The following is a 72,089-nucleotide window of genomic DNA, read 5'->3' as shown; positions in this document are numbered from 1 at the left end:
ACGATAAAAGCCGCATGCCCAGATACCTACACCAGACTTAACGCCCTGTTGCAGGCCAATCTCGCGGTAGCGCACGCTTGAGAACAGCACAATAACAGTGCGCAAAAAGCGTCCCATCACGTGGCATTTTTGACGCGACAGCGTTAAGGAGCTCGTGTCGCAGAAAAGCCGGTGTCGTCGGTGTCGGCGGCGTTGGCCGTGAGCGATAAATCCCGGGAGGCACTTCATGAATAAAAAGCAACTTGCAAGATGGGCTGGGTGGGAATCGAACTACGGTCTCCGCAGTGTGAGACAGAGACGCTACCACTCAGCCACGAGTTTGATGCTTCAAAGCGGCACAAAAGCGCCTCTAGTGAATACGGTGTCGCCTTAGAAACGTGCCGTAGAAAGTTATACTGCGGTGTATATCGGTATTTATGAGCATGTACCTTACAGAAGTTGCAGTTACACGAGTAGCGAAGAACGTTTCCGCTACATTTCTTCTGCGTTCTGCGCACACGCCGAGCCATCTTGCGGCAAACACAGAAGACCCCCTCCTCGCAATGTGCGGCGCTGCCCCGACCCGTGGCGCGCCACTCGCCCGCTTCTCCCCTTCGGGCCGTGCGTGGACCGGTGCCAGGATGCCCCACTACCCTAGCGTTTAATAAGTTTTCTCGCTCTCTCCCCTTCCAACTTCACTCGTCACTCGCACCCTCGCATTTTGGCGACGTGGCTCCTCTTTCCGCTCACAGCGCGATTCCTAGGTGCAGCGTCCTATGCGGGACGCCTCTGACCTGATCGCTGCGCCGTAGCGCGTATGGTGGGAAAGCGTCCCCTGCGATGTGTGCCGAGCTGCTTCCGAGGAGTCATGCGTCTGCGTGGTGCTCCCAAGCGAGATAGAGGACGATCCTATCGAGGCGTCAGCCCCATGATCGCGTCGGCCTTCATGGCGCATCGCGGCCAGGCTTTCCGTGCTGATCACGACGTTTGGCTCGCGTAGATAATTTCTCCCTCCGAGACACCGAGTTCTTTGGTTCGTTCGGCTTGCTCAGGCGCACGTTTCGTTGCCGCGCCGAACGCTGCGTTGCTCGGCGCTCCCCGCGTGATTGGTGGGGGCAAAGTCCGATGCAGGGCGCCTCATAAGTGATCGCTGCGCTGTAGTACAATGTCTTACATCCCTTGGCGGGTCGACGGGAACGCTATCGCGTTCCACTCTTGAAGGCGAAGCTAAAGCGTCCCCCAATTTTTTTCATATTTCGTGGGCTTTTTTTGGAACACGGAAGAAAGGACCACGTGAGATATATATCATGTTGGAAACAATTTATTGAGAGGGTTCTGAAGGTGCTCTACAACTTTGCGTATCCCACTTGGGGTCTGCAGCCAATGCCTAAAAAGTTGAGTACTTAAACATAAGTAATCCGTTAGTTAAGGAGAAAATAAAAGATAGCCTGAGCAAATCTAGGTGAGTGCCAACATTATGCATACGGTTCAACTCGTGTCCGGAGTGCCTTTCATTTGTAAAACTGTGGCTCAATTTATTTGGGACAACCTGTTGTAAGGATTCCATAATTTCCGTGGTGCTCTATTCCTTAGACGAAACAATGTTGTTATTTTGTCTGCTATCGGGTAACCCCTTACAATGCGCAGGCAAGTGTACGCTCCCAGTCCCATACAAGGATGACAAGTGCTATTTTGACCTTACATTCAAACAACGCCCGGTCTAGCCTGCACATAAAAATATACAGAACAACGGCAGCTACATTTGTAAAAAAAAACAATAACGCCCAGCAGTGGGTAATTTGAGTCACGAGGCTTCTGCAAGTCATTTGGGGTTATGCGTACACTTTCTTGCGCATTCAATGGTATCTACCACTTGTTACATCATTTCTTGATTGTACCCAAATACTCATTGAATTTGCTTTGATGAGCAATAGATTTAATTTCAGTTTACAGAAAACAATCGTCTGCAAATAACTGGGCTTGAAGAGCGCATTCAGCTATCTGATGAATAACATAGTATAAATACAACTAAGGCTCGACTCCAGAGCCTCGTGGTATGTCTGCTTCAGCACGACGCGTCCGATACATATTTTATTCGATATTGAGATATTTTAGGCGCTTAGATTTAATATCAGTCGATCAAGGGCGCTATAACGTAAAACTATTCCAAACTTTTCTATTCCAATTCTGCTATCAGCCCTCCACGATTGGTCAAAAACATTTTTCGACCACCCCCACTTCACCTGTCTGTCACGCGACGTCACGAAAACCGCGATACCTCCCCATCTGATATGATGTGTACACACTCATTATGCATGATTTGACAGAAAAAAGAAAAACAGTTATTTCTGATTCGACCCCTTTTCGCCATTAGCCCTCGGCTATTGGTAAAAAGTTTTCGGGCTGCACCCACTTCACCTGCCTGTCACGCGACGTCACAAAACCGCAAGAACTCACCGCGTCAAAGTGACGTGTACGCGTTAAAGATGCATTAATATGCCGAACAAAACTGAATTTTCTTCAGAATAGCCGCAGGCTGCCCCGTTCCGAAAGGAATAGAAGATGGCTGCCGCCGATCGCTCAGACGCTGGCTACTCGCACCTGCCGGAGAGCATGGGTGTATTTGCGTATAATAAAACTTTTTGCGTGGCCGTGTAACGTTTTCGAGCACTTTCGGCACGTTTACCCCCTCATTCTGCCAACTCTTCTTTGATAAGGGTCCGTTTTAGCGTCATTCTTGAGCTTCCGTTGCATGCCGCCGCGATTTTTGACTAGCCACCGCAAGCTAAGTAAGGGAAAGCCGACCAATCGTAGACGCCGGCACCACCCTCTTCATCCGGTTATCGACTTCCAGTGCAGTGGCTCGGCCCCATCGAATCCCTCTCCACTTGAGCGTTCTCCTCGCCTCTTGTCAGCCAATTAGATACGACAAGCCGCTCAGTGTAGGCAATGTTATTCGTTTTTCAAGCAAACAAAAATTACCTCCTATGAACGAGGACAGCGTTTGAGTGGTCTGTTCAGACAACCCTGCGGGTGAACGCCCGGTGCTTGCCTTGGCGGTTACGCAAATTTGACGTCAGGAGATTGGAATAGAAATATATTGGAATAGTTTTACGTTATAGGGCCCCAAGTGACCAACGCACAGTTTCCAGCAGAGTTGTCTTTCATTTCACTATTAATTTCCTGTGACTCCCTTTATGAAATGCTTTGCTGAACGCCAAGTATATTGTAATAAGTTATCCTATTCTATCAAGCACTCCGACAATATAATCAATTGTTTCCATAGCTGCGTCACTGTCGACAGGCCCTCCTATATAACCCACGTTGATATTCGCTGAAAAAATCTTCGAGAAGAGAGAAACTTTCCGATGTGCTCGGCAACGATGCGCTCTAAAACGTTGCTCGATCCAAACGTTAAGCAAGTGTCCTACAAGTGGACACATATATTTGTTCACCACATTTGGGTATCGAAATTATTTTATTCAACTTACAGTACTACGGAAAAAAGATAAAGCAAATAAAATAAAATATATAAAGTAAGTCACAAATAATGGCTCTGAAACGATTCATTCATGGCATTGCATTGTCAGCATAAATTGGGGCCCTATAACGTGAAACTATTCTAATATGTTTCTATTCCAATCTCCTGACGTCAAAGTTGCGTAACCACCGACGCGAGCACCGGGCGGTCACCCACAGGGTTGCCTGGACAGACCAATCAAACGCTCTCCTCGTTCATAGGAGGTAACATTTGTTTGCTTGAAAAACGAATAACATTGCCTACACTGAGCGGCTTGTCGTATCTAATTGGCTGGCAAGAGGCGAGGAGAACGCTCAAGTAGAGACGGGATTCACTGGGGCAAAGCCAGTGCACTCAAAATCGATAACCGGATGAAGAGGGTGGTGCCGGCGTCTGCGATTGGTCGGCTTTCCCTTACTTAGCGCTTGGTGGCTGGTCGAAAATCACGGCGGCATGCAACGGAAGCTTAAGAATGACGCTAAAACTGACCCTCAGCAAAGAAGAGTTGGCAGAATGAGGTGGTAAACGTGCCGAAAGGGCTCGAAAACGTTACATGGCCACGCAAGAAGTTTTATTATACGCAAATACACCCATGCTCTCCGGCCGGTGCGAGTAGCCAGCGTCTCAGTGATCGGCGGCAGCCATCTTTTATTCTTTTCGGAACGGGGCACCCTGCGGCTATTCCAAAGAAAATTCAGTTTTGTTCGGCATATTAATACATCTTTATTGCGTACACGTCACTTTGACGCGGGGAGTTCGTGTGGTTTTGTGACATCGCGTGACAGGCAGGTGAAGTGGGTGCAGCCCGAAAACTTTTTACCAATAGCCGAGGGCTAATGGCGAAAAGGGGTCGAATCAGAAATAACTGTTTTTCTTTTTTCTGTCAAATCATGCATAATCAGTGTGTACACATTATATCAGATAGGGGGGTATTGCGGTTCTCGTGACGTCGCGTGACGGACAGGTGAAGTGGGGATGGTCTAAAAAAAATTTCGACCAATCGCGGAGGACTGATAGCAGAATTGGAATAGAAAAGTGTGGAATAGCTTTACGTTGAAGCGCCCCTGGTGAGCGAAGAGCAGATGAATAATTCGAATGCTTTTTTGTGCCTAATTACTTGAGCATGCGATGTATAATTGCTACACATGTGGCGTTCCGACATACCTTATTGTAAAATCTATCTACTTAGGTATGCCTCAATTCAGCCGCTATCAGAAAAGCAGTCAAACATTTAAACGCAGTGACTCATTCCTGTTTACATAAGTCTTTCTGTTGATACTTCTGCTCGTAGTATGTTTGTATTATTAATATTATGCTATAGACGACAATCATTCAATCCCATTTCAAGGGCTCGCAGAAACAATTACAAAGCGACAGCTATGATGCAGGTTGCCTCCCACAGAACGGAGGCCGCGTCTCCCTGATGTCTGGAATCATCCGCCATTTATTCATTCAATCTCTCTCTCTTTCCTTTTTGCTGTCTTTCTTTCTTTGCTTGTTTTTGTGCCCAGCAGTCCAATATGCTGTCGTATAAGCCAGCAGTGTTTAACTTGCCTTTTCTGCCTGCAGTAAAAAATATATCTAATGCCCCCCCCGCCCCACCCCCCTCCCTACAAACGGACCTCGCCCGTGCTCAACAGAATGTAAGGCGCATCGATAAATTGTTTTACTGAGAATGCCACACGCGTCACCCAGCACGTCTCGGCGAGAATATGTTTCGCCATTTCATTGCACAATCGCCTCGTCGTATCACTTTTGTTAAATTTTTATTCGATGAATTTCCCGCAAGGCATATACAGTAAAGGAAAGAACGAAAAAGGTCATCAAATAAAAGCATGAGCCCTGGTAACGCAGGTACTGCTGGTATGAGGTTGCGCATTTGTTGCCCGGTATCCAAAGGGTACATCATCGCATCTACAACAAAATGTGAACGCTAAAGACAGCTTCCCAATGCTTGTCCCAACGGCGACGACAAATCACTCATCCAGCCGTAGAAGCCAGCCCAGTAATAATTGCGCTTTCTCGAGGTAATCGCGTCGTATTTTGCACATGTGTCAATACGTCTATTGATCACACGGCCAAGGTTTCCCCAAATGAATTCAGGCTTTGGTCCAGGAAAGCAGAGTTCGTGGATGATACTCAGCCTACGGTGACGCTTCCGCATCCATAGCACGATGATAAAAGTAACAATAGCTGTGATGGCATTGCCTATTCTTTGAGATTTCTTCATGTATACTCCAGGTGAAAAACAAAAAGAAACAGCAGAACGACTCCTTTCTAATCAAGTCAATTACTAAGCAACTAAAGTCAACAGCAATATAATGTGCTAGGGCAAGTTGATGCCGAGTCTTATTACAAACACTTTATTGTCACATTGTAGTGACGTTGAGGAACACAGTAGCAAAATTGCGAATCATGAAACTAACTCTTTATTGGGTGAGGACAAATAAGTACACTTGTCAATATGCATATCAAGTCAGCAGGTATGCCATTATGGGCACAAAAGTGTTAGTGAGAGATTCCATGCGTGTTATTATTGCTTATTTAGACAGCAGTGCCTGCGCAGTTGCTTCAAAATGAAAGTGAAAGGGGGAGAAAGTCGCTTACCGTCCCAAGTCACGAGGCGATACCGGCTTCCAAAGACAGAAGTAACAAAGGACTCTTGATGGTACGCAAACGGCCGAACGACAGAAACTAAACATCCAAAGTACGCACCAGCGAAGTGATACGTCGCCAGCGTCTTCAAGGTCACAGCGAAATGGAAAGTCACGCGATTTCAATAAAGCCAACATAACCAATGTTGCCAATAATCGCCAACATAACCAATGTTACGCGTTCAGGAGCGTTGTTTCTGATTATTTAATGTAATAATGCAGTGCTGTTTGCTACTGTCTATAATATATACTGAGGCTGCTTTATATAATTTATTTTGCAACCCCACTCCTCTTTGTAATTATTCGTTCCTGAGAGCAAATTAGCAAGATTTTTTTACTGATTTATTTTCATATTGACATACTCTCAGCGTCCAAGAGCATTAGCGTGAGGAGCAGTTACAAAGTTTTGTGTGTAGCGTCTTTTTGTAGATGGCAGAATCACGGGTCACAGAGATGGAGGTAGTTGCGGTCACTGCTTCCCTGTGCAAAAAAATTCGCCGACTATTACGATACTCCCTAACACGAAATTTGAGCGCAGCTATATACGTGTTTTCATTTCGCGATAGATTGGCTGGTGCGGACAATCTGTCTCATGCGGCACGTTGCAAACAGAGCAAAGTGTGGCGCGACTGCCTCGCTAATCGGGATATCGCGAGAAGCAGCGCGTGGGTGACGCGTGGGCGCGATTCACAGCAGCCGCCGCAGACAGACCTCCGCTCATGCCACGCTTTCTTTCCACACTGACGACGCGCGATACTCTGGCGCCATCTCGTAGCCTTCGTTGCCGCAAAGTACCTCGTGCGCGGCTGTACGCTTTGCTTCTCGCGCATTCGCCATACCCTCTTCCTCCGCTTTCCTCCTCGTGCTCTCTTTCTCTCACCGCTTTTTTCATCCCCCGCTGCGCTCCGCGTTCGCTCTCATCTTTCGCTGCGCTCGTTCGCTCGGTTACGAGGTAGGACGCGGACGCCGACGCTCACCAGAGAAACGGGCGCCTAAGAGCCGCGCTCTAAAACAAGCATGACAGACATTAGGGTGGCACGAAGCTGCTTTCACCTTGAATTGATAATTTTTCCGGTAAGACACATAAAGCATGAGAAGAAAGTTCATTTTTAAGAGCTTGGTTAATGTAGTAAATATTATGAAAGAGGTTTAAGCGGGAGAAATGGCAGCGTGATTGAAATGTCAGCAGACATCAGTTAACTTTCACTGATGAAATGGTTGCGCATCGAAAACAATTACGAAATATTCAACTAGCAGCGCAGTATTGTACAGATTCAAAGATGTTTGTTAGGGTGTTACTGGAAGGATCCGAGATGGGAGAACCATGTTCTTATTTTGTTCTATATAAAGATGTATGCAAAATAAGCTTAACGTGAGCGCAAGCAGTGCGAAAATTTTGGTGCGGATATCAAAGCATGTGATTATCATTAATAACAAAATGTTCAACATTCATATTTTATCAAAGGACTTGAGTTATATCTATTACAATATAGCTTTGCGATGTGACAGGGGTTAATGGCATTTATTAAACGTGCATGTAAGCAAAGTTAACGCTATGGCGAGGCGAAGGTCACCATGCACTTGTCACATCATCTTTGATTTAGAAATATTAGGTTTCATTAACTTAACACAAATCACTTATCAGAAAGCAAGACACAATCACCGCACAGGTTTTTAATTAAACGATACAATACACAAACATAGACAAAAAACTTAATGCACGAGGGACAAGTGGGAAGATTATGAATATAAATAATGACGAAGGACGCAAAACCGATTTTTATGGCACACTTGAAGGGACACAAACCCCAGGCGATTGATTATTAGCTTTATTGAGCGATTAGATCAAAGCGTAGTCAAGAAACAGTGAATACAGTCTAGAAAATTAGGGTCAATGTTTAGGTTGCCCATTTTTAGAAGTATAATTTGCGATACCGTATCAATAGCTTTAGCAATGTCGACGAAAATACAATGAAATATTAAATTTTTGCCGATAGCTTCCTAAAGGTTATTTTCAAACAATAATACTGCTGAGTCTCGCAAGAAAAGTATTTTTCAAATCCATGCGGACAGGAGAAAAAATGGTTTTGTTGAAAAGAAAGATACCACAGTTGAATACATACATTCAAAAAGTTTGCAGGGTATACTGGTTAAAAACATTTAACTGCTCTTGGGTGTAAAATTAATATTACCGGATTTGTGTAGAAAAACTAACTTTCAAAATTCCGCTAGTCATGTCTGCGACGACTACGAAACAATTGCGGACATATTGTAAAAGAATAAAAGTAGCTACTTGTCAGTAACTCTAGATTGATGTCATAAGTACCAGTGCTGCTAGGCATATGGAAATTTTCAATTCGGCAACACACCCCGATCCGAGTGTATATAAAGGTAAAATCCATCGTGAAAAAGCCAGCGTAAAGAAGTTAGCTGAGGTTTTGCCTTGCACGCAATAAACAGGAACGAAATACATTATTCCGTGCATTGCAGCACTGTTCGCTATAGATATAGCATCATCGTTGTACAACTATCGAGCAAATGGCGGGGGCCCAGACCTGCCACCTCGGACCAAATTTCAAGATTGTTGGGGGTTTATATTTGAGCAGGATTAGCAACGTACAATGATGAAATATGTCTCCCCTGCGCGTATGGCATTTTATACTCGAGGTCAACGCATGCGTTGGCTTGACATCAATCACATGTGCTCTCCATTTTCGCTTGGCGCAGTAACCTTGCGCTTCATTTGGACACAATTACTGTTTCAAGAAGCGTACGCTCAGGCGGCATGGTGCCGGCAGAAATGATGCAGTTTCAAAATTCTCATGAGGCGCGTCATGTGACATGAGAGTGTGGCGCCACCGCGTATACCTTATGATAATTATGCACCGTATATGTTCCTGTGGTTCACCGTAGGAACGTTAGATAGCCCTCCCTACGGGAGCCATATACGACGGTTTTTCACTCAAGACGCACAAAGTGTTGGGAAGACACACTAGATGTGTTTTTAGACCGGTGATGTATGTATAGTGATCCTTGCTTGACACAGCCTGTGGCACCACGGCGTGTAGCTACTGGTAACCAAAATGCGCGTCACATAACAATACGTGCAAAACTCGCGAAGGGGAGCCTAATGAGCACATACACGCTTAAATATAGTCTGTCGCACTGTTTTCGATCAGTGCTTGAAGGGTTCGCTTTGATTACTGAACGTTTAGCTTTGAAGGGACTGTGTTTCTCTTGCTGCAATACGTCCCTACCAGTGTAATGAAACGGGGTCTTTAATAAGTTAAATGACCTAGCGTGGCGGCTTAATTAGTTGGCTATGGAGTTTCGCTGCCAAACACGAGGTCGCCGAATGAAATCGCGGTCGCGACGGCCGCATGCGGACGAAGTGCAAAAACAGCCGCTCACCAAACACTGGATGCACATTACAGAATCCCAGGTAGTCAAAATTATTCCAGATTCCTCCACTACGGCGTGTCTCATAATCAGATCGTCGTTTGTCATTTTATGTGGACACGTCATCATTTGCTTCTTCGTTTTGTGTCGTTGGGGCAGTGATGCGGATGCTGTGCTGCAGACACCTATCAAACAATAAGTTAATAAAACCAACCAAACGAGGGAAGTGATCTATAGTGTTGTTGCCCTTCCTGCGCAAATTTCCGCTGTCGCGGACAAGTCCACTGACCTTATTACTCTGAAAACGCGACACTAACGCACAGCGGATCTCAGTGCGGCCTGGCTGAACGATGTCTTTTTTTTTTAATGTAGCTTTGGTTCCTTTGCAAGCTGCTCCGTTCCTTGCTCAAGTAACACCAGCTCTTGGCGCAGACAGCTACTTTAAGATATTTTCAGAGGTTTGCCGTCGTACGTAAAAATAGGGAAAATGAAGGCAGCAATGAAAAGGGAGCACCTGTTATCGCGCACAAGGCATGTGCTCAGACGAAAATCTCCGTAGCCACAAACTGCACGGTGGCTGCCGGATAATTAACAGCGAGAAGCACAAATGGTAATCCCTCGCTTGGATGTGCCTCTCACATCGACCACCGCTCCAGGAGAACGTAAGCACCTGTGACGCCGCTCTCGCGTTTCGAGCGAGCGTACTAGCAGCCCAAGTTTAATCCGGCGGCCTGTTTCCATGTCCTAGTTCGCCTAGGAAGGACGGATACGAAACAAGATACGGTTTCGCCGTATCTTACGCCGCTAAATATTTGAGAATGGAAAACGGTATCCATTTGCACCAACTCACCAAAGCAAGGAGTATGCGTCGCTGAGAGCAAATGAATGTATAGGCCATTTAAGCTCCATTCGCTCAAATAAACCACTGTCAAAACGGTTTAAAAAAATATTTCGGGGAACATAATAGCACTGCACGCAAAGCTTATGGCAGCATTTCCAAGACACTAGTTCGTGTTGTTTAATTTGGCGCAGTCAGTGATACCTGGGGTGAAGCAAAAACAACGGGTAGACAGTTCTGATCGCTTAACGTGCTTTCAGTTCGCGATGCATAAAAGCTATGTTCGAAGGAAGTGAAAGCCTCACAAACTACAAAGACACCAAGCTACAAAGGCTCGTAAAACTACAAACTTGAGGACAATAAAAAAATTGAATTATGGGGTCTTACGTGCCAAAACAACTTCCTGATTATGAGGCATGCCGTAGTGGAGGACTCCGGAAATTTCGACCACCTGGGGTTCTTTAACGTGCACCTAAATCTAAGTACACGGGTGTCTTCGCATTTCGGCCCCATCAAAATGTGGCCGCCGTGGTCGCGATTCAATCCCGCGACCTCGTGCTCAGCAGCCCAACACCATAGCCACTGAGCAACCACGGCGGGTTGAAGACCAAAACACCCATGCTATTGGTCACGTCACTCGCGCAAATATTTTGTGCCTCTGTCCGTTAAGCTGATTGCAGCTGCACCATTTCGAACCTTTGCTCTCGCACGTATATAAAGAATAGAAAACTTTTTGCAGTTGGCCGTTATCGCACGGCTTTTTAGCATATAAAATATGACATTCCGCGGCACGACGTATTTGGGAGACCGAATTCACAGGTATGATATTGGTTTATATGTCTCCACAACACCATGATAATTTTAATTACTAGGTAATAAAAAGTGCGTTGGTGACCAAAACACAACTTCTCATGCCCGCCACCACAAATTGTGAATGGAGAGAAATCTTGCGCATTGACCAAAAAGAATTGTTGGCACCTCTTAGCTGCAGGATCCAAACTATATATAAGTGGGGAACTGGGGCTGAAAAATAACTAGGGGGGAGGGCGGGGGGGGGGGGGGGGTTGGCTTCAAGGCTGAACGACTGGAGCACGTTTATCAACCGTAAGCCAACAAACTAGCCATGCTCAAATACTAAGGTGTAATATATTCGTTTGAATTTCGAAGTACTGTGTAAATACTAAACGATAACCATGAAGGTAAAAAAAGGCGTTACTCCTTGTCGTTGTAACCATAGCCTGTCATTATAGGATGAAACTTTTCAGTGCAACTCTAGTGGATTTTTTACGGACTAGTTATGAGATGTCCCTTCGCAATCATGTGGCGTGTACATTAAAAAAACACGAAGTATAAGCGCAAAAAGTACACTAAACAACACAAATGCACATTGACCCTGGACAAAACGCTGGTTGCAGCTAAGCAATTCAGGATATCCCACATGCAAGGCAGTAGTTTCAAAGCGGCATATTGTCTTGCGCCTATGCGTATTTGTGATGTTTCTCTCTATATATATTTGCGCTCATTTGGCTTTTTTGTAAAAGGCAACGCCATAGCCCTGGGCACAACCATTTTCCAGTTCATGTGGTGTAGCGCATCGGCCGTCCCGCATGTATTCGCAGAAAGTCTGCACTACTTATATGTACAGGACACAAACGTCGCAGCCAAATATATTCCGTGGAAGATTTTTTGGAAATAATATGGGGATGCCGGTCCTAATATCAAGAATTTTTGCGAGTCAATATGACTTGAGCACTGACCGACTTTACTTCCCCCCTTTTAACATGTGCCTCAAAGTAATAAAGTAATAGTAAACTACCGAGTTTCTTAAGTAGTTAAAGGCGTCTAACGTGCCGTTTCTGATGTCTGCTAGTGTAAAGTTTGCGCTACTTAAAAAAGAATCTTCACTCCGTGCGCTGTCTGTTGGCATTACTTGTAGCGTTGGCTGAAACACTTCCTGCTGTGAAACCGTCCATTGACAGGACGTCTTCCAAATTCAGCAAATTGTCTCCTCTGTTGGTGTCTAGAACATTCGACTAGTCGACAAGATGTTTTCGCTTTCAAATGCAATCAATTTAATTATAATCGGCGCAGGAGTTATCTCACAAAAGCATTTCCGCGCTTTACAGGTATTTGCATAGGCGCCGTCGTAGCTGGACTCGAACTGAAGCTTCCTTTTAAAGGTGCAACAATTTAGAGCTAGCTTGTTGCGGATGTGGAAAGGGCTAGACGTAGACGTAGTGGATTACAGGTCAGAAGCCGAAATTACAGCCATCTTAGAATGCAACAGGTATCAGGATCGCTTTCAATACTTCGGCAGCCTATTTCTGAAAGAACAAGAAGAATTGAGCATGAGAAGGAATTGGAAACGCAGGATTGCATTAGGTGACAAGAAGACGCGATCGAAGCTCTAGCACAACAGATTGAACGAATGGAACAAGATTTCGAAAGCGAAGCAGCAGAAATGTCAGGCACCCGTAGAAGTGGCGCACGGAAGGTGCGAAGTAGCAGCGTGCATGGTTCTACTGATGGTACAAAGAGAGGCTAGTTATTGTGAGCCTAAATGCAGGTTCGTAGGCGCTGCCAGATCCGCAGACCATGGTGTAGGAACAGAGGCTAATTCCTTTGAGCCTAAATGCACGTTCATAGGTGATGCTAGAACCGTACACCGTGGCGTAGTGGCTCAGGAGCCCGTTGATGGGGACCAGATTGAGCGCGACGAGATACTGTGCCAATGGAATGCCAGAGAAGCCGCTAGGTGAGCTGTGGACGATTTGGCACAGTTATCAGGTGAGTACGTCGTAAACGTAGCTCTTGCAGAAGTCCCAAGTTTCTCCGACTTATTAGATAAGAGCACCAGTGTAGAGCTCAATCGGTAAGAAAAGTGCGCTAAGGCATATTGTAGGCAGGACAGTGGAGTTGCGTACAGCTCCCAGGTATACGCGAGCAACGTTGCGCGAATCAAAGTAGGAGCATTGTCCCGAAGTGTTCGAAGCTCTCCGCCAGTCGAGGTAGCTATGATAGGAATGAGTTTCCCGCAAATCATCCAGACTGTGCAGTTGCGATGGCAGTCGTGACCGAGGATATGAGTGCTGGGGCCATATAACGTAACTCTATTCCACTATGTTTTTATTCCAATCTCCTTACGTCAAATTTGCGTAACCGCCGACGCAAGCATCGAGCGGTCACCCGCAGGGTTGTCTGAACAAACCAATCAAATGCTCCCCTCTTTCATAGGAGGTCACTTTTGTTTGCTTGAAAAAGGAATAACATTGCCTGCACTGAGCGGCTGTCTTATCTAATTAGCTCACAAGAGGTGAGGAGCATGCTCAAGTGGAGAGGGATTCGATGGGGCCGAGCCACTGCAGTGAATATCGATAACCGGATGAAGAGGGTGGTGCCGGCGTCTGCGATTGGTCCGCTTTCTCTTACTTAGCTTGCGGTGAATCGTCAACAATCGCGGCGGCATGCAACGGAAGCTTAAGAATGACGCTAAAATGGATCCTCAGCAACGAAGAGTTGACAGAACGAAGTTGTAAACGTGCCGAAAGTTCTCGAAAACGTTACACGGCCACGCAAAAGCTTTATTACACGCAAATAAGCCCATGCTCTCCGGAAGGGGCGAGTAGCCAGTGCAGGAACGATCGGCGGCAGCCATGTTTTATTCCTTTCGGAACGGGGCAATCTGCGGCTATTCAGAAGAAAATTCACTTTTGTTTGGCATATTAATGCATCTTTAGTGCGTACACGTCACTTTGATGCGTTAAGTTTTTGCGGTTTTGTGACGTCGCGTCACAAAACTTTAGACCAATAGCCGAGGGCTAATGGCGAAAAGGCGTCTACTCAGAAATAACTATTTTTGTTTTGTTCGGTCAAATTATGCATAATCAGTGTGTACACGTCATATCAGATGGGCAGCTACCGCAGTTTTCGTGACGTCGCGTGACAGACAGGTGAAGTGGCGGTGGTCCAAAAAAGTTTTGACCAATCGCGGTGGGCTGTTTGTATAATTGGAATAGAAAAGTTTGGACAAGTTTTACGTTATAACGCCCCTGGTTAGCGCAAGATGCAAGCGGTAAGCTCGTAAATGAGCACCATTAAGTGGGCTCATAGAAAGCAGGCTCTGTGGATTGGAAATGCGCTGCCGTGACAATAGCTTACAACTGAGACAGCACCTGAGACAGCTCTATGTCTCAAACAACAAATAAATGAAATGAAATTAAATTTAGAGAACAAGCCATACTCTTGACTCTTGCGATTGGGGGAATACTATAAACATGGATTTTCTGAAACGCTATTCTAAACAGACAGTTTAGAATAGGGTTTCCCGCCTCACATACGTTAAACGCAAACACCTTTTCAGCATGTTTCGTGCGCTTCCCTTCAGGGCTGAGTTTACTGTACGGGAAGGCAAATATAGCAGGACGTTGGAAGGCCTCATGACTAACGTATCCAAGACAACACAATCTATAAGCAACCATCCTGCCGTTTCTAGGTCGACGGGTGTCGTTAGACCTACAGAGGCCGGAATCTCAACAGCGGACGCTCAACGTTCTGCTCCTGCAGCTAGTATTTGCCGCTTGTATAGCAGACTGCTCTCAGAGGAAAACGCCTTGGGAACTTGTCCTAAGTACTAATAGATACACAAGGCCAGAAATAGTAACTGCTCTTCTTGAAAACTACTGCACGTTGTATACGTACTCTTGAGACTGCTAGTGATCCTTCCTCAGCGAGTGCGTCCACTCTCTCGCTGCTTTTTTTTTGTTACCTGTCTTTTCTTTTTATAGAGGCGGCTGACGAGAGCGAGCCTTCGCGGCCACAATTTATTGGAGCCGGCCACGTGCGGTGCTAATGGCCCCGGGGAGCGGCAGGTGGATGCGGCCGTCCGAGATGGGCGCGCTAGCTTTAAGTGCAAGCTCTAGGAGCCGGGGGTCGGGGCCTCGGAGTCCGGCATCAAAGAGGAAGTCACTCTCTAGCCTACGTCGCCAGTGTGTCTCGTACCGGGCATCTGTATACGCTACTGGGGCGTCATAAGGAGGCTTAGCGGCCCCGCGCCGTCGTCCGAGCTTACTTGTCGAGGACTGTTTCTTTAGTGAAGAGTGCGAGGTCAAGAGGATGAGGAACGGAACAGGGGGTTTATTTACATTGGAAAGGCAAACTTATTTGCATAGAACAAGGGGCACTCGTACTGGCCGGAGCACGGATCGCAGTACATCGTTCTCGTAGCATGATCTACAGGTCAGAAGGCTACATCTTTTTTGGGGGCGCACACATCAGAGCAAGTCAGCACAACAGAACACACTCGCACGCACCAGCTACGTCGAAGCACTCGTAGTCGCCTGGAGGGCGAGAGTGGGCACACTCACTCCGGCACCTTTCTTCACGGAATACATAGAAAGGAGGGGAACCTCGCAGACAGGTATTGTCACGCTTGACTCAAACTGGCGCGTCTTCGTTCCTGAGATGATCCAGCAATTGGCTGGCACGCCTGTCAAAGGACCTTGACTGCTAGTAGTCGCCGTGAGGAAACGGCGTAGAATGCCCTTTTCCAAGAGTTTCTTGCTACCATCGTCGGGGACGGTGGCAGTGTACCTTCCATCAACACTCTATTGGCCAAACATGTCTCGCCTTCTTGTCGCCGCTAGTATGTCTGAGGGGACGAATTGTTAGGTTCCCGAAACGATTCGTCGCAGTGGGACAGGAGAGGCTAGAACGTCACTTCCACCGCTGGTCGATCGTGACAATGCGTGCACGCGGCTATCGTCTTTCTTGGCGGTGCTGGGGCCGACTGCTGTGGCGTCACTCTCTTTTAACGCGACAGCGTTAAGGAGCTCGTGTCGCAGAAAAGCCGGTGTCGTCGGCGTCGGTGTCGGCGTCAGCGGCGTTGGCCGTGAGCAATAAATCTCAGAAGGCACTTTATAAATAAAAAAAAAACATGTTGCAAGGTCGTAAACAGAACGAGCTCGAAACATGCTGAAGACCCCCTCCTCGAATCGAACCAGGGTCTCCGGAGTGTGAGACGGAGACGCTACCACTCAGCCACGAGTTCGTTCCTTCAAAACGGGACAAAATCGCCTCTAGTGAATGTGGTGTTGCCTTAGAAACGTGCCGAAGAAAGTTATACTGCAGTATATATCGGTAATTATGACCATGTAACTTACAGAAGTCGCAGTTTCACGAGTAGCGAAGTACGTTTCCGCTACATTTCTTCTGCGCATACGCAGAGCCATCTTGCGGCAAACACAGTAGACCCCCTCCTCGCAATGTACGGCGCTGCCCCGACACGTGGCGTGCCACTCGCCCCATGTTCGCGTCCGCCTTCATGGCGCGTCTGGGCCCGGCTATCTTTGCGGATCGCGACGTTTGGCTGGCGTAGCGCGTTTGAGTAGGCGGTGCGAACGGGGTGCGATAACGCTGTCGCGTTCCACTCTTGAAGGCGAAGCTTAAGCATCCTCCAACCAAGCGGGTACCTTCTTGATTAGCATCTCGGCCTTCTTCCTTTCTCTCTCTCCATTGCTCTGCGATGTTCCGCATTCTTTTGTCGGTAGATGGTTGCCACTACCCTACAGGGTGAAGTGCAAAGCGAATGAAGCCTAGCTGGGTTGGTCGGGCGCTGCTCTCCTCGGGCTCATGATACGTACACTTAAGAAATCTCCATTTCGTATCAACCAAAGACGACGCTGTAGGTGACTTGAGTTACGTTAGCGCGTTGATTTTGTACAAACGAGGCTCTTCAAGCAGCCCTTTCGTCTTTTGTGTGCTTCTGAACCGGAGTGAAAGGCAGGAGGGCAGCACGCCTTCCCAATATGACAAGATTCGGGAGAGCAGCTCTCTATTGGCGGTATTAGCGTACAAAGAAGGATAACGTACTCGATAAGAACAATATTTCATATCGGACGCTATATGAATCGTAGGGGTTTGTGAATCTCATCACAGCGCCTACACGTGTAACAAACACTTATGAAACGTATTGATCATATTCTATGCAATCTTATGGCTACAGATATTACCTCCGGTGTAGTAGATACGGATCTATCGGATCATTTTCCAGTGTTTTTACTTGTAACTACCAAGCATCAACAGCCCAAACGGTGTCGTCAAACAGCTACACGCGTGTACAGAATTTTCCTTCGAGAAAACTTATCTGCGATTCGCGAACACGTCATGGCAGGCACTGATGCAAACAAAATGTATGAGTACTTGAATATCGCGATATCACAATGCACAGTGCTGAATCAAGTACCGATAACGAAATTCTACGAACAACCCGTAATGATTTGGATGGCGCGAAGTGCCTTAGAGCTATCCGGCACCAAGGATTATTGTTATAGAAAGCAAAAAGGAAATAAAGAAAACGTGTACTACTGAACTCAATACAAGTACTTCAGGAACGAATTGTTAGCACACTTACGCCATTGTAGGAAGGATTATTACAATCGGGCTATCATTGAAAATCAAACGTGCCCTAGAAAACTATGGTATGGTGTGGTAAAACTTTAATGAAGTCCTGCAGATCGTGACTCTTCACGAAGCGGGCCGCTCCCACGTGGGAACCGGAAGGCCGAGCCTCTCGGCCACATCGTGGGCCTGCTAGACAGCCCAGAGTCGGTCAGCCAGGAGAGGGCTGGGGAGAACCGCCTCCCATCTGGCCGAGCTGTTAGCGATGATAGAGCGTGACCGGGCACAACACCTGAGCATGCGGTCTAACGTGGCTATTTCTCCACAATCGTGGCAGGTAGCATTGATGTAAGTATCCGGATAGATTTTATGTAAGAGCGACGGATTGGGATAGGTATTCGTTTGTAGTAGACGGAGCGTTAATACTTGAGCTTCATTGAGGCGTGGATGAGGAACAAAGTAGGCTCTACGGCTGAGATAGTAGTGTTTAGTAATATCGTTGCAGGTGGAGGGCGTGTTCCTGTTCTCTGGGGAGTCGGTTTCCGATTGGTCGAGGGTAGCGCGGTGGGCAAGTTCACGTGCAGCCCCGTGAGCAGATTCGTTGAGGTTGGGAGGAGCACCCTTTATCTGACCCTGATGTGCGGGAAACCAATAAATGAAGTGGTGTGTGATTGCCTTGCCCCCAATAAGTCTGAGTGCCTGTTTCGAAGCGGTGCCTTCTTCAAATGCTCTGACTGCAGATCTTGAATCACTATAGATAACATCCCGTGAGCTATCCAGCAGGACTAGTGCAATAGCAATTTGTTCAGCTATTTCGGAGTCCCTCGTCCGAACCGAGGCAGCATTGGTGATTCCTTGCCGGCCATCAACAGTGATGATGGTGAACGCCCGACGTCCCTTACAAGAAGCGGCATCCACAAAGCTGACCTGTCACTGATCACTGTTTATTTGCCTAAGGAGGTTGGCCGTCCTTGCCCTCCTTCTACCGCGATTATGATCGGGGTGGATGTTCCTAGGTATTGGCGCGACCGTAATGTTCTCATGAATCGACGGAGGAACGTCAGAGAACTCCTCCGCTACTCTATCGGGGGGATATCCGAGTTCCTGCAAGATGGATCTCCCTGCCTTCGTTCTTGTGAGGCGAGTTAGCTGTGCGCGCTCCTGGGCCTCTGCAATCTCTTCAAGAGTGTTATGAATGCCAAGCTGCATTAAGCGCTATGTACAAGTGTATACGGGTAACCCGAGAACCCGCTTGGTAATCTTCCTAAGCTGTGCATTCAATTTATCCCGCTCTGCCCGTTTCCATCGATACATGGCTGCCACGTATCTAAAGTGGCACAGAAAAAAGGCATGCATTAGTCGAATGAGGTTATCCTCCTTGAGTCCATGCTGCCGATTTGATGCCCTCCGAACTAAACGAACAGCACTTTCAGTTTTAGCAATTAGCTTGCGTATAGTCTTGCCATTTGTACCCCCTGACCCAGCGATCATGCCCAAGACCTTGATTGAATCGACTCTGGGTATACGGCAACCGTTTCTTGTATATAGGTTAATGTATCTGTCTTCGAACGGTGTCCACCCCTTGGGCCTTGGACTAAGGGAAATATTATTCGGCCATTAAGGAACCACTGAGCAATCCAGGCTTCCTGACATAAATCTATACGGTGACTGAAAATAACAATTAGCAAATGAATTCAATGATTATTTACGAACATTAGTCATAACCTATCATTGCTACGTACCCAATGCCGCACCTGCCCCTTGGCTTCGAGTAGAGCAAACTCGTTCGTATTTTTTCATACTACCAGCTGCTGTAGAGGTAATGTCTACAATTCGGATGTGACAGTATATCATCAGCCTTCGGATGTGACAGTATATCATTAAGCGTTGTAAGATATAATCTAGATTTACTGCGTCCTTACCTCGCGCAAATTTTTAATTGTGCTGTTTACACTCGAACGTAACCCAATCTACTGAAGAGAGCTAGGGTCGCTCCCATTTTTAAGAGCAATGATCACAACTTGTTAGAAAACTACCGTCCCATTTCACTACTCTCTACCATTAACACAGTGTTCGAGAAGCTTATAGCCAAGTGAATAACTAAGTTCTTGGCAAAATAGAATATACTAACACCGCATCAACACGGATTTAGCCGAAACAAGTCGACCAGCACCGCGGTTACTTATGTTACAAACTATATTAACACTTGCCTGAATAACAATTAAGTAGTAATTGGCATATTCCTAGACATTAAAAGGCGTTCAACATTGTCGATCATCAGATTATGTTAAAAAAAACTGCAATGTTATGAATTTTGAGGAGACCGCTTACATTTGTTTCAGAATTATCTGGAAGAAAGATACCAGAGCGTATACTTGCACAGTGTGTCGCCTGACTTCCTGCCCATTACACACGGTGTTCCTCAGGGTTCCCCAGTTTTGGGTCCGTTACTATTTTCCTTGTACATCAACGACCTATCCCAAAGGCTTGGGTGAGGCAATAATGTATTTTGATGATACCATACTTGTAATGTCCGGAAAGAATATCAATCACTTACAAAACACTGTTAATAGAGAACTAGAAAAACTAAGAAACTGGTTTCTGGACAACAAATTAGCACTAAATACATCTAAAACAAAGTACATTATATTTTCGTGTAATAGAGTTAAAATACCAACAATAACTTTGAAGACTGCAACGACAACAATTACAGAAGCTCAAGAATATAAATATTTCGGTATAACGTTAGATTCAACCCTCCATTACAGGGCACACACAGGAAATGTTTGCAGCCGGCTCAGTCATACATGTTTTATTTTACATCCGGCGCGTCAGCATTTTCCCGCGTGTACACTACGAATGATTTACTTTAGTATTTTTCATAGCCATTTACGTTATTTTATTTAGACATGGGAGCATACCTACTCATCTTATCTAGATCCGGTAACCAAGCTGCAGAAAAGAGCGCTTTGAATTACGTCCTTCTCTTGTTTAACGGAACACATAGAACCGCTATTTAAAAAAAAACGAACATATTGCCATTCCTCATTGTCAGGGACTTCAAAACAGGGTGCTCAGTTCATGTCATGCTTTCGGACAATAACCCCCTTCCAAGTACCATTTTCATCACGCCACACAGACACACGAGGACACAATCGAACAGAAATTTTAACGTACCACCTGTTAACAACTCGTACGGTAGGCGCAGGTTAGCCTACGTTGGAACGAAAATATGGAATAATCTTCCGAAGAGGATAAAAGAGAGTCCAAGATTTTCGTATGTTCTTAAGCAATTCATAATGCATAATCAATATGTTTCTGTATTCCATTAGTAACGGATTTTGCTATTGTTGCCTTTTCTCTTGTGCTATAAAAATGTATTAATATCATTTTAACAACAACGTTAGCGGAATCTGTACTTGTAAATCACATTAACTGTTAACCTGAGTTGCAATGGTGTTTTGTATTCATTTCCATGGGCACAGAACTAGCAGTATTGCTAAGGGCCCAGGCGATTTCAGCAACGTTTGTAATCATAAATAGAACTTAATAACTGAATAAACCGAAACTGAAACACAAGTTAAGCTTTTTGAAGTTGACTGACTTTAAATATGCTAAGTGTATTTTTTTCTGAATTTATTTCTTCCCTGCCGCCTTATGAAGCTGAATAAAGCACTTAAACGTTCTTTTCTCTCAAGATATCCGGCTAATATCCAAGCTCCTCAATTTTGCACTCTGTTATCCGAGAAAGTCAGTTGTGAACAATAAGTTATCGCGGTAAAAGAGTAAATGCACTAGTAACAAAAGTCTGCAGCCCCTTTCGCCGCATTCAATCAACGAAAATGTAGCACGTTTTTTTTGTTTTTTTTTTGTTTTTGTACTGCCACGTAGAAGCCATGGCCAAGAACAAAGACAATTCCAAAAGTGTGCGAATCCAGTCAAACTCCTTAGTTCGCGTACTCGTGTGCTCAACAACGACTAACGCTCAAAGCACAACGATAGCGGTGCGCAGAGGCGTCCATCGTCGGAGTCTCACTACTGGTCAAGGCATAGGCTGATCAGACATACGTCCTACACTCCAGCGCAGTCACTGGGGCTCGCCTATGATCGCGAATCTACGCAAGTATTCGCTTCCCGCGCGCAATCTGAGTAGATAACGCTCTTTCACTGTGAAAATCTAGGACGTCATTTTGGAAATGTTGTGTACATGGATGCGCGACTTACGCCAAACAATATCTTTGTAACAGTGGTTGAAAAAAAAGAAAAGGTCACCGGGAAAAGATGAAGTATTGTCAGTACTTCAGTATTGTTCTAATATCCCCGTACTTTCTCCTTTCGGTTTGAACCTTATGGGCAGTAGCAGCCGTGGTGGCGTAGCGGCTTTGTCATCCCGGCCGTGGATGCCGCATTCCGATGGGGTGGAAATGCTCGCGTGCCGTGTATTGGGTACACGTTAAAGATCCCCAGGGTGTCTCAACTGATGCGTAGCCGCCCACTACGTCGTCCCGCACAATCATATCATGGTTTTGGTCCGTAAAATTAGGAAATTAATAAGCTAATTGACTTGGACAGTCAATCAATTGCCACAAAGCACTCATGATAAAATTTCGGTATTTTCTGCTTCAACGCACATGTCCGCACTGCTCAGTCTATCACGAATGACTGAAAAAGTTCTCTAGTACTTTCCCCTAAGCAGCTGTTCTTATTCCTGAGGACGCCATGAAACCAAGCCTGAAGCCACCAACGCTCAAAAATGTAATCAGGAATGTACAAAATGTACTCGCACATTTCGTGTGATGTACCGTAGTGCTGAAGTGCTTCTTGTATAATGCAAGAGAGTCCAGTGTGAAGGTAGAACTGCATGATTTGAGCACATGCGTTTGAGTTTTTGAGCTTCATTTGCATAAAAAAATGTGTACAAGTGTTCGCACCTGCTTTGTCAGAAGCGCACTGCACCATGCATAGGTAGAATAGCGGCCCCAAGAGTTAGCGCTGGGGCACGCAGGAGTGATGAGCTTTAGGATGGGGCTTTGCATTTGTGGATAGCGTCTTGGGCTTGCACCGTCACTACGGCGTTGAAGAAAAAGTATTTTAAATAATGAAATAAAATATAGCATTTTATGAGAAAAGTAATTTTGACATTCGTGTTTCCGCGTTTAAGTACTATTTAGCGGTTATTCTATTAACAGGAAGCCATTAGTTGCGCTTAGTTTTGAATAACCAACTTTACGTGCCTTCACCAGTCAAGTTAAGCCGTGTTGGGCTACGTACGAGTCATGAAATCGACAATCGAATTCGGAATCAGCGGCGCCTATTCAATGAATCTTCGTAACACACGCTAGTTGAGAAAGAGCGATAAAGGCAGTCACTTCTATCTTTCTAACTTCACGCGTTACCACGAATCCAGCCCAGTTTGGTGCTATGTTAGAGCTGTCGCTTCGAAAGGGGCCGTCATGTTTGTTGACACAAAGTGTTTGGGGCAGCTTCCGGGGCTCCCGCTAAAACAGTGAAATATTGCATGCCCGACACAAAATCCAAACTCTGTATGCCTCTCGCGCATGCGCAGTGGCATGGAGGCTATTTCTTTGGGGCCCCAGGCGTTTGGGGTCGCTATTCTAAATCTGTCTAATATTCTTATACGTTTTCTTAATTTAACCAATCTAAATGTTACTGACGTTATCGCTATCAATCGAGTGTTGCGATGGTAACACCTGGATATTGAGTAAGTTGAGTTGTCGTGTGCATAATTAATGAAGCTACGTTAATTAACCTTTCAATAACTGATCTCAGGTGGCTAAAGCAAATGAGTAGTTTGGAGCCCTTCCTCGGGAGTTTCTAGCTGAGGGAAGACATTTTTTATTGAACGTGCTCCTGTAAGAGCTATGCGAACAATTATGTTGTAATTAAACGCTCTCTGAAAGCTTCACTGACGCGGAAAAAGAGCGTCGGTAACATCGACCTGACCGCGCCCAGCCTTCTGTGATATTGGCATCAACGGTTTGGCTCTGTGAACATGTTCCTTGTGGCCAGTCCGCTATCGATGTTCATTCACGTTGTTTTTCTAGGGCTATCAGTTTGAAGTTTTGATGACAATATAGCAGTGAATAGACAGTTATAGAATACCGTTTGCCGCCTTACGCACCTTAAACCCCTTTGCCGGACCTTACGTTGCGCGACCTTTCAAGCCATTTAGTTTGCCGCACGGGAACGCAAACACACGGAAGACGTTATAAAGGAGGGCGGCGTGGTCTGGTGCCTCATGCCAAACGTACCTAAGCCAACGCAGTCCACTAGCAACCATCCTGTTGTTGCTCTGCGGCAGCGTCTCGACAGGCTTACGGGCGCCGGATTCGCCGAACGATCTCAGAAATTGGACGCTCTATGCGCTCATAACTAACGTTTCAGGTGAGTTTAGGAAAAGCAAAAGCTCATTCCAGTAGTTACTGGCGGTTAACGCGAGTTAGAGCGCAGCCATCACGAGAGTTCACGCTGAAGCGGGAGGGATTGATGCCGCCGAATGGTACCAAAGGTAAACGCATTGCGAGCGTAAAGAAATAGCGTTGTCATCACTGCGCAATATGCGAACGTTCGCGTGTTTCTGTGGTTTACGTCGCTATTATAACGCACGTTATTTGGCGAGTCATAACGCGCTGATAACGCGAATACCATTCGGGACTTGCACGTACCGGGCTCCCTGCGCTATCTTGCCCGCAGAGAGGAAATGCGCGCAAGACAGATGACGATTATTGTTGTGGGACGAGGTAAGCCCCAAAAGGGTGCAAACTTTTTTTAAGAATGCAGAACGTGGACGTGCTTGGAGTGTAGTTTCGTAGTTCATTTTTGCTGTATCATACTGAGCACGATGGACGCAATGAATTGAGTGATGGTAGGTTGCGTCATAAAGACATAGAAACTAAAGTATAATCTTATTTCATTTCTTTACTACGAAAATGCTTCGTCGTTTGAACAAGTTGGCATTATGACAAAAATGGCGATCGCTATAGTATACCACAGCAGTGTCTTTGTTGCGACAGAAAGCGTCTGTCGTTATGACGGAATGTATCGCGCTGTGTTTTTTGACACTGTTTAACTTCGCTTAATGCAGCGCCACAGCGTGAGCCAACCATGACCCGTATTCACAAAAAATTTTACGCTAAACTGTTCGTAGCAGAAAATGATAGCAAATCAAGACGTTGGACACATTAGCGAAGGAATATATCCAATGGCTAAGAGCACTTTAGAAAGGGAAGCTCTGTTGATCGCCCTAAAGTTTCCCAGGTTTTCAAAGTCCTAATGTCCAACAAATGTTATCTGACCGAGACGAACATCATAAACGAAATACAGCGGCAACAGAAATGGACAAAACAGAGCGCTAGTTGAGAAATAAATCGATTTGGCCCGTTGACTTGGATATTGGAATTTGTGCGCACTGAAAAACTGAGCCGGCTGCGCACGCGATTGGAATATGGAGAAAGATGAGGAAGTATAGCAGTCACGAGACTCACATGCTCGCGCGCTAGCCCCGAAAAGACCCGACGACCAGATCAGCCACAGCAAGGTGAGCCTGCAGTTCAGCTCTTTCCGCTCGTCTGGCGGCCATTCTGCTGTCTCGTTCCTTTTCGTCTGCCTTCCTGTAAGGAACGCGGATGACGACTGTGTGTTTCAGAACGCCTACCGTGGCAGTAGCTCTTGAAATAGACATCTAGGCCTAACAGTAGGCCTAGATGCCTATTGGAATATGCCATAGGAAGGCTCGGCCTTCCAATATGCCAGATGCCATATTGGAAGGCCGAGAGGTTAGCGGATGCATGGAGTTTTTCCGCGACGTCCCGGCGAAATTAAAAGAGTGCATTTACAGCTAAAACGCATGGGTTAGCCTGCACGGCGTTTGTCTCTGCGAGCTTATCAACGCTAAACTGAGGCAAACGTCAACTGGTTTTGGGTCGTTAGCGGTTACGTCTGTCTTTAACGTCCCTTCCCCGCCGCACCTCCTCGACCGTCTCTTTGTTATCTTTTGTATAGTAATTTCAGATTCATTTTTTGTGTTCTCATTCATATGTGAGTCGAGATGTGGCAAACGTAAGAAAGATATATCTCTATTGTGCTCAAGGCGGTCGTTGTGAAATAACTCGACACGCGCATACAAACGCCTAGGGTAATGAAGGCAGAGCATAGACGAGAACTGTGGTCGTATTATATGAGAATTTTTTTCCTTCCGTTTGTATCATTCATCGCAGCAAGCGGCTGATGCTGGCGATATATAGCGATGACCTTGCGTGACCACAACCAATGAGGAATGGCGGATAGAATTCTGAATGAAAATAATGTGTTACATAATACGGCACCTGGTTCGATCGCGGCAACAAAACATTCTTCATACTTATATGTGGCTTCGTGCGAGGAAAAGTCGAAGGGTTAAAAAAGAATGCAAGTCCAAATTAATCGTTAGAAAATGCGGCGTCTGCTCTTCCTCAGCACCTGGTTCGATCGCAGTAACAAAACATTCGCCATTCTTATATGCCGTGCCTATAGTGGCCGATGGTAGCAATAATGGCAATACGGCTTCGCTCGAGCCAATGACAGAGGGCCAAAAGAATGGAAATTGAAATGAATCGAATGTGAATTCCCTGCTCCTCCCAAGCTAACACGCTAGGCAGACCAATACGGTTGACAAAGGGTGCAGCTCTCACCCAAGGTCCCTGTTCATAAAACTTATTGACTAAATTGTTCTTAAGTTAATCCTGACGCTGGACATATCGGCGAAGGCCAATGACGAAGTGCACTGACGGCCGAATTGCTTTGCGAATTCTGCCCCGGATTCAGATATTTACAAGCATTTGTGGCCTCATAAAAAGGCCTAACAAGAGAGATATAGCGAAAATGTAGACGTATTGCGGCAGACGCTGCCATTTGGCCGACTTGGTGCGGCTTGATCTTACGTAACACAGCGCAAACGGAGACGCCGACAAGAACAAAAAATTCTATGGGACATTCTCTGCAGTGTGCAGCGCTGTCTCATTGCTGCTTTCGTTCGAGTCCGTGTCATTTTTTGGCTGTGTTACCTACGATGAAGTTTTTTCGCGACGACAGTTTAGTGTTTTTTGCTTTTAATGGTCATTCAACGAAAATGACAGTTAGAATCTCCGGACTACATGAACTCCCTTGCGAGAGCTCGTGGCATACAGCCCACGGAGCTTGACGCAAGGTCGATTATTTCGATATTGGAAAGCTTTAGAATAGCGTTCACAAGCAAGCGTAAGCAGCTTCAACACTTATATAAACAGCGTTGTCCTCATTTTGTGTGCTCGGTAAGCTATTCGGCTTTCGTATTACGTGCTCTTTGTTGACGCACACATGTTATTACGCTTACTTTAACGCACGTAATTTTCGCGCGCGCTATAAGCAACAGTGTTGTGAAACGCGATGGCACCAGTGTCTCCTGCTTGAATTCGAACTGTCCGGATGGCGCCACTTTCGCTATCGCTGATATCGGCGAAAAGATGGTGAAGCAAGCTTTGAATTCATCCCTACTCCGCCTAATTTCCGTGATCGTCGGACGACGCTGGCGTCTGAAGGCCTTATTAGTCGCGTCGACACAAGAATGGCAGGACGCATACTAATACACTATCTTGGCTTGGACTGCATGGTTCGACACAATGCACCAAGTGGCACTCTGTCTCCCAATTTTTATGGTTATTTTATTTTTATTTTATTTCGTCGTTTGCTCTCCTGAACACGTTAAGTAAAGTGTTCAAGGGAAGTCCATCGTAGTGTTCAGTAAAAAAGCTTGCCCTTATAGTACGAACAGAGTTGAACGCTGTTCTAAAATCGTGTATTAACATATGCGTGTGTGATAGGGTAACTATTGGGAACGTGCCATAGCAGCGCACAAGACACGAAGGATGGTGGAAGCCAAAACACTGGTGGTTGTCTTTGCCACCCTTCGTTTCCTCTGCGCAGCTACTAGGTTCCCATTATGTATCAACTCGCTTAGCTTTCGATTATTTTATAAGTGAATTAGTCTCTCTTACTCGGTGCTTTTCATTAGTGTTAGTTTTCAATGTGATGCGTTCTTAACTGTCAAATGTCAACGCACCGTCGTCAAGCGGACATGATAAAATACGTGCGGTTTTCTTCATCCGCCTTTCTTATTGCGGTTATCGTTCGTTTTAAACCTTGTTGGCCGAAACGGGACTCGCCGCTACCTTGTGTTGTCAGCGTTACTACGAAGGAAACCTCTAAACAATGTCGAACCATATCAGCTTGCTTTCACACACATCTACTTGCTGGAAAAGAATCGTGCACGTTATCGTGTACTTCGCTTACAAGCACTTCGCTTCATTATAACGGTTTACTTACGGGCACAGAAATTGCTGCTATTTACGCAATTGCATTAGCTTGCTACGGCTTCATGCATTCAAGCATAGATCCTAATTATTCTCAATTTTAGCAAGACCTTCCATCGCGAGCCATAACTTCGAACAAAACTGGATTTTGCTTAACGAAACTGGATTTTGCTTTCCTACTTTAATTATGTGCTACAGGAATGTCTCTTTGTCAAACACGCCACTCTATTTTGAAGTTCGCGTCCCTGCTTCTGAAATCACACGCAGTGTCAATTAAGTGTTGTTTATGGAAGAATTTTCGCCCTCATACTCTTTTAATGCACTCAACGGCTACCATGTCAGATGTCAGTATCAAGTTCCTTCGGGGCGGCTCTGTGCTTGAAGAGTTAACAAATATTGTTAAGCAACAACATCGCAAGTTTATTTGAGTATAGTGCGAATTGCAGTCGGTGAGGAATTATGAAGCGATATTACGGATTCATATCAGTGAAAAGCACTCTATTTCAGCTGCTTAAATAATGACACGTGTAATACATGATTGAGCTTTTATAAGTATTTAGGCTTGACTAGTAAAAACGTATGGCCATTAAGCAGAGCGGATTACAAGCCCTTGGATTTCAGCAAGCCGAAAGCTTTCGCTTTGAAAAGTTAAAATTAGAACCCCGAATAGCTCATCCTGTTCAACTAAGCTAATTACTTAATTTTAGCTTGAGTTTACAGATGTGGCCCGTGACCCTTTCTTCAATAACTATATAACAGAAACGGCGATGTGCAGTGTCTTTAATTTTTAAGAAATACAAAAGCATCGATTCAATGAGCTCTCATACTTAAGAGGAAGCTTTAGCTCGGCGCCAACTTAGTACCGGCTATTCAAATACATATAAAACGCAGGAAATGTTTTATGAAAGAGCCCTTGGACCAAGTTGAATGAAACTGGTTCCAATTGAGAGGAAAATGTAAACTCTACTCATGCTTAAGTCGAATGTTGAAAACGACCTGACATTTTTACGAAAGCTGCCGAAAATTGGTATCTCTTAAAAATATAGTAGCAAAACGTTTACACATACGCAACTATGCTCTAAAACCAGATACCACTGTTTTGTAAACTGCATATGTTAGAATAGCTAAAGCGTACGCATTTGATGTATGAACTGACAGCTTACTTGAACTTGTTACAATGTTTGCGAGTGCTTTGCAAAAATGCTACTCACATAGTATACTGGTATATTTCATAGTTCTGTATGATATACGATGTTCCTTTTTTTTTTGCTTTGCATGAAATATTATGTAAAGTTTGCACAATTGTGACGTTATATTTCATGGCTAAAGAACTCCAGGTGGTCGAAATTTCCGGAGTCCTCCACTACGGCGTGCCTCATAATCAGAAAGTGGTTTTGGCACCTAAAATCCCATAATTTAATTTTTTTTTTAATTTCACTTGCAACAGTGACTACATTATACCTTTGCCTTTTATATGCACTAACGCTCATTAAATTCTGGTTGACGAGAAAAACAATTTCTCCGTACGTATGTATTTAGACGAGAATCCGTAAGCTAACGCATCCTATTCCGTTCAGATATTTCGGTTCAGATATTCCGTTCAGATATTTCGGCAATGAAACTGCTATACTCGCGGACAGCTTTCTGTGGCAATGAAGGGAAAGCTACTGAGGCAAAGCGCGCACAAGTGGGAGCGCTTCTCAAAGGAGTCCCACATTTTCATTCGCTCTAGTATAAGCCGGGGAAGACAAAAGCATAAACACTTTTTTTTTACAACAGCTAAATAAGACAGAACACTCAACTTGGTGTTGAAGTTTTCTGATTTGGCGGCTTCTCCCTCCCGCGTCTTGACAAAGGCGGGACCATCGCACATGGAGGCTGCATCGATTCTGCAGCGTCCGTGGCGAGAAAACCGAAAGCGCCGCCAAACGCTGCCGGACTACATGGCGCGTTCATACACGTGCGAAAGCTCCGCCCTCGTAGCTTAACCGTTCATTGCCGCAGAAACTTGTCGGCGAGTAGAGGAGGAAAGCTCCATTTGCTCTCGTCATTTGATCGCTAATGGACGTGCCTATCTGCAGCAGTTCACTGCACCCACTGCGAGCCATTGTCCAGCGTACCAACCGCTTCCGCTCAAGGTACGCCCTCTACTTGCTGATTCATTCCGCAAACGTCAGCGCAATGGTGTTTCGTGCCGAGCGATATCGTAAAAATAATAGCTGCGTAATCCCGAGTGTACGACTTGCTATGGAGCCTTCAATTTTCGCTGTTTTCCAAGCGTGTGCTATAGCTCCTCCTATAGGTCTTTCTTTTTTTTTTTCCCTCTTACGCGGAATTTGATCTCTGCATCATTGTCGTTCTTCTTTTTTCTAATATTGCCAATGCCGACTGTGTGCTTATTTCGCGGTCACTGTGCGACTTATGTTACTGCTTGTGATATCGAGCTAGCTATTTAAGCGATAATGTATGTGCAGCAAAAAAAAAATAAATATATGCGATAATTGAGTCAGTAATTTCTGAATAAGATTGCGCATTGTAAACCAATGTTCTTTTTTATTGTGATAACGAAAAATGTATGAAATAAAAGCAAAATCGTTCAGCGGAATTGTTAATACCACCAACATAGTGGGCTAGTTTTCTTTTTGTTATTATAGGTTTCTTTTTTTCTTACATGTTGGCACTTACCCGGTGTAGTGTCGGATGGAACGTTTGTTGCTCAGTCCAGTGGCTCAATCCAGTAGCTCCGCTGAGTAATACATACGCTTTTTATCCACAAGAACTACGCGCTCCCTTACTTGCGTCCACACAATAGACGAAACCACCTTCTTGGCCCTGGAAGCCGACGTCACGTGAAACCGCGTTTACGATTTCGCGGGAGCCGCGCAGTACCTATTTTTTTACTGCCGGTTGGACCTAGCAGCTGTAGAACGAAGGCGCTTCCTCTGGGTATTGAGCAGCTTTGTCTACTTTACTCACGTTATACAAGAGCGTGTCACATACACGATGTACTTTTCAGTTCCTTTCGTCCGTCGAGAAATCGCCGGCATCCAGCGGCAATTAGTAGAATATTGTCAAGAAAAGTAATTCTGCGGCTGTCGGAAACTGGATATAGAAATCAGTTTCTTCTTAGAGAACGACTGCGTTCGATATTGCAGCGTAGGGCGGAAGGGTGTTCGTTTGAGACCCTCGCCAAGCCGATAAAAATTTGGCGCCCCGTACTGTCAGTCCACCGTGTGATTCTTGCCCGCCAGACCACGCGCGGTTATGCGGTGACGTGACATATCGGACCTCGATGTCAGTCCGTCGTGTCGACATGTTTTTCGCGCACGTAGTGGACCCGCATAATATAAGTGTCGCTGGAAAAACAGTGCCCCGCTGGTTTCGTGGCTCACGCACAAGAAATGTGAACTTGCGGCAGCTTGCTTCCATGCGCCGCTTTCTATTGTAGGCTTCCGAACGGGTCTTGTAGCGTTACGTGTTTGCCGCGTGTGACCTACGCAAGCAATGTATTTGCAAAGTGCGGTGTGTGCAGTTCTGCCATCAGCGTCAAGCATCACAGGCATCCAAATTGCAGAATGAGATGTGAATTTAGTGTGGTTTTATTCATAAATCTGGGCCTCTTCTTGGGAGACAATGCGTAGTTGCGTGGAAAGAAAAAGTGCGAGGTGTTTACATGTGATTTCATGGTTCCGTGCAGGTGTCCGGGAGGCGTCGAACGGACTTGGAAGCTCCTGTACTTGTAGAGGTGGGCAAGAGAGCAAAATGGTCACTTGGCCGCAGCTTTGTTGCGGCCTGCGAAAGTAATTAAAGTGGCAGCCTCCTCAGGATTGTTTTTCAGCGACGGCGCTATAGACAGACTAAGCGTTTTCGGGGAAAGAATGCGAAATGTAAATACGTAGAAGTAACGAGATTTGCCTCAATTCGTCTGGAGAACGTGCACACTTGGTCTTTTCTTCAACGAAACATCGCCTTTGCTGTAACGAGGACAGCGAGGTGCCGTAACAGACAAAGGCATTCTGACCTACCGTATCTTGCATTTTTCGCGCGCGCAGACCGGCAGGCGTTGACCAGCTGCCGTACAATATCGGACCCTGCTGTGCCCACCCTGTCGGCGTAATGGATTTTCGCCTGACGGAACCTCGCCTGAGCCCCAAGCAGCAGGCGCTGCTACTGCGAGTCGGGCTCGTCCTGCTTGCGGCGGCGGTGATTCTGACGACCGTGGTGCTCGTGCTGACGAGGAGCCACCGCGTGATGCCTCTCGACCTGAAAGCCGTAGCGAAGAAGTCGCCGCATCGGGCCGCGCAACTGTGCAACACTACCTCCTGTCGCCTGGCGGCGTCGCTACTCAAGGCAAGCGCCGCATGCTGATAGAATTGCGTTTACGCGCAGCAGGTGGGCCAGCAACGATTATGTGCTGAGCGCTTTTTTTTTTTCCTCTGGAGGGAGACGGCTCTGTACAATCGTGCGACGCGTCAGGTAGACAAGCTACAGAGACCCCTATGCTCCTTCGTCCAGCGTAAAGTCTCGTGACACGATGAGGCACGACAGCTTCGGATTGGTCCGCGCCAATCCGGTATACGAAAGAGAGAGCTCCGCGCGAATTCGTGCGACGCGACTGCTGGAACTCGAAAGACCCCCTGTCGCAAGAGCTTTGCCGCTGCGCGTGTGCCATATACGCGATGGCCATTGCATGCAGTTGGCCGTACTTAATTAGTGGTATGTAGTTGGAAACGAACGTGTTTCGGTATGTACGTAACTATACAGACACCTACATGTTGCCTCCTGAAAGTCATCAGCGTTGCTTACGTTCATTTTAAATCAAAATTAAATTGGGGGTTGTAACGCTTCCGAACCTGCAGAGTTGATTGCGATTGACGCCGTACTCAAGACAACGGATTAATTTGAACACCTCCACCGGTTCTGTAGCGTACACCTAAATTTAAACTGCGTGAGCATTTTTTGCACTTCTCCCCTATCAGAAATACGACAACCGCGAGCAGGATTCAAACCAGCGACCTCGTTTAAGCTGACAGAAAATAAGCATCATAGCCACTGACTAACCGAGGCGGGTACTTTTTCGTTCGCGCAGCCTAATATTGCAAAAACTTCTAGTACGTGTATGAATTCACTATGGTCTTTCAAGTGCTACTTTTGGTTCAGAGAGAGAACCAGGATCTTAGAACGCTCGTCGCAGGAGAAATACTGGAAGGCAGAATTTTTTTTAGACGGAGAGTGTACGAATATTCGAATGCTAATCAAATATTTCGTGCTTGATTTGCATTCTACTCCGGAATTCACTATAAAAATTTTGCAATATTTTTTCTGTTCGAATACTTAAAAGAAATTCTTGACTTTTATGCGACAGAACCATGACGCGATTATGAGGCGCGCCGTAGCGAAGGACTCCGGAATAATTTTGGCCACGTGGAATTTTTTGAACGTCCGCCTAAATGTAAGCTCGCGAGCGCTTGAGCATTTAAGCCCCATCGAGATGTGTCCGCCGCTCCTGGGATTCAACCCACGAACTCGAGCTCAGCAGCGCAAAGCCATACAGCAACTGGGCTCCCGGGGCATTGTTTTAAATATAAGAGATAACACTTAGTGGAGTCTCCAGTGAGACAACTCGATGTAAGTGGGGCTGTTCCAAGTGTTGCTGGAGCGAGCGAACGAACGAATTCTAGTCTTATACATCAACTAGTCCACAGTTTTTGTGTATGAGGGCCGCGACTGTTGAGTAGAGGCACGGCGTTCAACTTCTGCTCGATAATTTCCAGCCATTTAATAAGGATTTCATTGTACTTTACGCACGGAATGCAAATTTCATTGTGCACTTTGTTTAGCAATAAAAAACTAATATGTACTTGATTGCATATTCTACTGTTCTATTTCTGGAATATTCGTGCTTGATTTGATTCATAAATTTAGCTATCTGAATGCCCTATTGTGCGAACTTCTTTCCTTGTAAACATGCGCTAAACGGCGCGTACGTATTGGAGAGAAAGGCTTGTTGTATCGCAGATTAGGCTAATAGAAATTATAGTGAAGGCTATGTTCAAGTTTTTTTAGGTCGAAGGCTCTATGTAGGGCCATTATGTGCGTCAATAATATTATGCGTATGGCTCTTGTACAATTTCGACACACCAAACTCTTGTGCGCCCTTTCTAAGAAGTGTCCTGCATTACTCCAATAATAAATCCCAAACTAATGTTTAATGATCGAATTGTACGCTAATTGGTGTGTTGCATAACCATGTTTTGACGGATGGAGATTCCGCGACGCTATACAGCGAAGGTATTCCACTATACAACACATAATATCCGTAAGATTATAGATAACGTGGGTGTGTAGACGTGCGTGACCTATTACATGACACACCCTTTGATGAGGTGCTATTCATATAGTGTGCAGATGAATTACTGGCTCTAGAAACAGGCGTAAATTTACATTTGTTGTTTTTTTCGAAGAACCGTATTTCACATGACGTCGATACAGCACTTAGGTCCGATTTTGGTACAACAAAGCCGTCAGTTAGACCATCCTTCCTTGAAGGTTTAGTTATCATCGCGCGCTAGTAAGATGATGAAGCACCGGGTCCGAAATGGTAGATTGAAATGTATTAAAAATACTAAGGCTTCGGCATGCACCGACCACTGTGGTAAGACAAAATCCAGTGCTTGGTTTTTTATGAATATTGTTAGCCAGAATTGAGAATAACTAGCCGAATTCCCAAAGCTTTTCGTTCGTGAGTGCTCTTTGCCATTCATTGGCCAGCCGCCGTCGGCAATAAGTGCAGCTTCAGAGTTGTCTGATATTTGCTCTTACTAGCAGTTCTAGCGAAAGAAAGTTTGCTGAATACAAGCCTAGATTCTTTTTTTTTTTTATGTCCCAATGGTGTAGTTAATGAACCGAAAGCTCACGCACGATCAGACCTTTCTTAGCTGTGTTAGCTGCTGTTTGAGGTGCAATCTTGAACAGATGGAGGGCGCGTTACCCGAACACCCGTTTGCAGGCTATGCAAGGGCCACTGTGGTCATTACCGTGCCGGTAGCAGTACTAGTAGTAATGTAAATGCTTGTGGCTAGAGCCACCTGCAGCTCTCTGTTCGCAAAACGCGGCAGGACCGCTTCAATTGGACAGCAAGGACCCTATAACGTAAAACTATTCCAATATATTTTTGTTCCAATCTCCTGATGTCAAATTTACATAACCGCCGGCACAAACATTGGGCAGGGACTCGAGACGTTGTTACAGGTCAATGAAGCGCTCTCCTCGATTATAGGACGTCACTTCTGATTGCTTTCAAAGCGAGTAGCACTGCCTTACTCGGAAGATTTTTCTTGTATAATTGGCTGAGCAGAGGCGAGGAGCATGCAGACATGGAGAGTATTTCGTTGAGGCCGGGCTAGCGCAGTGGAAGTAGAATGGTGCGATCGTCTGTGATTGGCCTGCTTCTTTTTGCTTAGCTTTGGTACCTGGTAGAAAATTGCGGCGGTGTGCAACAGAAGGGTAAAAATGCAGCTTAAACGGATGCTCAGTGAAGAAAATTTAGCATAGCGATGTCGTGCACTTGCTGAAAGGGCTCGAAAACGTTATACTGCCAAGATAAAAAAAATTATTATACGCAAATAAGTCCATTCACCTCGACAGGTATGAGTAGCCAGTGCCAGAGCATTCGGCGGGCGGCCATCTTCAACTTGTTGCGGAACGTGGCAGTGTATGGCTATTCCCCCCCCCCCCTTCCCCCTCCCCAAAAGAAAAAAAAGAAATCAATTTTGTTCGGCAGATTAACGCACCTATAATGCGTATACGCTCCTTTGACGCGATGAGTTTTCGCGGTTCTGTGACGTTGCGTGACAGACAGGTGCAGTGGGCGCAGCCCGAAAATTTTTGACCAATTGCAGAGGGCTTATTGCGAAAAAAGCTTTGAATCAGAAATAGTTGCTTCTGTTGTTCGGTCTAATTATGTGTAATAAATGTGCACACGTTGTATCAGACGAGCTTTCGCGGTTTTCCTGGCATTGCATGACAGCAAAGGGAAGTGGGGGTGTCGCGAATTTTTTTTTTACCAGTCGTGGAGGGCCGATTGCAGAAATTGAACAGAAAAGTTTGGAATAACTTTACGATTTAGCGCCATAGGACATATGCCGAGTGGAGCTATGGCTGCAAATTTAAAAATCAAATGACTTCATTTACTGGCGTAATATAGGATTCTATGCGTAAGTGCGGTTCAAAGGACGGGGAAAATAAGGAAGTATAATTTCGCAAATTCTGTTCGCGCTTGAACACTACGTGTTGGGTGCTTTTCTGTAGCTCATCTCTAGCAGGTATGTAAATCGATTCCGGCTGCAACGTTTGACCTCTGCATACGCAGGAGACAGTGAGCGGCGACCCCTGCGACGACTTCTACGCGTACGTGTGCTCGGGGTGGCTTAACCGGCCATCGTTTACCAGCACGTACGACGAGCAAGAGACGCGGCTGTGGTCACACGCGCGCTCCGAGCTCAAACGCATGGCGCCGAGCACGACGACGACGTCGCGCTTCGCCTATACCGCAAGGTGAGACAGCGCTCGCTCATCACCTGTGTTTCTTCGCTCGCTAAAGATGAGTTCCAGTCGTACTGGCTTTCGCGAGCATCACCCAATTCCTCTCCCTTTTCTGGTAGCTTGCCCGTAACTCGTGCTATAAAGTTATCCGTTCCAAACTAAAGGCGTTGTTAGTTCCCGTTATATTTCTCCGTTTGTGCATGCACTCTTTCAGTGTTGTACCTGGCGCAAGAAAAGAAATGCAGTTAAATTGATCAAGTCCGGTATTCGCAAAATAAAAAGTTCATAAATCAACCGGAACGATAGACATATTTGCTACTTTGGCCGGCCAATGGTCAAGTGCTATAACGAAGATTTGTGAACCATGTTGGTCTTGATCAACAGGCCCTTCAGGTCCATTTACTGCCCTACTGTGAGAGCTAGCGGATCAAGAAAAAATAATCACACTGTCAAAAAAGCTCAAGACGTTTGAGGAATAAGCCTACATTAATGCACCTTTTAGAGCGATAGCTCTACTACTCTTGGCGCCAACCCAGAAAACGCCTGGTTCCGTAACTCTCACCTTCAAACTCTGCCAAGGTCAAACAGGGACGTAGCCTGCATAATGCGTTGTGGAGTGAAAACGAACAGCGGCTCAAGGTCAGTCTTTCGTGCTGCCACCACCACATGCTCTGGCTGCATCGAATTTCAAACTTGCATAACAACTGGATAAAACTTGGATGCAAACTTGGTTAACAAGAGCTTGGTAACGCAACGCAACAAGCCATTCCAAAGGGAACGCTCGCAGCATCCATCGATACTTCACTGCGCGTTCGCGCCGGAGCGCCGACGGCGCGGAGCAGCGTCTTTGTGTTGTCTGGTGCAATGCGCAATTTTAGATGTGGTAGTTGCTGTTACAAAAAGTTAAGTCTGTGCAAACCAATGTTATCGTCCTTTCCCAAAGCAAGAAAAACCGAGCCATCACTCGACAAACTTAGTTTGCCCGCGTTCAACCACGGCAATTTTTTTTCTGGTGTATCGTTCGGAACGGAAAGGTAATAAAGGTGTTAAAGCTCGAGGGCTATTTACAAAAAATTTTATACACTACAGTAGTTCTAAATAGACCAGTGAAAAGCAATACAGAACATATCGCCAAAGGAAGGGAATTACAAATAGTTATTTCGAACTAACCCTAATGGGCAAAATATTCTCTAATTAGCCTAAGCGGTGACCGGAACATGCGCCAGCGCTTTTCTCTACACTTTGAATCCCGAGTCACTTAAGCTACATCATAGAATCTATATGAAAATGAGGTTTATATGTCCCGCTTAATAAGTGAAACATATGTAGACCGAAATGAAATGTTGCATAGTAGCAGTGGAAAGAAGCTCCGTCGAATGCAGGGGCGACGCTCAAGGACCGCTCACTTAGTCGAATCTACGGGGAATGAGATTATAACAGTACCGTGGCTTTATTCAGTTTTAATACTACACGACTGCGAGGCTCATGAGCACTACCCCTGCCATCTTTCATGCAGAACAACCACGCAAACGAGTAAAATCCCGACAAGCAAAACACGAACTTCCCAAGACAAAGCCATGCCCAGCTCGGTGAAGGCCGCGATGCTGTTCGGCGAGTGCCTGGAAGCTTCCACGCGGTACCGCGCCGACGCCCTGGTCATTTTCCTCAGGGACGTTGGATTGAGCTTCGTCAACGCCACCGAGAACCCCATCGAGCTGGCGATCAAGCTCGACCTTTTCTACAACCTCAAGGCACGCCTGACGTCACGAATTCTCCGAGTGATTTGTCAGCTAGAGCTGACTCATTCTGGAAGTGATGATGATAGCTAAACACGCGCCCGCAGTAAAACAGTGCCAGAGAACACAACGGACCAGACGGAGAAGGACGACACGCACACGGGGCGCTCTAACAATTGAAGGTTTGTTCACTGAATGCCCAGAATAAGTACGGACTGAGCATGAATAAACAGAAGAATGCAAAATATGAGAGACGTGAAAGACCGTCACATGGTCAAGCCTACTACGCGTGAAAAACGGTTCATGTAAGGAATCTGACGTCTTTCTCTGAGAGCATGACCGACGGCTTGCTTGCTGACGCAAGAATCGCCCAGCTTTTTAAACTCCAGGGCTTCAACGATCTCCCTTGTTAGCCTATCTGTTGATTTGGACAGGAGGCTAGTTTTTTTCCCCAATATTAGTGCGCAGACGCAGTCCCTGCTATGCATAACATAGTTGCCCGGATATTTTTGTTGTGTTGTATTTATGTTCTTTCAATCTGTCATTTAGGCATCTTCCCGTCTGGCCTATGTGTGACGTGCTGCAATCCAAAGAAATTGCGTAGACCCCGTTTTCAGTGCACTCTACAGGCTTATAGCGATGATTCTTAGTACACACAGATTCCCTATATATCTTCTTCATTGACGCATCTGCACATTTTTGCTAGCTTGTCCGGTGCGTTAAAACCACCTTTATTTCCACCCTCTCCGCCAGTTTCTTCACGTTTTGTGAAACGGAATGTACATATGTGAAGAATGTATGTGCCAGCAAGCCGCCCCTCGTGCTCTCAGAGAAAGACTTCATATTCCTTACAGGAACCGTTTTTCACGCGTAGTAGGCTTGACAATGTGATGGTCTTTCATACCTCTTATATTTTCATATCTTCTGCTTATTCATGCTCAGCCAGTGCTTATTCTGGGCATCCAGTTGATAAACTTTCAGTTGTTAGTGTACCTTGTGTACGTGTCGTTCTTCTTCGTCTGGTCTCTTCTGTTCTCTGGCGCTGTAGTAGGGATACGAGCCAACTAGCCCAAAATACACCTTTACCAGAAACACACACAATTGCGCTGGCGCACAATCGGTGTTTGCTAAATTTAGCTTCTTCGTGTCTGTTCTGTTTTGCACTTGTGGTTCTCGTCCAATAGCCTTCCAACCACAGAGTTTCATACAATTACTAGCGGGAACTAGGGCGCTAGTGTTTACGGGAGCTGTAAGGAGCGCCTTCAGTTCAGCCAGCATAAGAATGATGGGTATAGTGCATGAATTTGCCTAAACTGCGTCCTCCTGACTTTAAGTGGCTTCATGACTTTTAAGAAAGCACGGCGTTATAAGTAATTAAAAATAATTAAAATTGCCCGATGGCAGGCTTGGAACACAGGACCTCTAGCACAGAAGCCCGATATGAAGCCATTACGCCACGGACGCACGGAACCACCGCAATTAGTAGCAATTATGCGTCCTTGCAGAGTCTTATTGCCCTCAGCATTAACAAAAAGTATAAAGTGCCTCGCAATTTACTTCCATTTGGGTCCAGATAAAGCGTAACAAATGAAGCCGCAAGAACGTCTCAAGCCCCAAGCTCGAAGCCCATACACATCCGTGAACGGCCCATCAGAATCTCATAGTGGCTGAACGATCGCAGTGGGAGAGTTACCTCTTGTAATTGTAGGAAGCTTTATGGTTCCAACGAATGAACTATCTCTAACAGAACGAAGTGACTGCCACTTTTCTATTCCTTTGGGTATATTCAGTGCCTCCTAGATCGGAGGCCTGTGCACTCTGCATTATGACACGGTTTCATACAGTAATTACTAGAGGGAATTCTGGAGCTAGTATCTACGGGAGCTGAAATGAGAGTGGTTGAGCCAGCATGGGAATTATGGGAAGCGATTGGATTCGCGTAAACTTCGTCCTTCCAGTTTCAGGCGGCTTTGCGAGTTCGTAAACTCGTCATTTTCAACAATCCACTACGTAATCAATAAGTACACATTATTAATATTGTCCGACGGCTGGATTCGAACGCAGGAGCTCTAGCACAGCAGCCTGATATTCAAGCCATTACGCCACGGACGCATGCACTGACAAGCGACGTGAAATGCCTTTATGAATTTATCGTGGGCATGCCAGTGCCTTGAAATGCTTGGCGCGTTTCGATTTCGCCACCTCGACAAGCTCCATCGTTGCAATTAGTAGCGATTGTGCGTGTTCGCAGCGCCTTCTGCACTTCAAAGTGTATAGATTGCTCTGAAATTTACGACAATGAAGGCATAAAAAGCTCAATAAAAAAAACCACAAGAGCGTCTGAATTGACGAGCAGGAAGATCAGACAAATCCATGTACTTCCCATCGGTCCCATGGTGGCTGAACGATTGCAGCGCCAGAGTTTCCTCTCGTAATTATTGTACGAAACTCTACGCTTCATGACGTCATGCTACTTGGACCGAAATTTTCATTGCCAAGCCCGGCGTGATGAAAGCGGTGACGTCGAAATCACCTCGGCTTGCTCAGGAGCATCCCTCGTAGATTCTATGGCAGTCGGGCAAGGTAGCATGACATCATGGATCGAAGTGCACGGGCCTTGTGCTATCTAGGAGGCGTTGGTATATTACGCTCACGAATATGGGGTACATGGGGTACATGGCATCGCCCAGCATATGGGGTACATGGCATCGCTACTATAGTGATACTGACTGCCAAAGTCAGTACTTTAGTGCTACTTTCACGAAGCATTTTACTCGCTTGTAAATTTGTCATCGTCTCAAAAGCTTCCCGCCCAAATTGTACATTTGTCTTACAGAAAGTTCGGCGACGTATTACTCTTTCATTCAACTTTCTTTCACTCTCTACCACTACTTGCGTAATGCTTTATGAGCGGGAGTTATTTTGCGTACGTGTAAAATGCATCTTTCAAGCAGCCTAATTTAGTTACCACTGATGTAGAGTTATCATTTAGTTGGTATATTTCAAGTCTAAGCAAAGCGCCAGTTAAATCCCCACCCTTCCCGCACATACCAACATAAATATTTATGCACAACAGTCAAGTTACTCTGCAGACAATCACTAGCTAACTAACTTCAGCAGAAATCCACACAGCCTTCCCGTATGCCTGTGCCAGAGATGTACCGAGATTCTCTTTGTTCCATGGATATGGACGAATTTTGTCAAAGCGAAGTCCGTTCCTCGAAGAATAAAAAACGAATCATTTCGCAGCAGCAGCACTCTGCTAGTCTTATGTGCATGAGAATGTCATCACAGATGTGGCTGGCTAAAGTCGTAATCAATGACAAGTGTACAGCTCCTCCCAAAAGTGCGTGATGCGCGTGTCCTTCATCCCTTCGCGTTTCGAGAAATAGGACTTTTATAGATGCCACTGGTATGAAAAGAAGCGACCGAGTTATTAAGCAACAATGAATACGCGGTGGTCACACCGTACGTACGAAGAATAGAAATAGCCATATGTAGAGATGAAGGCTGTCCAGAACCCAACCGGTTTGTTACAACTGCGATTAGGCGAATCATTTGCCTGGGACTACCTGACGTGACCTGACGTGATACCCAGCAGGTATCAATGCAAAAATACCTGAAGAAAATGTGCTCTCAAAAGAGTGAGATGTTTCACTTCACGCTAGTGCTTGAGCAAGAAGAAGCATTTGGGCGAAGGCGAGAACGTGGTACAACAGATATGGATGGGAGGAAGGATAGGATGAAGTGATTCGCTGCAGCATCCAGTATACGTGTTCTTTTTGGGAAGCACCGGTGGTGTATTTTTGGCGTGTCACTGACTTTAGTTCAGTGCACTAAAGCAAACATTTCTGAATGTGAATGTTTACCTCAGAAATGTGATTTTTCTGCGCTTGAGTTATGAAAAGCTTTCAGTCGCCGCTTTCCTCCTACTGGGAATGGGATGAGCTGAAATTTGCAGATAGTTGTGTGTACCGGAGCAACGAGGAGTTATCGGGTGAGTGCAGAATTGCAGCAATTAGGCAATTCGAAACAGCTTGTTGCAGCACAGAACAAAGAACGTTGTATGAGGGCATCTGATTGGTCGTGCTGTGGCAAGATTGCTGTCAACGGCAGATAAATAAGACACTACATGAACGTTGCTGTATTGCCTTGTTCAGTGTCGCTGTGGGTATGAATGCTAGAAAGTGAGGATACTAGAAATACACAAAAATGCAGCATGTCGCGGGCACGTGCCTGAGCTTTCGTCCTCACTGACAACTGCTTGTTATACGAAAGAACCGATGGCCCGTATATGTGAGCTGAGGGCGATGTCATGGTTAACTGTGCTTTTCTATATTATCGTTACCGAACGCAAGATATCTGTCGCATAAATTAAAAAAAATCTTCAGTGTCACACTAGTAGTTTGCACGGTCTCGGGTTCTCCGAGTAACCTGGACGGGATGCAGTGTGGCCCCGAGAGCGAACTTAGGTGTTGACACGCGTCAAAAGGACACTAATATTGTAGGGACTTCCACGTAAAAGAAAATATACGTATTCTCGGGTTTCACGTGCCCAAAGTACGATATGAATGAGGCTTTGCCTTTTGGGGGATCCCGGAATAGTTTTGACTCTACCTTGGGTTCTTGACGTGCACACAATGTACGGTACACAGTACACTGGCGTTTTACAGCAAAGCTGTATATGACTTGCATCCCGGGATTTTTTCGTCTCCGTCGACAGAACAGTCGATAGAAGAGCCAACAGAAAACCATTCCACGAATTGAAGCCAAAAGTGCCCATCTCCATTAAAACTATGCATGCAAAACGCACATCAGTATTCGTTGCAATAGAAAAAGCACAAAACAAGTGTCAAAGCCACATGGCAGATCATAAGGCGCGTTCGATCAATGCGAAGCACGTCGCGTTCGCCGCATGCGTTTCCTTGTGAAGTTAACGGTTGCATAAGCTGCAGTTGCCGGGAAGCGGCGAATACAGCATACGAAGCAAGGAGTGACGTCACTACACTTCATATGTAGAAGAACCTATCCAGTAACTGATTTCATTTATGTCATGATAGCGATATGGGAAGGCCACGCATAGTTAGGACTTCCGAAGAGCAGCGTGAAGACGATGAGCGGCGACAGGAACAGCAACATCAGTATGCACAAGGCGTCGCGCTCAGGCTAGGCAGAACGCAGTGGTTTCTGCCCAAAGCAAGCCATGCACACTTAGGTACTCTTTTGGTACAGTGCGTTTGTCTTTCTGTCAATCATTTCATGTAGTGAATTGCTCAATTATTCAAGGCTACGTCACAGCGGTCTATCGGATTAAGTAATGCTACAGCTTCGCTGGGTAACCACCTTCACAGCGTGAATTGTAGCTTTTTTTAAGAAACCGCTGTTTCATGCATTGAAGCACAAAAGTAACTGGAACACCAATGCATTTCGACTGACGCTGAAAATTATCTTTGCTGGTACCTTCCAGCGAATTCGTTCCAAATGCATACGCCGTGCGAACTCAGCGGCTATAATCCATATATTGTAATATCTGGCGTAAAGTAATTAATTGAAAAGGTGATCAGCGTAATTACTTTAATTCTTTACTTTAATTTGAACACTTTTGATTTCCCGCAGAAGTAATGGCAGCCCCATCGAGTAATTTAAACCAAGGGTTAGAATTGTTCTGTATGTCATAGGCAATCCTAAAAAAAAATTGATGCAGGCAAAAAAAAACAGCATGTATATTGAACAGCATACTGAAAGGCAACGTGGAGTACGACCAATTTCCACTAACTTCAAAGTATCTTTTTCGAAAGCTAAAATGAATCATTTTGCAACACTCTGCTATGAGCCATTAGGTTGAGACAATTTAAGCACTGGAGTTTTGCAAGAGGGTCTCATTGAAAGCCCGAAATCGCTCGAGGCTGCGATTATCTAATAACTTCGGCCACTTGTTCGCGAAATGCGGTGGCTTCGCCTTCAAATTCTGACCTCGTTTCTTAACATTAACTGCCGCTTGCCGGACTTCTCCGAGCCAAGTGTCGGCGTAGCTGACGCCTCTTGTGTCTCCACACCTTCTCGTAGACATTGTTCGACTTACGCCGCCACCCGACGTGGAGGCGACCTGACGGCCGCCCGATGTTCTCCATGGGCCGGCGTCAAGACCTGGAGTCATGGCGCCTCGAGCGCATCCGTTTGCGCCGTCGCGGGGCGTACGAGGAGCTCGTACACTCCTACGTCATCGTCATGCTTCTACATGTACGTGTTCGTTTCGCCCACTCGGGGCTCATAGCGCACTAAGCGAGCCCTCGTTTGGCGCTCGCTTCCTCGCTTTTCTGTAAAACGCTGTGTCAATACTTGCGTGCCCCTGCATTGGCGGTTAGCAACGGATGAAATGTGATAAAGCGAGCCTGCGAGCTTCTGTGCACGCTGAGCCGCAGTGAAGTGAAGTGCACCTACTTGGGGAGAAGAGTGAACAGCACTGGAGCAGCACACTTGCCGATGTATTTTTAACATTGAATCAATATGCAGGTGCGCGTGTGTCGGTGTACGCGTGCTGATTGGAGTGTGTGTGCGGTTTGAAATCTGACGCAACCTGAGAATTACGTTGTATAGCTCGGATTCTGTCACTATAAAACGCCACTTGTAATAATGGATATTGTTTTCGATATGCCGCAAGGCCGATTCGATTCCGGCAGATATTTTGTTTTATTCTTTTCATTTTTAGCCATGTCTCTAAGTTTCTCTACTGGTCGGGCGGGACGTTCCAAGTTAAAGCAACATCGCGGAGAATTCAAGGTTTGGGGCCTTAGAAGCTGCTGTGAAGGTCGCGGCACGCCGCGCGGTCGGAATATGAGCGAATTCAACCCAACTGTAAGACTGGCCAATCCACAAGACAGACCCAGGCTTTGCTCACTTACTACACTAAACAGCTGCGTGTGTATGGAAACATGCGCATTATACCGCGAAACAATCGAGGCTACGTTGCGTTAGAACCCATCTTGCTTTTCTGTCTGCGGCCTCTAGATGATTCAAGGCACTAAGTGTGTGCCTTACTGCGATAATGAGAAAAATTCGTGACACAAGCTGAATTGGATGAGCGGGCGACTGGGGGATTAAAGTGAGAGGGGGTGTATGGCGGTCTGAAGAAGTATTCTAAGCATTCTATACGTTAGCTGATAAAAGCACGAGTGGTGGCTTTATCAAGCTGCCCTTAGTGAAGACATGTTACATCAGTTAGGTAGGTAAGGGCCACTTCAATGCACCGGCAGAAGAGGCGTGATAAAATATCACAATTCTTGCGAGATCTGAAAGGTTCTTCAGACGGCGTATTCCATGTGAAAATTTGTATAATTTTACCTGCAGTGAAGGGTTCTCATCAAGAGCTTCGTTTTGTGCAAGGCAGCATCAGTGCACTAATTGCTTTGTCAAACACGGCGACTCCTTCTTCCATGCCACGTGTCGCGGCGTGTAGGAGTTAGTACATAGGAGATGTAAAAGGGTGATTTCGTTGCCTGTAGAGTATATTTGCGAGTACTAGAGGGACTCGTTGTCTATATTATATAGCGGCATTAAATTTTGTTTAGAGACTTGTTGGTTTTGCAGCTGCTAGGCTTTTGTTCGAGGGAAACCTCTACATCAGTCATTGACCAAGCTAGTCCCGAGCGTTCGTAAATAACCCAGCTTTCTTTTTCTTAATGATAGTGAAACACTTCATCCGTGAGAATGTGACATGCAAGGCAAAAAAAAAAAACTTATATACCGCAGACGGGCTACGATAATACCTCCGTAAGGAATGCCGGAACAGCGGAGCCGCTCCGGCATGTGCCAGCGCCGCAGAGGTTTGCGACTTTCGTGAGACTCGTGACCGCTCCGGTGATCACCTCATATCTCAAGCTTTGCGGTATTGCGTTTACTCAAAGCAGGTGCAGCGATGTTTCCTTGCAAGCATCCGCTAAATCCACCGCCGTTTCCGAGTTATCTCCCGCAAGGGATTCGCAGAGCGAGTGAGGAATGCGCCGCAAGTCTCATGTCTCTGACGACTTTCAAGTGTCTGACGTTTCTCTCGTTCACCCTGTCACAAACAAAAATTACGGTGGTCAGGAGTGTGAAGCCACTGCGTTGCAGTAAAACGTCATTTCTTCAACGAAAGAAAAAAAAACTACCGTACCTTTCATGTTACCGTACCTTTCATGTTACCGTACCTTTCATGGCTTAAAAATACGGGACATACTTTCTAGACACGAAACTAAGTTTACTGTAAAGCTGCTGATTAACCAGTTCGGATTATTCACCACGAAATGATTTTTCTCAGCGCTTCGGAACGCGTCCACTGCGTTTCACGTTTTGAATTTCCTTCTCTCGCCGGGATCTGGTGGCAGGCGAACCGCAGCAAGGTGTCGCTGCATGGCAACCTGGACATCAACTTGATCGTGCACCGCATCATGGACACCGAAGAGTCCGTTCTCAAGGTGTCCGGAATCATTCCCGAGGAAGATCCGGACCGGTACTACGCCATCATACCGCTGCTTTCGACTAGCAACTCGTCGCACGAGAACGATTCTTCGTCATCAGCGCCGCTCACGCTGGAAGACTTGAGCAAAGTGGCCGTCGGCCACCCATCATTCCTGGCTTACAGGCGCTTTCTGGCGAAAGAGGTGGGCCACTCGGAGGTGGCGGCCTACGTCAGCTGGGAGCTGGCACGACACCTAGGCCCGCTTACAGACAGGCAGTGAGTGCTCGCGCGCACGATGTTTTCGGTGTGTCATCTTTAGGGCCTGAATTTACAAACCAACAATAGATCTGATGGTAAGCATAATCGCCCGCCAGTCGTGATTGCGTATGTTACATTCAAAAGTCAGTCTGGCTGTTGACAGTTCTGACAAACAAAAGTATTTATACCAGTGCCTGAGTTCACAAATCGGTCAGAACGCTGTACAGCCGCGCGTCAGAATAGGTACCGGCCACTTGTGATTGGCGAAGACAAGCGGCCTTTCAATGACTAAACGTTGTTCAAGAATGTAATGCTTTGCAAGTGGGGCCTAAGTTTCTTTCAAAATATTAGCTGAAACACTGATTTGGCAGCATGTCGTGCATCGTTGCGACTTGCCTTATGCTGCAGTTATTGCAAATGAAGTATCATAGCTGAGAAAATACGTTCAAAAAAGAGGGCGCCAACAAGGAGGCCCTTCTGTCCCATTCCATGCCTACCGAAATGAATATGCTTTAGTAATCCCCCAGTGCTCCCCGTTCGGGGCTTTCGGGACCATTCCAGCAAACTATGTCCGCTTGCCGTCTTTTTTTTTTTTTTTGCCGCTCATGAAGTGAAGCTATAGTACAGCTTCCGTGACAGAAGCGGAGCTGAATGTGAATAGCTCTTCGATAGCAGAAAAATATACGTTGTTGGTATGCTCGCACAGCTGCTCTTGCAAAACTGCGTAGCATGCGAACTGCGTTGCAAGTGTGGCCCTGAGCTTCATCCATCAAACAATATGCTCACTGTGAAAACCTGCTGCTCAGGCAAACATTATCCAGCGCGGGGTAGCCCAGTGACTATGGCATTGCACTGCTGAGCAATCGTGGGCTCGATGCCGGTCTCAGTGGCCGCATTCCGATTGGGAGAGGAATGCAAAACGTTCTTATACATTGAAATGCGTACAGGTTAAGGAACCCTCGGTGGGCAAAATTACTTTGGAGCCTCCTCCTCCCCCCTCCCCCACACTATAAGATGCGCCTCGTAACAAGATCATGGTTCTTGCAACCAAAATCGTAGAATTTATTTTAATTTATATGTTGCCAATTCCCACGCAACAAGGTGATCATTCCTACTGGATTTCGAACTTAGAGCACGAGTTTCCTGTGATAGTATGCTCGGGCATGATGGAACGCACGTGCGTGCAAGGCAAGAAAATGCCTAGCGCATCTTCGATTAAAGTAGATGTTGTATCAAGCTATCGGCATCTGAAATGCATATTTAATCGCAGCACGCTGGCTGAATGAAATGGTCGAACATGATAGCGTGAATCAGGTAAAAGAAACAATCAACGACGGTGATATCCCAGGTGCTTTAGTTCACAGACAAGCGACAGCCAATGAGTGCAAAAGAAGCTTTCACTATAAAATTTTGGAGGAGATGGACAATTAGTTAGTCTTTAAAAGAGCTTCCTGGCATTCCGTGCAATAAAATGTGCTGTTGGGCTGCCCGTAATGCATTTTTACGCTTGATAGTATAGTTACAGCGCTGCGTGACGTTTTTCGAGGCGCTCGCCGTTTCTGCGCAGGCGCGAGTGAGAGCGGTTGCGAGAGATGAAATCTGGGGCCCTTTGCTCTTTGAATATGTGACTCTGCGTAGGCAGTACGGAGGAGGTTTCTTAGAGCATGTTGTATGCGTTTGTCCCCTAGACATTCCGGCATGGCGGAGTGCGGTCGAGTTTGTTTACGCTCCGCCGCTGGCTGCCCGCGCGCGGTGAGGTAGTGGGCATGAATGCCCCATATTGTGATCGCTGTGTCAGAAGGGTAAGGTTCTGACTGGTGTTGTATAAGTCGCGGGTCGCTTTTTTCGTCGCGACGATAGGTTGAATTTTTTACAAGCACTGCTCCAGGAGGGCACATGTTATCGGCAAACGGAGGCCTCAGGAGAGCACCTGAGGTTATAATAAAGCAGGCGGCGCCGGATCTCTAGGGAACCCAAGGTGTAGCGGGGGGATCAAAGCTGGAAGCAGGGCGGCCCGTGGGTTGGGGCCGTGGAGGCCGAAGCGTGCCAAGACGTGTTCGAATAAAAAATTGGCCCTCCGGGACAGCCGATCTTATACACCCCTGGCACGCGCACGCCTCGGCGAGCCCCAACATCACGAACCAGTCCGGGTTCTAGCTTTGGTGTCCCGGCTGCCGCTGTGTGTCCGGGAGGTGCCGCCAATAATGTGAAATAATGACGTGTTGTTTCAATTAGTAATACACACGACCGAGCAATTACGTCCAGCCGCCAACTTACCATTCTAAGTTCAGCCAGTAAAAAATAGGAGGCGCTGGATCATCACTACCGCGCACCGCGACTTCGGCCGGCACGCCTAGGGACAAACGCAAACACGCGTTAAGAAACTCCTCCGTAGTTCTTAGGCAGAGTCATATATTCAAGGAGCAAAAGTCCCCACATTTCATCTCTCGCACCTGCTCTTACTCACGCATGCGCGCAAACATTCGGCGTTCACGCAAGTGCCATGCCCCGCTGTCCCTACTAACAATGATGGTAAATACGCGCCGTAATGATGCTGTCAGTACCAATACAATGACAGATCGCGACATGATTAAGTTTAGGAAGCAGATTACGTTTATCACTAGAAGCCAAGAGTGTGGGATGGCCTGTAATTTCTGTTTTCTTTGCTTCGTTGTATGTTTGTTCCGCTGCTTTGTTTGTGATCAGGCACAGCTGTGTCAGCATTACCGAAAGCGCGGAACACCTTATCCAGCTTGCCTGCTTCATCGGCACATCACGCTGCAGATCATAAGCTTTTTGAAACTCAAAATTCTCATCAATTACAAAACAAATGACGCAAACGCCATGTCTGATCAATTGCTTGAATGAGTGTAGAGACTAGAATACTGGTAAGCTTGCACCGAATAACAATTTACAGCTGATAAGCGTGCACTGAATAACAAATTTACAGTTTACACCAGCAGTAGAACGCTCGTACATCCCTCCCAGAAACTGATATTCAAATGAAGCGACTGACGGGCAGCGAATGCCTCTTCTATACGGTAGGAAGAATTGTGTGCCATTTAAGTTTATGCTGCTTGAAATAGATATTATATTGCTATCACAGGGGGCAAGCTCTACATCATTGGAAGGATGGTGCATTATTTTAAAATTAAAAGTAGCCAGTTTTGAAAATTTCAATTCCGAGAGTTCTTCGTGCAAAAGCTTTATCTTCGAAAGTGTTCTCCGATGGTACTTACGGTTTATTTTTGCTATATTTTCCTTAAAAGTGATGGATAATAAATGCTGTGACTGTGCCCGATTCTCCCTGATATTGTCACATTACAATTTCGTCTTCTCCCTAAAACACGAATATCATGAAGTTGCCCTAAGCTCCTTGTATTCGCAACTCCTTTTGTCGGGGTGTAGCAATGTATTCTACTTCTTGAGTGTTCTTTCGTCGGGACTTCGCTCGGAAAGGGTCATTCCTCTCAGAACAGATTAATAAACAAAGAAAACCTATTTGATCTGCCTCGAAGCGCCTGGCATTCGTACTTTTGGTCAGCGCCGAAGCATTCGGATGTGCACTTCTTGAAACCTGGTTCACGTCGAGTACATCAGTCACAATGGAACGAGAGCATTTCCATAGTAAGTTGAGGGTCACTGCTTTACATCTGCTGCAATCGTTCTTCGAAAGAAGCGTGCAGTAATGCTGTTGACTGGTCACTTCGCATGCCTGTGTGGCCATTCATATTTTTAGCAGAAATCTCCTGCCCGGCATCAGTGTTCGTAATGTTTTCTCGATTTCATAAAAAGGGGCAACGTCTTCCGGTCTAATTTAATGATGTATTAAAAATCATTCTCGAATTTCATTTTCAAATATAATTTAGTCCTCACGCAAAGTATTTTTGACGAAAGCTCACTAAGATGGCCGGTTTCTAATGAAGTTTACCGCGAAACCTTCCAGTACTGTGTCCTTTCCTAAAAAAATGCCTGAACTTAGCACTGAGCTTAGCGATAACCGTAAACTTATCATCAGTGGCATCTCTATTTACTTGATAGTATGACCGTGTTCTCAAAATTGAGAACTTGTTATTATGTTATTATTATCAGAAATTATTTTGTGTTTAATAAACTAAGTCATTGAACATGGACATGGCATGACCCCTGGCGTACGCCATGTACCTGTGCAGTTTTATTCAATATAGCTTTTTTTCGACGCTAAAAGCACTGTCAATATTTGGCAATCTCATAGGCTATCATCATCATCATCATCATCATCATCACCAACATTAGCCTATATTAGGTCCATTTCACGACGATGTCCTCTCCCAAGTGCCTTCAATTTACCTTACTTCCATCAGGCGGCACCACCAGTTGGCGGAATAGTTGCTGTTTTATTCGCACAACGTAATGCTGAGCCGTCCTCGACTACTTTTTTGCTCACTTTGTACCAAATCTAGTTATTAGACCATTTGCTCTTTAATAATGTCACGCTATCGTGAAATTATCCCACATTGTCAAATACATTCTCAAAAGCGTGACTTAATAACGTTAATTCTTTATTGAACGAACCTGTACCCAGAAATACAAGTAGCGCTAAAAGAACGATAACATCGAGCACAGTAGGCCATCCTATAAATCTGACCTGCAGGTCAGTGGCGTCAGCTATTTATATATAGGCAGTTTTAGAACAGCGTTTGCAACCGAACGTAAGCGCATTACGCACGTAAACAAATAGCGTCGTCCTCAATACGCATGCTCGGAACGTTATTGGGTTTCTGCGGTTTACGTGCGCTATGATAACGTACGTCATTTGGCATGCGTAATGTTTAACGTTCGTAATGTTTACGGACGCTAAGAAATAGCGGTGTCGAACATGGCGGCATTGATGGCTCCCGCTTCAGCGCGAATTCTCGTGATGACTACGCTCTCACTCGCGTTGATCGCCAGTAACTATTGTAATGAGCTTTCGTTTTCTCTAAACTCACCGGAAAAGTTAGTTATGAGCGTATAGCCCATACATTTTCCGAGATCGCTTGGCGATTTCGAAGCCCGTAGGCCTGACGAGACGCATCCACATAGCAACAGCAGGATGGTTGCTAATGGATCGTCTTGGCTTGGATGCGTTCAGCACGAGGCACCAGACGGCGCCCTGTTTTATAACGTCGTCTTTACGTTTTTATTTCAGCACGGTAAACTAAAAGACTTGAAAGAACGCGCACCGTAACGTCCCGCAAAGGTGCTTACGTTTAACGTGCGCAAGACGACAAACGATATTCTAAAACTGTCTATATACAGTAAAGACTTCGCAGTCACATTGTCTACAGCGAATTTTTAGTGTCTTCTCGATGGCCGTGGCTTCGGTAGAAAATTCTGTAACTGTCTTCGGCGGGTTTCGAATTAATCTGGTGAAGAGGTATTGCTTTACTCCCCGCGTGAAAAAACGAACTTTCTTCTCTTGAGACATATTCGGGTCGGTGTGCAGGAACAGACGGGTCATCTCTTCCGGGTAGACGGAAATGTTCGCATTCGGCAGCTGCATTCGAGCTTCTAGCAGAGCCTCTGCCCTTTTTTTGCGCACGACGCTCGTTAAGGTTTGCAGGAAGCTGTAGTGAAGCATGTCCCATGTCCTTACGGTCGACTCTCGGTTCTCGAACCAGGTCCTCGCGGCATCTTCCAAGAAATAGTATATATGACACAACTTGTCCTCATAGTTCTGTTTGTTGAACTGCACGACCGTTGTTGTTGAACGGCGCGTGTCACTACATACAGCCGTCCTAATATCTTTATATACTTTTTAAGAATATTTGTAAACTACCACGCTTAGCTTGGGAGTGCTCACCCATATAAACTGCAACGTATTTTTATTCATCTGGAAATATTCCTCTGACGTCTCCAATCTCCTCCCCGTTATCACTACTCAGTCTCGATAAATCTGATCTTTCACAACTTCAATACGTTGACTACAGATCGCGAACTCTTATTGCAACCCAGGTTAATAAACAAAAGTCGTATGCATATTAATCCTCCAATTTGCCGTTAGACTTTGCTGTTTGATGTCTTCAGTCATACGTTGTAGGTCATCTCCAGTGTTACTGTAACGGCGAATGTCATCAGCAAACCTGAGGTTGCTGGGATATTCCCTCTCGATCTCTCATCTAATCCTTCCCAATCTGACATCCTTACTACATCTTCCTAGTATGCCGTCAATATAATTGGAGAGGTGTCTGCTTACTTGAAGTTCTTCTAAATGGTTATTTTCCACGTTTCTATAATTATGCTAGCTGTGGAATCTATGCAGATATTTACCATGGCCAAACGTGCTTCCGCCACTCTTTTACTAAGCAGCACTTCCATGATTCCTGCTATCACTGATTTCGTAATATACAGATAAGGCCATGCTAAGAGGCTTGTAAGATTCCGCACTCTTGTGAATTAGCTGATTACATTGATATGATGCGTTTATGTATGTTCTCGCCTAAAGCCAATGTGTTCGCTGGGTTGATCGAAGTCAAAGGTTAGCCTGATTTTATTCGAAATACCTGAGCAAATATATTGAAAGAACAGTGAGCAGACTGACCGGCCTATATTGTAGTGCCCGGATTCACAGAAAGCACTTGCGATAGAATTGTTGGTAGAAGAAAATTCCAGTCCATTCTGACGCTGGACATAATTAGCGAAGCTGACTGTCCAGTGGCAAAGAACACTTACGAACCGAAAGCTTTGTGAATGTGGCTCCCGTAACTTGACTTCTTTCCTTTGAATTACTATTATATTGTCCATCTGATAAATTTCTCGTTGCCTTGAAGTAGCAAGGCATTGTATATAAAGGGTCAGAAGCCTTTTAGTAGAGTGTACGACTACACGCTATTTATGAGATTGGCTGCTATTCCATATTACTGTGCCGTTTTTCCCAAAGCGCGCCCTGGAATGTCCTAACCTAGTCTTGTTCTATTCGAGACTTCTTCTATGGTACTATGTGTTATCGCGGCTAATCGCATGTGATATATATATTACAATCCACGCACGCGCCATCTTGTAACAGCTTTTCGACCGAAAAAAAGAATAGTACCACTGAACACGGGATGTCGCGTCTCCGAAACTGACTTGCTGCAAGAGAAAGCCTCTTTGTTTAGAGCTTGCGATCCCTCTCATAGCTTGTTGTCAATGCTTACGATCTCTGGACTTGTGGCGCTTCAATTGTGATAATTATAGGCTTTCATTCAAGACGAGAGAACTCGCGTTCTTTGCTCTATGTTTCACAGCGACAAAGCTTGATCTTACAGCGCTCAATGCTTTATGCGATACATTGAAAATGTACCCGAATACCTTCACACACTCTGCGCAGACGAAAAAGAGATGCGGAGGTAAATAAATTACTGTTTCATTCAGAGCTTGCTTATTTTAGTGCGTTTTAAAGTAGGAGGGGCCAGCAGTCATAGATATGGGATGTTTCGTTCTATCGAAACCCACCTTAGAGTTTGCATGCCTCTTTACCACAGTGTGTATACTTGGGCTGCGTTTAACAATGTAATATAGCCAACTCCACCGACTGTCTGTTCTTCGTTGTGCCTGTTCTTTTCCATTCAATTTAAGGCTCTCGCGGGGCATTTCCGAGACCAAGTGCTTTGAGGCCATCAGCCGACTGATGCCTTACCCCACCGTGATGCCCTATATGGAGGAACTGGACTCCAGCAGGGGATGGGAGGAGGCCGAGATGATCTTCAAGGATGTCTCCGAGGCCATGATCAGCTTCATGAGCCAGCGAGGCGTCACGCTTCCTGCAACGTGAGCGCAATTTACTCGCACTTTAGGCTCACCTAGAATTATCGGACAGTTTTAGCATACTTACTCGGACGACCAGCCGAATGCTAGAAGGGCGTAGAGATAAGCAGAGAACTGATGATGGAGTCAGTGTTGGGTGTAAACGGGTGAGACGCTTTCTATATTATTATTTTTTGCACTGATCGACTGTGTTACACATATATTTATTAGATGTAACATAAGCATTGTAATATATTTGCGCGTTTCAAGCATGAAAGGCTTTTACCTCCTGTTGTCGGCGACCTACAGCGACCTTGAGCCAACGTCAGAGCCGTTATCCGGGCAAGTTGCGAGAAAAAAACGAGATCATCCGGGAAGCCAATCAAAACTTCTAAAAATGCGTCCCGGGCCCCCCAGCCTTTATACAGGACCGCATTATATACATACGCTAGTTACTGCCCAAACAAGTTAAAAAAAAAATTGCTTCCGAGTTCTTCCTAATGCTTGTTCACAATCGTTTATACGCTACACGCTATCTACAATACACGCCATCTACACGCCACGGGGGCTTAGCGGTTATGGTGTTGCGCTGCTAAGCACGTGGTAGCGGGATGAAATCCCGGCCGCGGTGACCGCATTTCTATGGAGGCGAAATGCGAAAACGCCGGTGTCCCGTGGACTGGGGGCACATTAAAGATCCTCTGGTGGTCAAAATTAATCCGTAGTCCCCAACTACCGTGTGCCTCATAATGAAATCGTGGCTTTGGCATGTAAAACCCTAAAATTCGATTAGTTCTTCTTCTATAGCTCGGCAGTGCGCTCTGTCTCCCTGGCGGCTTTCGCTGCCTGTCGTGGGGCGTTTAGCCGGTTTTCTTCTTCTAGCTGGGCAGCGTCCATGTGAACCAGTGCACAGTATGACATGGTGCGGTGTAGTGTGTTGGGGTGTGTGTGCCGTTGCGAACATGCACTACAGCCATTTTAAGATTGTGGCTATAGTATCTTCTCCAACCAATCTGCTTCGCTGGCTGCCATTTCATGCTTACATCCAGTCTCGATTACGGGAGAGCCAACATTTTTTTCCTAAGAGTCCGGCAGCACAACTCTTTTCACATCGTCTCAAGATGTCACCACCAGAGCTGGTACTATAAAATACCTCCTACTGTATTAAAGTATACGCCTGCGCTAGTATGCATTGACTATGTTAAAACTCCCGATATAACTAAAGCAACCAGAAGTGCCCATCTAGGTCTGACACCGTAGCGCTCGCCATTTCTCCCGATAGCACTGCGTCTTTTTTTCACTCCCGAGCCCGCCGTTGTCACTCTTAAGTGCAACTTGAAGTCAATAAGGCTGACTTGCGCTTGCGGTGCTTCGAAATTAACGCAGACACTGAGAGCGAATGCTACGCTGAAACACACGATATAGTTCTGCACAACTTGGATTTGGTAACTTTGCAGACATTGAAAAAGAGTGTATTTTGCATGCAGCCTGCGGGAGAAAGTGGTTAACATGTGATCCGTAGTTATGCTACAAGAAGGCGAACGGGTTGAGAGGCGAGAAAGCGGTCATTTGTTCCAGTAGCTGCCGAACGAAGTCTTTGAACGCATGGCCTCTCTTGGTTGCTTGGTGTGCGGCGATACGCACGAACGATCTTGCCGGGAGGGTGCTGCAGGCAAGGAAAGGGGTCATGTTTCTCTAAATGCTCTAAGGCGGAGTTTCCAAACCGACCGAAAACCTGGTAACGCTTGTGAGGTAACTTGAAACGCTAGCTCACTGTAGTAACGCTGGCTTTTCGGAACGCCTCCACGCTCTTGCCTCGTTTCCGTCTATAGAGTAGTCGTTCCACAGTAGTCCATGTCATTGCAATTTCTTGGCTATCATTAACTGCAGCAAGTTTTAGTAATATTGAGGCGCTTGTATGAGCTTGTATTTCTAGCTGCCACGACATCCCTTTAGAACAAGAGTATCGGTTTGAATGCGGCGTTTATCCCATATTGTCAACATAGGATTCCCTATTGTACCCTCCCCTCAATCGTTGCAACAGCCCCCGATTCTTTACGTTATTCACAAAACAATCCTTTAAACAATTTTATATAATGGTTGCTTATTGTAGTGACCTGTGGGAACCGATTGTCATAGGCGCACGGAGTCATAGACGCAGCCTCTCTGTGGGAGGCTGCGTGGACTTTTGCGTTTGCAGAAACGATAAAGAGCGAAATGCCCACAAAATTTCAAAATAATCTCTCACTGTGAAAATCATGCTGTTCAGAACATTGTGTGCTAGCCCTAATTCGTGCCACGAAACTTCACAAAAAAATTGAACAATCAGAAAGAGTAACATTGCCTGTTGACAAGTAACGTTTGTGTTTAGTGCAAGAAGGATCGTTAGTGGTGGACGTCTGCAATATAATTCCAGCTATAGTCATACTTTTCTAGGGTGGCCATACAAAAGACACAAAAGAGGAATTGAAATACTAACGTTTTTATGCCCAGTCGAGTGCTGCGACAGCTTTAGTAGCTCTTACTCCAAAACTGTGTCAAAATAAATTTGAGTGCCTAATCATAACGGCTAGCTGCCATGCAAGTGCATGCAGTAAATACTCCTACATGAGCTATCATGACTTTGGCAACCACTGTTCGTGCCTGAAGGATTGTTTGTATGATACACACAAGCCTTTATTTATTTATTTATCACAATACTCACAGCGCCCGTAGGCATTACAGCGGGGAAAGAAGGAAACAAAGAACCAATAAATAAAGCAGGCAAAACAAAACATGTAAATCCTACCTGTGGTATTCTATTTTTCGCCGGAATCGTATGAATATTCTATAGTGGCAATAAGAATTGTCGGTTGCGTCTATTTATTCACACCGCCGTGGTGGCATAGTGCCTATGGCATGGCGCTGCGAAGACTGAGGACGCGGAAACGAATCCCGACTATGGCGGCCGCATTTAGATGGGGTCGAAATGCAAAAAGAAAAGTTGCCTGTGTACCATGGATTGGGTTTCCTTTAGAGAACTTCAGGTAGTCAAAATCAATCCTGAGTCAGCGTGCCACATAATGATACTGTAGTTTCCATCCGTAAAACTAAAAATTTAATAATTGTTTTAATCGTGCCACGTCTAAAAAAACGTCTACATGGAAAAAGTTCTATCTCCCCGCTACCAACGTCCGACAGCGTTCAATGCCACTCATCCCGCTTGTTACATGAGCGCTTGTCATGGCGACGTTACGTCGATGACAATGGAGAGTTATAGCCCAGCGGGCTCGACGGGCCAGCGTAGACGCCAGTGCGCATGCGCGGTACAACATGCCCAGCGTCGTCTACGCTGGCCCGCTTGGCTATAACTCTCTCTGTACACTCCACAGTCCGGCGCGCCGACATCAACAGCGGGACCAAGGTTACTGGGCACGCTTGAACGTGAGCAGCACGGAGACTGAACATGCTCTGTCTTGGTGCAAGAAGCATTTTGGCGAAGGCACACTTTTTCCAAGAATGCAGTGCGCGCCCTCACCTGCAGGCGCATTCAATGCCGGTATGCCTGGCAGGCACGGCCAGAGATGGCCGTCTGCGCATGCGTCGCTGTCACTGGACAACAGCGTGTAGAGCAGCCGGACGGCTCCGTCCGGCGTGATAACGATGGTGTTGAGCCACTGCAACCAATGGCGGCGTACAACCAGGAAAAAAAAAATGGAACAGTAGTATTGCACCACCAGGCCAGGCTTTTATTCAGCTTCGACGCTGCTGTTCGCACACCAGCGCTCATGGCCGCTCATACTGAACAACTATGAATTCCTTCGTTTGCAGCGAAGCTTGCTCCTATTTCAAAAATGTAGCAAGAATAACTGTCACACACAAAAGAGGTTTGGGGATTCCGCACCTAGAACCATGTTCAGAACACTCGACTTACCTAAAAGCCTAAAAATGAGTTCCTATTTGTTTGTGCATACCCGTCTGCGACGTAAGCCGCGGACAAATTGTGATATCGGTTGGCGTGATGGAAAGACAATCGTCGCCGCAAAAGCCAACAGCAGAGCGCTACCTACGTAATGAAGATCACATGAATACAGGCTCTGGGGTCAAATGCGCTGGGCTCGAAAGTTCCCTTCGCCATTGGCCGACGGCCTTCGTCAATGATACGTCCAACACTACGATGGGCTCACATCTACTTTTATAAACAGTTTTTGTGTAAGAACGTTTTGTGCTGCGCCCGTATTCACGAAACTTACGCAAAAGCTTTTCGTAAAAGCAGATGCTAGTCAATCCTGATGCTGAACGTATTATTAACGAATGCGGCCAGGCCATGACGAACAGCACTTACGAACAAATAGCTTTGTGAATTCGACCTCTGTTTTCTAAGTCAGCTTCGTCGTATCAGACACAGTAGTGTGTACGCCTATTGCTCCTACTAACTGTGGCAAACTTTCATTTTCGTAGATGGATAATAAAGGGCTCGAGCGCTGTATGCCACAAGTTGCCATGCACGATAACTGTGTCATGATATAGGTTTGGTGAACATTTCAGCAACATCGTCACGCAGCGTAAGCGACATGTATCTGGGATACAGCGCGGTCCCTCAAGGTAGTAAACAAGAAACTATGTTCTGGTTAACCCCTCTGCCTTTGCGCTCTCTCTCTCTCTCTTTGCTGTCGTGAATGAAAAAGCATTGTGGCTGCCCCTGTTTCTGCATAATTTATTTTTTAAAGGCAGGTGGGTTGGATAGCAATTAACCCTGCTAGCATCTGCTATAGGCCAGGGACGGTATAAGTCAACGATTTTGTTCACTCGATTTTTATCCTATGCATAGGAGAAAAATCGAGCAAACAAACATGTTGTCACCCATCACTCATGAGCAGCCGATGCTGTTGACAACTTATGGGCGAAGCGCGGTTCTGACAATTAACAAAGCATGAAAAAAGGGAATACAACAGGAATAGAGTGCTGACGTTATCCTGGCCCATTTTACTGATTCAAAGTGCACTTCGCAGACGATTAGGAGGGCTTGGTGCACATATTGCGCGAAAAATTGCAGTTCAGCCCGTAGTTTCGTTGTTGAGCAGCCACAGTTACGAAACTCTCTACGAAGCAGTCAAGTACGCTGTCATAAATCCATAGTTTTGGTATCGAGTATCCCTTGACGCTAAACTTTTAGAGGAAACATACATACTCAGAAACGCGCCTTTATAACGACTGCTTAGATAAATGTGTCCTCGTTTTCTTTTTTTCCTTTTTTTTATTTTAGTGATGCCAGTTTTGAACTGAAGCTCCCAACAATGCACCAGCTAGACGCGTTTTACAAAGAGCTAGGAGAGGACCTGAGGGCGCAAGAAGAGCCGACGTTCGTGGACAAGTACTTGTCCGCTCTGTCTCAGATCCGGAGCAAGGAGCTCTTCAGCGTGGTGCACATGGAGGAGGAGGAGTCCAGCACTTCCTACCCGCTGCCGCCGCTGCTCGGCCGACAAGCGCAGGCAATTTTTCACGGCCACACCGTTCGCACTTGATTTTGACGGAGAGGAACTCAGCAGACTCAGTCGCCCTTCTGCACTATCCGAGATATTGGCGGGCAACAACTATTCTCAGGCGCTGTGCAGTCTGCTGTCGTCGCCTCCGCATGCATATTGCCTTTAGACCACTTATTAAGTTTGAGCGCCCCAGAAGAGATGGGCGGGCATTCCTGCCAACGGTGAGCTTGTGTCGCGGCACGCACAAACTATAATCGTGAGGAGTTGGACGATGGATCGAAAACACGCGGAAATAATGTTACTGCCGTTTGTTTTCGGAGTGTCTCGTCTCCACCAGCTTCCTAACCTCAGCCTCACCGTCATATGGTGAAGAAAAACGAAACTTTGGGCTTCGCCCTTGCCGGAGATCCAAGTCGTCATGTCACTGCCGCAGCGAACGATCCGAACGCGCAAACCACAGAGCTATTGCTCACGTTGCGCTATTATCATGCTGGGCGGGTTTTGTAGCATTCGCAAACAAGCCATGAAGGAGACAATGCGAAACACGCAGACATCTGTCGGGTCGCGTCCTTCATGTCCTGTTCGCTAATTAAGGCTGTACGCCATAGGGTGCTTTTTTTTAGGAGGTCCAAAATTTTTGAATATTGCCTGTTGGAGATAGCACAATTCCAATCCTTGGTGTAAATTACTCGATAAGGCCACCATTATTCTGTGAGAAATCAAAACGTCTAATTAAATCATTCACACGATTACCCTGCCTAACCTTTTATTTAATTATTTTACGGCATACAATTAAATCTACGAATTAGAGCCGGTGAGTTCGCGAGGCGTATCCACTTGGAACGAATGCTCTGGACTGCAACAGTTTTGAGATATTAATTTTCAACGTGACCCACGAAATGCATCGGTGTTCCTGTTACTCTTGTGCTTCAATGCATAAAACAGCGTTTTCTTAAAAGAAGTAACTGGAACGCGAATGCATGTCGTCGCACACGTTGATAATACACGTTGGTAGTCGTGTTGTATGCGCGTACACATATTTGTGCGTTTGTTATGCATTTCCGGACCGAGCAAGGTGAGCGCAAAGGTGTCCCTACCGGTCTTCGCTGTATAGAGCTGTAAATTCACAATTTTGCAACAAAAGCGTCTGACCATGTTTTTATTCATGTACCCTAAATTCCTTTTTACAGGCATTACATAGGGCGTTACATAACATTAGATAACATGTGACGGTAAATAAATAATTAAAATATAGAAGCAATACGAGCGCCACTGGCCGAGAACATAGCTTGATAAAACATACTGAAAAAATAACACTGCAAACACTGACAACATGCTGGAGAAAGTAGAAATACAATGGTAGTGGCAACAATAGAGATTAATACAATTCTATGCAGTCGGCACAATACAGTTCTAACAGTCGGCATGCAATAAGCACTTCAGTTTGCTAAGAAAAGCGTCGTGGTTGTTGACAGAAACGATTTCCGCAGCTACTTTAAACAAATTATTTTTATTGCACAAAAGGATAGTACGCGTCCTCGCAAATGTTCCGTACGATTCACTCACCGATCATTTATTTGACAAGTTTAAAATTATCACAGTGCACGAAATTTATAGGCGTCGACCTATCCTTTGGAAAAGCGACCTATCCCTTGTTAAATTATGATGTTTAAAAGAACGTGTCCCCTCACGTTTCACAAGAAACACAGAACCCTGGACAGTGCACCGTTTTACAATTAATTACAGCTCACAAATGCTATAAAACAACTTGATAAGGCTTTTAAATGCTTACAACAAATATGGAATTGATATATATGCCCTTACCCCATCAGAATTTTCTCAACTTAATCAGCGGGACTAATATGCATGTTTACACGGTCAGCTATTTCAGAAGTGCAGATTAGTTGAGTTTACAGCTTTTTGTTCACATTTATATTACATATATAAGTGTATATATATGTATTTTTTTTTTTCGTCTGTCACGTGTGAAACGTTTTGTACCTTCACTACGCGGAACTACTCACTTTTCACTTGGTGCTTCTCATGCATTCTTGCAAAACTGTGTATTTTTGTATTGTTAAATACACGCGGCAGCTCCGCGCTGCCCATGTCTTGTGGTCATAGGGGGCAAGGTGTTTTTTCAAGCTGCACTTGCAGCTTTTCTTCCCTGTCTCCCCCAATATGTTGGAAATGAATATTTGAATCTGAATATATCTTTAAGCTCGTTCCAATGGTAAATGGCAATGAACAATCGCGAATGACGCACAAGCTTGGTACGAGCGATATTTGGTTGTACTTTAAAGCCATGGTCTAATCTGGGAAAGATGCGATGGGCCGGCTTGATATGAGATTCTGTGAATGGCGCAGGATTGTAATAAAGTCGGTGAAAGTGAGATAATAGGGTCACAAGTCTTCGCGTTTCCAGTGAACATAAATGTAGACGTAAATTTAGACCATTAGAGATGTTTTATTCATCACTAAACATTTCTCCCCGCTGCGTTGACCTTTCACCACTGTTGCCAGAAAGCTCATTTCATGCCCACTTACTGGAAAAACGAAGCGGTGAGAGGATAGGGAGTTCTCTAACGAATTCCTGACGGTGGCCTTTAGAGCGCACCTCTTACGCGGGAGACACACGGTCTGATTCGGTGTCCGATCCGGCGTCCGACGCGCCGGAACAGAAGCCGGAATCGAGGTGTTTTGCCGTGCCGCAGCGCCGGATCGGACGCTCGGCGTGCTACAAACCGCGCAGATTGTCATTGTCCGACGCGTCCGGCAACCTTACTGTCGTTTGGCCGCAGCCAGCGACAGCGCGGCTGGCATGTGACGTTCTCTGACGTTCCCTCCACAGAGCTGGCGCCGGCGGGCCGATTTCTCGCCGTCTTCTTCTTCTATTTTAGTTTGCCGGCTGGTTTGTTTCCGACACGAAATAGTTACCAATTCAGTAAAATTATCTCCAACGTGTGCCTGTTCTGCAAAGCAGCGCCTACAACACTAGTACGAAGCTACTGGCGAGATTGGCAGCCGCGAGGCGAGGGCATTTCGCAAGCAGGCAGCACACACCGACTGTCTGAGCGAGGCTGCTCGCTTCGCTTGCACGTTTGCCCTTCGCAACGACTGCGTCGAGTAAACCGATTGTACTTAATTACGAGCGAACTAAGTGTATAGTGTTAATCGTTGTGTGAAAAATAAGCGCTCTTCGACGAGCTTGGGCTGGATGGCAAGCGCCGTCGGCCACGACGTCCGCCTAGTTAGGCCTATACTTGCCAAGTCGCTGGCTGTCAGCGGAGCCGTCAGCGGACAACGCGCCGTCGTGAAGTGTTCTGTCACTCGCAGGGACATAATTTTATTGACAGTGTTTGCGTAAAGCGAAGCAGTGTTGTGCAGAGTTCTTTATATAGCGTTTCTCGACGCGGATGCGAAGTCTTCCGAGCGTACAAGCCGGGGCGCTGGATCTGGGCGGAGCTTACGCGCCGCCCGCTCGTCCGAACGCACGCACCGTGTGGCTCGAATCGTCGTATTCTGCATGCCGGAGTATGCAGCGCCGAATCGTAACGTGTGTCTCCTGGCGCCCATTCCTGCGGCGTGCGTCGGCGTCACTTGTAAGCGAACAAACGAGGACAGCGAAAGATGAGGGCGTATGCGGCGCGCAGCGGGGATGGGAAAAGCGGCGACAGCATGGACGATAGGGACGACGCACAAGGAGGAAAACGGAGGAGGGTATGGCGAAAGCGCGAGGAGGTACGCGGGCTGCCGGCGGCGACCAGGCGTACGGTGAGCGCGGAAATTGCGCTGGCGCGAACTTCGGAACGACTGCGCATGTGCAACTCTGTCTGCGCCGCCACCGCCGCTAGAGAATGCGCTCCGCCCAAGCCACACGTTCCCGTGTTCCCGCTTTCTTTCTGAACACTGAGCGGTGCAACCGGTGGTAGTGCTTCGTCTGCCGCTGCTGCTAAACGAGCTGCCAGAGCGAAGGCTCAGCGCCGCCGCCCAGAGGAGCCTGCCGTTCATAATGAAATTCTTTGCCACAATATATCGCGAATTCACGAAAGCAGCTACGCTCAAATTTCGCATTAGGGAGTATCGTAGTTGCTCGTGAAATTTTTTTAATTTTTTCATCTCGCCAAATGTCGAGATGAAGCGCATTCACAATCTTGTTTCAGCGGCAACAGTACGTTGTAGACTGCGTTTGATAAGTAGAGTGTGAAATGTTGCTCTACAAACCTCATTCGCCGCATCCTGGAGCGTTATTATATGGTATGCAATAACTACTTTGCCGTTGCTGTAAACGCTTGAGAGACCATAAAGTTTAAGATGTGCGATATCTTGGTGGGCTTCAGTTTACCTAGGCGATTGAATTTCTTCACTTTTTGCTTCACGCATCTGTAGTGGGTTCGCTGAAATGATGAGCGTGCTCTCCTGAATAGAAAGGTCGTTTTAGCGGTTCATTTGAACGACAAGATTGCAACTTTGCAGGTGACGCAGAGGGGCGAAGGACGGGTGCCGCTGGCGTGGCTCCTTCCTCCACGGTTTGGCGCTGACTTCCCACCCACGCTGAACTACGGCGCCTTTGGCCTCGAACTTGCCGCCGCACTGCTGCGCGGAACGCCCCTCGACAAATCGTGGCTGGAATGTCTCGAACACCTGGAGCCCCAACTGAACATCAGGCCACAGAATGACATTACGGCTCAACTGGCGTTAGCCACTGAGGCGGTGGCAGCGTTCGTAGAGAACCACCAGAAGGTGGGCCACCCGCTGGTACTTCCGGGTCTCGAGTCGGTCACCGAGGGCATGATGTTCTACGTGGGTGCCTGTGCGAGCATGTGTACTAAGAACAACATGGAGGCCTCGTACAGATGCAACCTTGTGGCCAGGAACTCGGAAAGCTTCGCACGGACCTTTCGTTGTCCCGTAGGCTCGCACATGAGTCCCGTCGAGCGTTGCTCCTACCCGAATGTAACTGAGGGATAGTAAAGAGCACAAGCTTGCTCCGGAATGGGTGCGTTTTCTCTATTTTGTCTTTACAGCGTGAAAGAAAAAATGACGACGTCACTGTCAGCCGTGACTGACATATGTTATGTCGAGATGCAAAATAATGGCCTGAAAGAGAGAGAGTGAACTTTAATGAGCACCAGCAGTTCAGTCGGCTGGGCCTAGGCCTCCCACGATGGGACGTCGAGGTCTTGCCTCTTCGCCGCTTCGTAGGCCTGCTGGGTCGCCCAGAGTTGGTCGTCGAGATGGGAGCTGCGCAGGGCGGCGTGCCATCTCGACGAGAGAGTCACGAGATTAAGGTCTTGGTATTGTTGTTTGCACTCCCATAGCATGTGGGGGAGTGTTGCCGATTCAGTTTTACAGACCTTGCACGTCTGGCTCGGGTAGATGTCGGGGTATATAGTGTGACAGCGTGTGAGGGAGGGGTATGTATTTGTCTGTAACAGGCGAAGGGTGGTTGCCTGTGCCCTGATTAACTTGCGGTGAGGGGTGGGGAAGGTTCTTCTTGCGAGGTAAAATGACTTAATAAGGTCGTTGTATCTTGTAAGGCGGTCGCGTCCTGCGGGTGCACCTGCACCGTCTCCGGCACGGTTGACTAGTCCTCGTGCTACGGAGTGTGTAACCTCGTTGAGGTTGGTGAGGTGCGGGTGGACAACGCCGGCGTGTGCTGGGATCCAGACGAGGGCGATTTGATTTTCAGACGAATGCGGGGCTTGTAAGATAGGGAGTGATTGATGAGAAATACGACCTTTGATGTAGTTGTTGACTGCTGCGCGAGAATCGCTCAGTATGGTGTGGCAGGCTGGGTCAAGAGTGGCCAGGGCGATGGCCACTTCCTCGGCCGTCTCGGCATTTTTGGTAATGATGCTGGCAGCATGTCGGAGCAAGCCGCCTGCTGTGGTAACCGCCGCAAAGCGCCGTCTATCTTGGTACTCAGCTGCGTCGACGAAGGTGACGCCTGCGGTGTTGGCGTAAGCTTTGATGAGGGAAGTAGCTCGTGCCTTCCTGCGTTCTTTGTTGTAGTCTGGGTGCATGTTTTTCGGAATAGGGTCGGCGTGTATCCATTGCTGAATGTCGCGTGGTATTGGGTGTTTGTCTCCATGTTGATGGTGGTAGGTGATATTAAGCTTGTTTAGAATGCTGCGGCCCGTTTCCGTGAGAGTCAGCCGCTCTAGTTGAGATCGACGTTGGGTCTCGATTAACTCGTCTAGCGTGTTGTGGATACCTAATTGTAGTAGAAGTTCCGTGCTGGTGTGGTTGGGTAGTCCTAAGGCCTGCTTATAGGCTCATCTAATGATGATGTCCAGTTTAGTCTTTTCAGCTTTGTACCAGTTGAGAAAGGGCGCAACATAAGTAATGTGACAGACGATAAAAGATTAGAAAAGGCGGATGAGGCTTTCTTCCTTCATACCTCCTCGCCGGTTGGTCACTCGTTTCAGCAGTCTCGATGTATTGGCGGTCTGTCGAAGGATCTTTGAAAGAAAAAAAATATTTTTTTAGCAAGAACTGAAAAAAAGGACATAAACTAGGTATCGCACTGTCCACTACAAATACTTGTAGCAGAGGGATTCTGTATGCTGCATATAAGTAAAGAGCTGTCAATATATTTTATTCGCTTGACCGTAAGTACAAAAATGAAAGCATCTTCCGCGGTCAACGTGAACGCATACAATAAACCATCCAATTTAACTCCACGGTTTGGGACATGTGGCAGTTGGAACATTTGGGCAATTTTTTCAGGTGCACCAGAAAAAAAAATAGAAAGGGAACGTTTCTTTTTGTAATTTTTTTTTACCATTGGGCATACTTACCTATACGTAGCCACTTGCTGAGATGGCTGAGTGGCTATAGCGTTCTTCTACTGAGCACCAGGTCGCGGGCTCGATTTCCGGCCCCAGCGGCCGTATTTCTTCGGGGAAGAAATACAAAAAACGATCGGGTCCTCGTGTTTAGGTGCACGTTGAAAACCCCAGGTAGTGAACATTTATCCCTAGTACTCCACAAGACTTTACTGTATATGACTAGGGCATTTCCGTCGTCCGGGAACAACCGATGAACTGCCTTGTTCGCGCCCCTCGGCGCAACCACGCGAACCCGCTGGTGCCACTGCTCCCGCGCTCGTCGTCTCCTTCCACAGCGGGCTCCGTTGACGCGCATTGCTTAAGGGGGTACGAGCCATTTATTGGCAAGAAGAAACTATCGTCACCATTACGATCACCAACGACTATCTTCATCAGCAATTGCTCGAGCATCGTCATCTTCCACAGCTGGCTCCGTGGCCGCTCATCATTCCAGCGTAGAATTTCATTTCTATCATGTTGTAATGGGGAGCCCGCGTTTTGATTTATGGTGGTACAAACCATTGCTTTAGGGGCTATGAGCCATTGATTGTCCTACGTAACAGACGCACATATTAACAGACATGATATGCGAACGCGTGTGCATACCTATTGTCACGACGACCACCGATCGGGACAATAAATATGTTCGTACCTTTGTTCAAAATCATCTCCGTGTCATGTGCTAAACAGCTTCACTAGTCATTCACCTTGACAGAGTGGAATGGCTCCCGACATTTTTTTTTAATGATGGGACGATCAGTCATCGCAGCGGCATGAAAAGGAACTCTAAACAGTGCACTATAGCTGTTCCGTAGATAAGTAAAGTTGATACAAGCGAAAAAAAAAACAGAAAAGACTAGAAGGGTTTTCAACACAAAATAGTCCTCCAAGACTACACTAAGTTAACGAAGGCGACGTTCTCATATACGTGGGACTATTGCAGCAGATGTTAGTCACTAGTATGACGCGCAAAGAAAGCGTATTTTATAGGAGCCTTCATGAAACCCATTGATGTCAATATATAGCATATGGTGAAGCAGTTGTATCGAACAATCTGTTATTCGTACAAGAGCTTTTTGGAAAACTGCGGGAATGCTCCATTCCCGCAACTTAGTGCTGGAACACTTTATGATGAATGCGTTCGGTTAAGTGGAACTATTACACATTTCTTGCGCGAGCCTCACTCTTTGCCAAATGTTAGGAAGCCAACACAGTGTGGGATCTGAACAATTTTAAAGCGAACGCTCGGAGGAGCATGCGGCCCCTATGGAGCAGGCGAGGGCAGAAGGAAGCGGGGGTGTGCAGCCGTCCTCGAGACATCGTAGTCACGCTGCCGTTGGTGCGTTGTCATGATGCCGCCGTCGCCCCGCCGTCACCATCTCCATCATCATCATTCCACCGTTGTCACAACGTCGACGTCTTTACACTGTCATGCCGTCTACCGCAACACGTCGGCGGCAATTCCGCAGTGGTTTCTGCAAGAAATATTTTTGGTGACCTGGGGGGGCGGGTGGGCTTCGATGAACAATCGATTCTTCATTCCTACGTTCATCTTATACGAGGCCGTACGTATCCAGCTTTTCCAGACATCAGTGTTTACTTCGCGCGAGTACCACGACGTGGCGTTGTGACCTTAAAGTTTTCAGACTTCACGCGGTGACGTAGTGATGACGTTACCAAAACAAATATAAAAGAACTAAACGTAATCACTGCGCGCTGAACTTCACCACAAAGCGTGTCCCATCCACGTTATCAGTATTTCTTTTAATAAAGGGTAGCCTCTCAACAGCTGGAAGTGACTTATCATCCTAAGAGCGTTTTAACACGACGAGGCACACACCAGCGATTGATCATTCCGGATTTTCGGAGGCTCCGCGAAAGCCAACCACGTTTTCTTTTCGTTTTTTTCCCTTTATCTTTTTCAATGCTATGGAGTCAACTCATCAAGAACTTATGGGGTTTTACGTGCCAAAACCACTTTCTGATTATGAGGCACGCCATAGTGGAGGACCCCGGAAATTTCGACCACCTGGGGTTCTTTAACGTGCACCTAAATCTAAGTACACGGGTGTTTTCGCCTCCATCGAAAGGTGGCCGCTGTGGCCGGGATTCGATCCCGCGACCTCGTGCTCAGCAGCCCAACACCATAGCCACTGAGCAACCATGGCGGGTGAGTCAGCTCATACAGCAAAATGGTAAACGACAAGAGTGGACACTCGAGCCGTTTCGCGGCGAGCTATGGAGATTCGCCGATTCCGCTACGTGGCAGAGCACATCAAGAAAAATGCGGCTGTGGCTGCGGCGAGCAGCTTGACAGGCGGCACGACCCCAACACGCGTCAAGCCTAGTCAGGGCGCGCCGCCGGCCTTTTTCTGTAAAATGCACCTGAGCATCGTTGTTGCGTTCCTCTGACAGCGTCTGCTTCGTCACCGTTTAGTGGTAAGGCCATAGCAAGTTCTTTTGCGCGTTGTTAACTACTTATTCTCTTCGCATTTCGTTATGTCACTGTTAGCCGCATGAACGAGTGACGACGGCCTTGCAGCCATGAACAGCTGCTGCCCATTTGCTACGCTGACTTTCATTTGGCATTCTTTCTTTTTTTCATGCGTAGCAATGAGCGGTGATGCTACCGATAACAGTGACGTGGCAGCGTCCGAGCTGCGAGGTACGTCCAATACAATGACGAAGTTAGAAAATAAAATGGTTCGTAAAGAAATGCGGCCTATGAGCACATGCCGTTCGGGGCGGAGAGCTTTATGTTACGCGCAGCGACTGCTGAAAAAGTATGGTGCTCTACTTTTTCAAAAGAAATGTAGCTATGTCTAAAGCGGTACGCGTGCAATATTCGCAGTATGGCAATAATGCGCTCTCTCTCAACCTCCGTAGCAGGCTATGTGCGCCCGAGCGTGGTTAGCTGTTCTGCATTGGGCTGAAGATACGTGCTTTCATGTTTTAATTGTGTATAGAGTCGTTACTGTAGAAAGTTCCTTGTTTCTTAGCATTTATAACAGTGCTTCCTTAACCAAAAAAATACGCATTACATGAAGAAACGCAGCATCTCCATTATAAACCTTTGCAGGCTCCATTGTTGCTTATACGAATAAACGTAGCGTCTACATTCAATAGCTTCGTAGCCTCCAGTATTGCTTACCTTCTGTCTGTCATTCTACGCATTGCCGGAATCTCCACCATTTCCTCAAAATACACTGTACAGCCAAAGGACATCATGCATATTCAAGGGCAAAATTCCAAGTATCAGAACACGATTTCAAGGCTTCGAAGACAGCAGGTGAGGACCCCCAACACAAAGTGCTTAATTGCAGCTGTTTAATGACATACACACTTGCTTACACATTCGAGATGAGGATGTTGGTGCGCAATCAATTATTTTCGCAGCCATTTTATTTCGGCATGGAACCATTCACATAATTTTGTTACCCTAATTCACCATCTTCGAAGAAGTACAAGAAAGAACCTCATCTTTTTTTCCTTCTAGAACAATCCCATGTTGAGCAAATTATTTGTTGGTGTGCATCTGCAGTTTTTTTTTCATCATCTGGATAGTTTCAACATGTCTTCTATGTGTTTTGCTTGTGTTAGGTTATTGGCATCACGCCGTTTATTTCTGACTATTCTCCGTTATACCGGTGTCATACGACCACTTTCGATCGCGATCAAGTCCGATCCGGATCGAAATTATGGACTGCTATTGGCTCTATCGCGGACCATGCGCAAAAGAACCAATCGCGACCGAGAAATTCAAAATCGCATGGAGCATGATCGCGTTTGTAAGTGCGCCGTGTGACACCCGTATTACTTGCATTTCGCTGTTTCTTCCCGTTTTCAGGTATCTGCCTCTTACAATCTTGCTGCAATGAATTGTCTGCTCTTTTTGTTTTCTTGACTGTGCATCAAGTTGATTGATATTTAAGGAACGTGGCACATTTATTTACGATACAGCTTTTGGCGTGAGTTGCTAGACGTACAATATCATAAGCGATAAAGTTCTACTTCATCAACAGTTGACATGATTGTTGCGCTAAGTTACAGCCTGACACAGCAAATATGAATTTAAATGAAACAAACATGAAGGGAAACATTTTTGCCCGCTCGTCGTAACAACATTTAAACAGCGGCACAAGCGCCTGCATCGAATCACTCGATTTAAGCAACTTTATGGGTCAAAAAAATAAAAATAAGACACGAAACTGAAATTAGGGTCTCCGAGATTCGGCGGCGTGCGCGAGCATCTTAGAGGGTGGTGCATTTCGCCGATTCCGCTAGGTGCGCTGAGAGCCAAAGTCGGCCGCAGGCGTCTATGGGAGTGTCCACTCTTTACGTTTACTATGTTATTCTATGGTCAACTGGCTTGGATAATCGTCGGAAGCACTCCGCGGCAGCTTCTGTCGGAACACATTCTCAGCGTGCGAACGCCGCACAGCATCTACGAAAGAGAGAGAGAGAATCAACTTTTGTACTGAGCCCTTAGTGACGGTTGGTGCGCGCTGGCACCAGATGGGGTGGAACCTTCTTCTCAGGTCCCATATGCGTCCAGCACGCGGTCGTGGGCAGCTTTTGATTTTGACCTATCGGTTTCATTAAGGTGCTCCAATTATTTCCCTACAATTTAAAAACAGTTGCACACTTTGGGGTATATATTTGCCAGGCAACAATAATCGTCATCTGTCTTGCTTGCGTTTCCTTTCTTGAGAACGCAGCGCTCGCTACTTTCCTGTCGAAAATGCTCTGTCATGCTGATAACGCGCATGCCGTTCGTGACTTGGAAGTACCGGCCTCAAAGCGTTAAAGAAAGGAAATGCCGGCAAAACAGATGACGAACATTGTTGTGTGGCAGATATACACCCGAAAGGGTGCAACTGTTTTTAGAATGTTGCAATTTTTCTATCCGCACTCATGGACTGCCACAGCAGCTGAAAAT

The 72,089-nt window shown here is 46.2% G+C and overlaps 2 protein-coding genes and 1 long non-coding RNA gene across 3 annotated transcripts; all 3 read left to right on the top strand.

The window, feature by feature from the left end:
* Positions 1-30,213: 30,213 nt before the first annotated feature.
* Positions 30,214-32,479, top strand: LOC129381309 (uncharacterized). Its single transcript, XR_008609510.2, has 3 exons — positions 30,214-30,269; positions 31,829-31,876; positions 32,184-32,479. It is a non-coding gene; the product is annotated as an uncharacterized lncRNA (long non-coding RNA).
* A 186-nt stretch (positions 32,480-32,665) lies between these two features.
* On the top strand, positions 32,666-38,504 carry LOC126516936 (uncharacterized). The gene is made up of 3 exons (XM_050167016.2): positions 32,666-32,704; positions 36,503-36,687; positions 38,192-38,504. The coding sequence occupies exons 1-3, from the start codon at positions 32,666-32,668 to the stop codon at positions 38,502-38,504; spliced, it is 537 nt and encodes a 178-aa protein (XP_050022973.1).
* Positions 38,505-44,485: 5,981 nt separating this feature from the next.
* LOC126516935 (uncharacterized) lies at positions 44,486-65,306 on the top strand. The gene is made up of 5 exons (XM_050167015.2): positions 44,486-44,651; positions 46,775-47,124; positions 54,685-54,876; positions 60,098-60,323; positions 64,794-65,306. Exons 1-5 carry the CDS (start codon positions 44,532-44,534, stop codon positions 65,286-65,288), a joined length of 1,383 nt encoding a protein of 460 aa, XP_050022972.1. The 5' UTR covers positions 44,486-44,531; the 3' UTR covers positions 65,289-65,306.
* The last annotated feature ends 6,783 nt before the right edge of the window (positions 65,307-72,089 follow it).

This window comes from Dermacentor andersoni, chromosome 1 (assembly GCF_023375885.2).
Source record: "Dermacentor andersoni chromosome 1, qqDerAnde1_hic_scaffold, whole genome shotgun sequence".
Lineage (NCBI taxonomy): Eukaryota > Metazoa > Arthropoda > Arachnida > Ixodida > Ixodidae > Dermacentor > Dermacentor andersoni.
The sequence above is the reverse complement of the archived record's forward strand: the minus strand, read 5'-3'. Positions and strand labels throughout refer to the sequence as shown.

Excerpts from the sequence above, each read along its gene's own strand:
- LOC126516935 (XM_050167015.2), top strand. The coding sequence starts at position 44,532 with ATGTTCTCCATGGGCCGGCGTCAAGACCTGGAGTCATGGCGCCTCGAG. Across the intron at positions 47,125-54,684 it reads GGCCCGCTTACAGACAGGCA|GCTCTCGCGGGGCATTTCCG; the intron begins GTGAGTGCTCGC and ends ATTCAATTTAAG. Across the intron at positions 60,324-64,793 it reads TGCTCGGCCGACAAGCGCAG|GTGACGCAGAGGGGCGAAGG; the intron begins GCAATTTTTCAC and ends GCAACTTTGCAG.
- LOC126516936 (XM_050167016.2), top strand. The coding sequence starts at position 32,666 with ATGAGGCACGACAGCTTCGGATTGGTCCGCGCCAATCCG. Across the intron at positions 32,705-36,502 it reads GATTGGTCCGCGCCAATCCG|GAGACAGTGAGCGGCGACCC; the intron begins GTATACGAAAGA and ends CTGCATACGCAG. Across the intron at positions 36,688-38,191 it reads CGCTTCGCCTATACCGCAAG|AACAACCACGCAAACGAGTA; the intron begins GTGAGACAGCGC and ends TCTTTCATGCAG.